The sequence below is a fragment of the Musa acuminata genome, chromosome BXJ1-11 (assembly GCF_036884655.1).
Source record: "Musa acuminata AAA Group cultivar baxijiao chromosome BXJ1-11, Cavendish_Baxijiao_AAA, whole genome shotgun sequence".
In the NCBI taxonomy this organism is placed as follows: Eukaryota; Viridiplantae; Streptophyta; class Magnoliopsida; order Zingiberales; family Musaceae; genus Musa; species Musa acuminata.
In genome coordinates this window covers 26,182,423-26,243,370 of record NC_088337.1, presented here as the reverse complement: position 1 = coordinate 26,243,370, position 60,948 = coordinate 26,182,423, and the positions used below count along the sequence as shown (strand labels likewise).

The 60,948-nt window shown below is 38.5% G+C and overlaps 5 protein-coding genes across 9 annotated transcripts in view; 1 reads left to right on the top strand and 4 right to left on the bottom strand.

Moving 5' to 3' along the window:
• The first annotated feature begins 13,759 nt into the window (after nucleotides 1-13,759).
• Nucleotides 13,760-41,273, top strand: LOC135597390 (transportin MOS14-like). Its single transcript, XM_065090283.1, has 27 exons — nucleotides 13,760-14,075; nucleotides 18,384-18,461; nucleotides 18,566-18,628; nucleotides 20,504-20,551; nucleotides 20,627-20,773; nucleotides 24,112-24,243; nucleotides 25,469-25,509; nucleotides 25,653-25,744; nucleotides 26,433-26,560; nucleotides 29,017-29,092; nucleotides 29,207-29,327; nucleotides 29,407-29,506; nucleotides 29,662-29,743; nucleotides 30,318-30,400; nucleotides 31,596-31,715; nucleotides 34,904-34,955; nucleotides 35,071-35,226; nucleotides 36,352-36,475; nucleotides 36,550-36,631; nucleotides 36,715-36,803; nucleotides 36,881-36,955; nucleotides 37,049-37,103; nucleotides 39,769-39,888; nucleotides 39,970-40,062; nucleotides 40,173-40,318; nucleotides 40,410-40,587; nucleotides 40,679-41,273. The coding sequence occupies exons 1-27, from the start codon at nucleotides 13,953-13,955 to the stop codon at nucleotides 40,955-40,957; spliced, it is 2,883 nt and encodes a 960-aa protein (XP_064946355.1). The 5' UTR covers nucleotides 13,760-13,952; the 3' UTR covers nucleotides 40,958-41,273.
• Nucleotides 41,274-44,371: 3,098 nt separating this feature from the next.
• LOC135597391 (succinate dehydrogenase subunit 3-1, mitochondrial-like) lies at nucleotides 44,372-47,320 on the bottom strand. The gene is made up of 3 exons (XM_065090284.1): nucleotides 47,210-47,320; nucleotides 45,453-45,513; nucleotides 44,372-44,943 (listed from the first exon to the last, which is right to left on the bottom strand). The coding sequence occupies exons 2-3, from the start codon at nucleotides 45,505-45,507 to the stop codon at nucleotides 44,579-44,581; spliced, it is 420 nt and encodes a 139-aa protein (XP_064946356.1). The 5' UTR covers nucleotides 45,508-45,513; nucleotides 47,210-47,320; the 3' UTR covers nucleotides 44,372-44,578.
• A 2,665-nt stretch (nucleotides 47,321-49,985) lies between these two features.
• Nucleotides 49,986-51,674, bottom strand: LOC103971628 (uncharacterized). Its single transcript, XM_009385690.3, has one exon. The coding sequence runs from the start codon at nucleotides 51,580-51,582 to the stop codon at nucleotides 50,239-50,241; it is 1,344 nt and encodes a 447-aa protein (XP_009383965.2). The 5' UTR covers nucleotides 51,583-51,674; the 3' UTR covers nucleotides 49,986-50,238.
• A 119-nt stretch (nucleotides 51,675-51,793) lies between these two features.
• On the bottom strand, nucleotides 51,794-54,143 carry LOC103971627 (phenylalanine ammonia-lyase). The gene is made up of 2 exons (XM_009385689.3): nucleotides 53,745-54,143; nucleotides 51,794-53,669 (listed from the first exon to the last, which is right to left on the bottom strand). Exons 1-2 carry the CDS (start codon nucleotides 54,119-54,121, stop codon nucleotides 51,944-51,946), a joined length of 2,103 nt encoding a protein of 700 aa, XP_009383964.2. The 5' UTR covers nucleotides 54,122-54,143; the 3' UTR covers nucleotides 51,794-51,943.
• Nucleotides 54,144-58,858: 4,715 nt separating this feature from the next.
• LOC135583812 (uncharacterized) overlaps nucleotides 58,859-60,948 on the bottom strand; it is an 8,730-nt gene continuing 6,640 nt past the window's right edge. For all 5 annotated transcript variants that reach the window (XM_065090278.1, XM_065090279.1, XM_065090280.1 and 2 more), the window contains exons 3-5: nucleotides 60,056-60,130; nucleotides 59,191-59,295; nucleotides 58,859-59,119 (exon numbers count right to left, since the gene is read on the bottom strand). In XM_065090278.1, coding sequence (XP_064946350.1) covers nucleotides 59,003-59,119; nucleotides 59,191-59,295; nucleotides 60,056-60,130 — 297 coding nt within the window. In that variant the 3' untranslated portion in view covers nucleotides 58,859-59,002. The remainder of the gene's footprint in view (nucleotides 59,120-59,190; nucleotides 59,296-60,055; nucleotides 60,131-60,948) is intronic.

Below are 60,948 nucleotides of genomic sequence, written 5' to 3'. Positions count from 1 at the left end.
CAAAGCGTAGTTTGTCACCTCGTCTTTATTGGTTTGTACCTCATCTTCGGATATACTCGTTTCGTCCTATATCACCTTGAGTGCTTTCTTCTTCTTTTGTACGAGCACATTCTTCTTCAGTTGTAGACATTCACTTTCGAAGTGCTCTGGCCGATTGCATTCATATCAAGTTATTTTATTCTTTTTAAGTTCATTTTTATTCTTTGATTCTTCTTTTATAAGTTTTTTAAATTTTATTATAAGGAGTTCAAGATCATTAACAGCATCATCATCACTTGAGTTTTCTCTTAAGTGATCTTCTATTGTTGGTAGTGTCAAATCCTTCCTGTTCTTTAAAATATTGCTCTCATGTTTATCATGTTCGATACAAGTCATTTTATAGGTCATTAAAGACCCAATAAGTTTTTCAAGAGAGAAATTGTTCAAGTCCTTTATCTCTTATATTGTCGTCACTTTCGGATCCCAACTTTTTGGAAGAAATCTTAGTATTTTGTTAATACGTTTAAAATTAGAAAAACTTTTACTAAGCGCTTTCAAACAATTGACGACATCCATAAAATAGGTGTACATGTCTCAAATGATTTTGCTTGGTTTCGATTCTTTAACACTACTTGTACCTTCGTGTATGATTTCAAAAGTGTGTCAAATGTTATGTGCAGTTTCACAAGTCAAAATACGATTAAACTCATTTTTATTCAAAGCACAAAACAAAACATTCATAGCTTTTGTATTTAACGAAAATATTTTTTTTTTTAAAATTATTCTATTCATTCATAGATTTAGAGGATTGTTGAAAATAATATTCGATAATATTTTATAAATCAAAGTTTAAAGAAAGCAAGAAAACTCTTATTCGTGTTTTCCAATACGTGTAATGCTAGTCATAGGTGCTCTACAAGTCAATCCCGTGAGTGATAACACGTGTGACTTGACACACAATCTTTTTGCTTATTATATTTTGATATTTATCACTTTATATTACTTTTTGCATATATATATATATATATATATATATATATATATATATATATATATATATGTCCTTGGATTTGTGCAATGTGAATCGGATCGTAATGAGATCACGATAATGAGACTGATTCGATTTAAACACATATACTTAATAATCCCGGTCATAGGTTACTCGAGAGGGACAAATCCCTTACCAAGGTCATTAAGAGAGAAAGAGTTCTCCAGGAGAATCTGATCAGAGCGAGACTCAACTAGAAACCGTATGGGTCTAACAGCACCATGCCCGGTATACGATCTTTGGAATATTAAATGGATGAGGGACTATAAGTACACGATAACTGAGGGTAGACATGTCCAATGGATTGGATTCCCCTGTATCGTCTAGGGACTATGACGTAGTGTTTTAGTATGTCCATAGTCGATGAGTCGAGTAAATTATTGTGGAGATAATAATTTACTGAGTCAAAAGTGTTGGGAAATCTTGGGGGCGACATCATATGCGTAGCGGAAGAACAAGAAAACAAAATCCCCAATTCCCAAAGAGATGTTCGTCGTCGTGCGAAGATTGGTGCGCAAAATCCGTAAAACTGAAAAACTGCGTATAGAGTAGATTGTGTTACCTAGGGAGATCGCATATCCCTATTTCCTTACAGATCTTTAGGAGAGGGTGAAGGAGGTCAAGCGTCCTACTCTCTAGCGGTGATCCACACAGTAGGGCTGTGACGACGCTCCTCAAAACTTCAAGCTTGCTCTGAGGTGGAGAGGGAAAGGAGAATAGGAGAGGCAAGCAAAGGCTCTAGCCTATGATGCTCTGAATCCCTCCTATCTATAGAGGTCCCCTGTCAAACCCTAATAGATCCTTTCCTATTGGGTATTGGATCTACATCCAATAACCCAAGCCTTTTAGATTACTGGATCTCTATCTAATAATCTCTCATGGGCTCTTATTAGATCTCGTCCATGGGATCCAATAATTCAAGGGCTTATTGGATATCCAATAAGATAAGAGCTCTGTCGAATATCTCATATTCGAACCTCTACTCATCGCAATGCCTACCATATGTGTGTGACCCTCTAGGCCCAATATCGAGTTGGCCGTGAGTCATACCTGTCAGAACTCCTTCTAATTCAGTGAATTATTATCTCTGTAATAATTCACTCGACTCATCGACTACGGACGTACTAGGTCGCTACGCCGTAGTCCTCAAACAATACAGGGGAATCCAATCCATTGGACCTGTCTATCCTCAGTTACCATGTACCTATAGTCCATCATCCATCTAATATCCCAAAGACCGTATATCGAGCATGGTGCTGTCAGACCCATACGGTTTCTACTCGAGTCTTGCTCTAATCGGAATCTCCCGGAGAACTCTTTCTCTCTCAACCCGAATGACCCTAGCCAGGGATTTGTTTGAGCAAGAACACATGGGATATTCCTCTCATGACGCCGAGAGTGGATGATCCTCTATCGACACTCAATAGCCCTCATAAGGTCGACTTCCACTCCCAATGACCAGTTATACTAGATCTGGGACAGCCAAACCTAGAAGTCTGGTATCAAAGAGTGGAGCACTCATACATGACATCCTTGATGTCTCAAGTCTAAGGACCAGATATACCACTAGGACTACAGAATCGCTGTCTGACAATAAGGCATCATCAACCATCCAACATTCCGTAAGCGGATCAATTAGTGAACTCATTCTCCAATGAGCACTTGTACCATATCCCTAGTGTCCCTATACGAGCAACTATGAGACCAACTGCATCCATCATATGAACGGGTATACAACACACTAGTCTGTCCGGTTATCACGATGTCCCTCTCGAGTAACCCATGACCGGAATTATTTAGGATATGTGTTTAAATGTGAATCGATCTCATTTTCGTGATCTCATCACGATCCGATTCCCATTGCATAAATCCAAGGACATGTGCATAAATGCAATAGTTATAAAGTAATATATGCCAAAATATAATAAGCAAAAAGATTCTGTATCAAGTCACACGTGCTATCACTCACGTGATTGGCTTGCTAGGCACCTATGACTAGCAAGAAGGAGTTCCGACAAGTATGACTCACGACCAGCTCGATATTGGGCCTAGATGGTCATACACATATGGTGGGCATTACAATAAGTAGAGGTTCGGATATGAGATATCCGTTGGAGCCTCTATCTCATTGGATATACAATAAGCCCCTGAATTATTGGATCCTATTGATGAGATCCAATATGAGCCCATGAGAGATTATTGGATAGAGATATACTAATCTAAGAGGCTTGGGTAGTTGGATAGAGATCAAATACCGAATATTGGAGGATCCATTATGGTTAAGTTAGCAGTGGACCTCTATAAATATGAAGGTTTCAATAGTTTATAGGCTAGAGTTTTTTGTTTTCTCTCATATTCTCCTCCCCCTCTCCACCTCAGAGCAGGCCTGGAGTTTTGAGGAGCGTTATCGTAGTTCTGCTATATAAATCACCACTAGAGAGGAGGATGCTTGACCTCTTTCACCCTTTCCTAGAGATCTGCAGGGATTCAAAGATATATGATCTCCCTAAGTAACACAATTTATCTCACACGATTTTTTATTTTACGGATTTTTGTACATCAATCTTCGCACGATGACGAACATATCTTTAGGAATTGGAGATTTTATTTTCTTTTCTTCCGCTGCACATGTGATATCGCCCCTAAGATTTTCTAACATGTAGTTCATCCTATTGAACTTAAGAGGACGAGTGATAGAAAAACCCTCTTAATTACTGACAAAAGCCATCTCTCTTGGGTTTTAAACCAAATAAAGAGAACCTTGTTCTAATACCAATTATTATGACTGTTTTGGCACTAAGAGAGGGGGGTGAATTAGTATTTTCATAAAAAATACGATGATTCGAAAACTTTGTTCGATAAAACTCGTGTCAGAAAAATGTTAACTTGAAAATGTATTCATAATCGTAATGAGAGTAGTGAGAGTAAGAAATTAGTTTATACTGTAAATGAAAATAATAAAGTAAATGTAAACCAGATTTTATAGTGGTTCGGTCGTCGTGACCTATGTCCACTTCCGATTCCTCTTCAATTGAGGCCACCGGCTTTTACTATCAATCTTCTTTCAATGGGCAAAGATTAACTACCCTTACAACTCTTTCTCTTTTTCACAGGTTTAGGAGATAACCTTTACACCCCTCAAGATAACCCTCACACACCTCCCTTAGAACAACCTCTAAGCTCAAAGACGAGGGAACTCAACTTTTCAATACTTTTATCTTAAAATCACATCCCCTTTCTATTCAATTTCTTGCTTCTCCAAGTAGGAAAGAGTATGGTATTTATAGACCTCAAATGACTTTAAAATTTAAGCCAAAAAAGGTCTCACCTTATGTTTCCCAGGTCCTGGTTATCACGGATAAAATTGTAAACGATGTGTTCAGTGTAATACTTATATATGTTTGTGTCTTTTGGTTTTGTTTATACTTTGCATAACATATAAAGGGCTAGCAGTAGGCTTAGCAACTCCCTTTTCTTTAGTTTTGATAGTCGTATTAGGCTTACAAATAAAGATTGTGTTATGTGAGCACTTATGGGGATTTTGATCTGTAGTGGACCATTTTGGACTATTTATTGTGTGATTGTTCAGAGCTTGTAGAGTCTGTTTGTAATTTATATTGGGTATGAAGTATTTACTGAAATGATTATTTATGGATCCTGAGTTAAATATTCTCTAACATATTTTCTCTTTTGTAGGTTCTAAGGGACCATAGGAGGTTTCGGGGAGACTGACATTTACGAATGGACATGCAAAGGTATCACACGACTTAGGCAAAACCAGCTAATTCTGTGACAGATGATATCATAGCTATATAAGAACTCATAAAAACACTTGATATGCAAATGTGGAAGACTTAGCAGGGTTGTGTTGAGGGCAGCCAACATGCGCAATCGTTTGAGGGAAACGAGTATAGATATGTAGAGAAAAGGAGTCGCTCATATGAGCGGCCATTTAAGTTTGACATTCAGAGGAATGGCCAACCCTTCGAACCAGAGGCACCACGAGGACAAGCTGGGAAGAATGCATAGTGCACAAAGGTTGGGATGGTTGAGTTTGAGCTACAGCTTAACGTTGGCAACCATACTTGATGGTGCTCAAGGCAAGCGAGGCGCTTGGTAAAGGATGAGACCATACAAGGTAGATTTGATTATTCAGTGACCAAAAGAGTTATCCAAAACTCACAGAGGTGAGGGGAATTGCTAGCTCGAAGAATTTGGTACTCATGTAAAGGCTTGTATATGAATGATGGAGTGTTCATGGCCATCCTAAGGCGACCAAAACTCAGAGCCATGGAGCATTGAAACTTTCTCTTCGACATGAGAAGAATATGTCTGTAGGAGGCTGAAGTGTGCAATGAGTTCAGCATGTTGTTGGTCCTTGAGGGGTGCAATAGGGGCTGTATCAACATGAAGTCGCAATCTAGCAAGTACGTTTGTGAGGGCAGAACAATGCACAGTTTGTTTAACATGGCGGAGTAGTCTAAGGGGATAGTGGTCTCCGAAAACTTCCATAGGGAAAGATGTGATGAGAGAAGTTACTCCAATGGGACAAAAATCTAGGAGAGATAAGTCTCGACTCTCTAGAGGGAGAATTATGTGCAACAGACCACACATATTTGAGGAGTACCTCAAAATAACTCCACAAAGCTCAATGGACCGAGTGAGCGATGAGAAGTCATCGCATGATCTCGCTTGAGATAATGCATTAGGGAATGCATTGCGAGATCAAGTGGGGGAGCGACCCAAGATAACAGAAATGAAGGCACACTTGAAGTCGATATGAAAATCAGACTCAATGGAGGGCTAACCCATGGAATGGAGGGCGTGAGGACCATTATCAACTCAATGTAAATCGGGGAGCAAAGCAACTTCGATATAACTTGATGAAGTACCCAAGCCGCATGAAGGGAACCGGCATAGAAGATAGAACATAGAGTGGAAACATAGAGCTTTCTTTGGACAGAAGTCAATGACATGAACTCTTGCAGAGGCAAGAGCAAGATCATGTTGTTCCATGGGTCCTTCATTCTGATGGAGCAGACTCATCTTGCATGGTGTCAAAGATGAAGGGAGCTTATAGGCATATGTATCGAATCTTGGAGAAGCATTTAATGGAGGAACCAAGGCGACTCAACTTGCGGACTCATCTTGCATAGTGCCAAAGACGAAGGGAGCTTGTGGGCATATGCACCTTATTTTGGAGAAGCATTTAATATAGGAACCAAGGTAACTCAACTTACAGAGGTGAAGTTGAGTTCAGAAGGCCTTGAATAGGGTAAGAGAATGTGGAGATGGGTACTCTTGAAGAATATGACACAATGCTGCTATTCAAGCTGCCATGAAGGAAGCGGTGCATAGTGGAGATTGTGTTGATAGGGGCAGATGCCCAAGATCCAGATAATGGTGTACCAATTTCAACAAAGTCGGTGGACTTTGAAAGCTACTAGGTGACAAACTATCATAGAGCGGTGCTTCGTCTGCTAGTCATAGGTGTCATACAAGCCAATCACGTGAGTGATGACATGTGTGACTCGACATGTAGTCTTTTTACTTATTATTATTATTATTTAGAATTTTATCACTTTATATTATCTATTGCTTAAATATATTATGATGTCTATGGATTTGTGCAATCAAAATTAAATCGTGATGAGAACACGATAATGAGATCGATTCATCTTTAAACACAAATCCTAAATAGTCCCGGTCATAGGTTACTCGAGAGGGATATTGAGATAACCGAATAGACTGGTGTGCTGTATATCCGTCCATATAATAGATGCAACTGGTCTCATAGCTGCTCGTGTTGGGACACTAGGGATACAACACATGTGCTTATCAGAGAATGAGTTCATTGATTCATCTGCTTACAAAATGCTAGATGGTTAATGATGCATTATTGTCAGACATCGATTCATTAGTCTGAACAGTGTATCTGATCCTTAAACTTGAGGCCCAAGGATGTTCTATATGAGTACTCCATTATTTGATATCAGATTTATAGGTTTGGAGGTTCCAGATCTAGCACAGCCGGTTACCGAGAGTGGTAATCAACCTTGCAAGGACTATTGAGTCTTGATAGAGGATCATCCGCTCTCGGTGTCATGAGAAGAATATCCCATGTGTTCTTACTTAGACAAATCCTTGGTTAGGGTCATTCGGATTGAGAGAGAAAGAGTTCTCCGGGATAATATGATCAGAGCGAGACTCGAGCAGAAACCGTATGGGTCTGACAGCATCATGCCCGGTATACGATCTATGGAATATTAGATGAACGAGGGACTATATGTATATGGTAATTGAAGATAGAGATGTCCAATTGATTGGATTCCCCCTGTATCGTCTGGGGACTATGGCGTAGTGGCCTAGTACGTCCGTAGTCGATGAGTCGAGTAAATTATTATGAAGATAATAATTCACTGATCCAGAATGAGTTCTGACAGGTATAACTCACGGCCAACTCGATATTGGGCCTAGAGGGTCACACATATATGGTAGGCGTTGCGATGAATAGAGATTCAAATATGAGATATCCGTCAAAGCCCCTATCTTATTGGATATCCAATAAGCCCCTAGATTATTAAATCATATGGATGAGATCCGATAAGAGCCAATGAGAGATCAGGTAGGTCCTAATCTCTACTAATCTAAGAGGCTTAAGTAGTTGGATGAAGATCCAATACCCAACAGGGCAGGATCCATTAGGGTTAAGTTGACAGGGGACTTCTATAAATAAGAGGGAACCAATGGTTCATAGGCTAGAGTCTCTTTGGGTTATCAACTCTTATTCTCCTCTCATTCTCCTCCTCAGATAGCAGGTTTGGAGATTTAAGGAGCATCGTCGTAGCCTTGTTGTATGGATCACCGCTAAAGAGGAGGGCGCTTATCTTCATTCATCCTCTCCTACAGAATTGCAGCGATTCATAGATATACGATCTCCCTAAGTAACATAATTATCTCACACGTGCTTTTAAGTCTCATGAATTTTACGTACCAATCTTCGCATGATGATGAACACATCTTTAGAAAATTTAGGGATTTTGTATTATGTTCTTTTATTGCGCATGTGATGTATAATGTGGATGGATGATCATGGACCATGTGATGTGTGGATACTTATGATTATTATTATTGGGACCTGCGAGCCTCTATTTTATTTCTCGTTTATTGTCGGGCCTACGTACCTATGATTAAGTTGTAATCATACGAGAAGGTGTAGCGGGAGCGTGGAAGCGATAGCGGGACCCACGAGGCCGAGACGGATGATCGCGATGCAAGGAGATACGTCGAGATGCCGACGGAACCGATGAGGATGAGATGAATGATCACAGGGCATGGAGATGCACCGCTACACACATAGATCTTGATATGAGTGATTAGGCCCACTGGCTTGGGCCTGATCACATTAAGCTGTAGTCCATGATCATCTAGTGTGATTGCTCATGAGATGTGTGATTGCATATACACCTACTAGATATATATATATATATATATATATATTTGCATGCGATGTAGATATATATTAAATATGTATATGTGTAACATGTTTATATTAGGAGATCAAATCAAAGTCCCCTCTCTCGATAATATTAAGTCGGTAAACGTGAGGTAATTAGATTGACTCACGTGGCCTTCCATTGTTATAGGTATGGACCGATTCTCGATATAGGTTGAGTTAGTCGAGTCCCTTGAGGCTTACCTATATCGTGATTCGCTATCTTGCTTACGACATAGAGATATCACCGGTGACCTGAGGACATAGTATGCTTGGTCGAGTCCCTCGAGGGTATATCATTGAATCAGACTCATCTTGTAACGATGGTGTTGACTTAACCAATCATCATGGTTGGTCGAGTCTCTCGAGACCATGGTGGTTGGGAGGCCGAACAGGATGGGAATCACAATGAGTTATGATCAGGAAGAGTTGCCTACCTTTTGGGCTTAGTGTGATTAGTCGAGTCTCTTGAGGTTATACTAAGATACTGATTGCATCCCGATCCCCACTAGAAGTCTACCGGAGACTTCTGTTTTACGTGTTGAGGGTTTCACGTGACTCACTAGTAAAATGGTGAGAGTAGAGTAAGATAGAAGTTTATATCTTAATTGTTTATTTTTGTAAAATATGTATGTTATTAATTCTGTATCTTTATTTTCAGAAATATCGATTTCAAATCCCTTACATGGCAACAACTATGGGGCGATTGCTCGAATAAGGGAACCCGAGTCTTATTAGAAGTGTTCCGAGGAGGTTCCTACTTATTAGAGAAATCGTGGCCCGAGAAGATATAAGAGTGGAAAGAGTTTCATCTGAAGATAACATTGTAGATTGACTGACAAAGCCGTTGTCTCAAATTGTCTTTGAGTGTCATAGGGGTCTGATGGGGATCAGACACATAGGTGAGTGATGACACGTATGACTTGACATGCAGTCTTTTTACTTATTATTATTATTTGATATTTTATTATTTTATATTATCTATTGCTTGAATATATTGTGATGTTCATGAATTTGTGCAATGAGAATCAGATCATAATGAGATCACGATAATGAGATCGATTTGCCTTTAAACACATATCATAAATTATCTCGGTCATAGGTTACTCGAGAGGGACATCGAGATAACCGAATGGACTAGTGTGCTGTATACCCATCCATATGATGTATGCAGCTAGTCTCATAACTACTCGTGTGGGGACACTAGTGATATAGTACTTGTGCTCATTTGAGAATGAGTTCACTAATGGATTAGCTTACAAAATGCTGGATGGTTGATGATGCCTTATTGTCAAACAACGATTCCGTAGTCTCAATGGTATATCTGGTCATTAGACTTGAGACACCATGGATGTCCTGTATGAGTACTCCACTCTTTGATACCAGACTTATAGGTATGGAGGTTCTAGATCAAGCACAGCTGCAGCAATGTACTTCGCCTCTATGGTCGAGTCAGTAGCAGTATCTTACTTCGAACTCTTCCAGCATACTGCTCCTTTATTCAGGGTGAATACATACCTTGAATCAGACTTGCTATCAATAACATCGAATTGGAAGCTCGAGTCAATGTAGCTCTCGATATTGAGGCTACTTCCTCCATATACTAATACAAGATCATTAGTCTTGTTGAATCTCGGATTTTGATGATGAAACCAATTGATAAGTGTTTATGATTTAATCTGTATTTTGAGTGATGCATGATGCTTCGATCAAGGAGAGACAATTAAAGCAGGAATAATCATGTTGGGCCAGAGGAAAACGTGTCAGGAGATTGGATGCCGGGCCAGAGGATCGGTCGACGTATCAACAAAAGGCTTCGGACCATGGATTCGGGCATCGGGCCAAGAAGAGCAGATATTGCGCCAAGGATATCGAAGTTGCGGAAGGTCAACTGGCCGATTGGGCAATAGGCCGCAAGAGAGGATGATGCTCGAAGAATCGGACGAAGCATCGATGGACTAATGATATGCCGGACAATATGATTCATGCTTAGTAATAATTGTCTAGATCGAAGTATGTTTTTGTGTGTATAGGATTAACTACGATAGCAAGGCATAAAGCAAAATGAAGTCCCGGAGTCGAGAACGCGATTTCGTTGGGAGTTCGAGAGTTCGTCGGAAGTCTGGATGTTCGTTGGAAGTTCTGTCGGAACCAACTGAGAAGTCCAAGAGCTTGCCAAAGAAGCTTGTTAGAACTCGCCAAGAAGATCGTCGTGAAGTCCAAGAGCTTACCGGGAGTCCGCCGGAACATTACCGAGAGATCGTCGGAAGTTCGCCGGAAAAAACCGGACTTATCTTACTTAGATTATGTCTTAGGAATTGTAGTTAGCATATAATTAGAGTTGGGATTGGGAGGTAATCCCATCAACTCTGTTAGGGGCCAACTGAGCCCAAAGTTGGGCTGGTTTCAGCCAAATTCAAAGCCCAACCAGGGTACTAAAAACCTAGCCGACGGTGACACCGCTTGGGGAACAGTACCCCAGGAAATCTAGGCGGTGGTACCGTCCTTGTTCGACGGTGGTACCGCCCAGTAGCAGATCCTATGATGATAGTACCACCTAGGAACGACGATGGTACCGCTAGTACCCAGGAAACCTAGGATGAGACCTTTTTAGGCTTAAAGTTTGAATCAACTTGAAGCCTATAAATACCTCTCACATCCTTTGTTAACTTACACAAGCACAGAGAATTTAAAAAGGAAAAAATGTTGTTGTAATCTCTTGTGAGAATCCTCATCTTCTAGTATAAGTGTTCGAATAGTTTGAGAGAGGAGTGAGTGCTTGTAAGGGTTATCTCTTAAACCCGGTAAAAGAAGAAGAGGGGTGTAAGAAAGAGGTTGATCTTTTCCTATTAAAGGAAGATCGATAGTGGATGCTGGTAGCTTCGACGGAAGAGGAATCGACGAAGTGGATGTAGGTCACGACGATCGAACCACTCTAAAATCTGGTTTACATTTTACTTTGAGCAATTTATCTTTACTTAAATCACTTTACTTCCTTACTTGATTTACATTTAATATGCTCTTACTTTGCATTCAAAGTTAAGTATTTCTAAAATCGATTTTATGGTAAGAAAGATTTTCAAAATAGATTTGAAGACATATTTTACCGCTATTGTGTCCTCATTTTGGTTGGTGCTATTGTGTCCTCATTTAATTAATTTTCATTGTAGATTAACATCAATTTTAATTGGCATAATATTATTGGTAAACTACTGAACATTGTATTTGGCATAATGTTGTTCATAACCGATTAAACATAATAGTGTTGGTTTTGTTGAGATTAGAAGCCTATTTCGGTGAGTTACAATGTTTCTATTATAGTGACCAAAATAATATAGTATTATTTATTAAACACACTATTTAACATTTTAGGAGCCATTTAGATGATTTACAATATTTTAAAATAGTCTTTATAGTATTTTTTTATTGTAGTAACTAAAATAAGCTACTGAAAAATATTATAATTGACATCATATTATTCCTCTTTTATATCATGCACGTAGAATATTACAGCACCAAATTTGTAGAGTCTCTAGTTAGTTTTGGTTGAGGTTAAAAATCATTTGGGTGATTTATAATGTTTTGAAATAGTCTTTATCATATTTTTGCTATGGTGATTAAAACCTTGTTCTTAGGCCATTATAATATTATAATACCAAATTAGGAGGCTCATAGTTGGTTTTGGTTGAGAATAAGAGTCATTTCAGTGTTTTACAGTATTTTCAAGTAGGCTTTATAGTATTTTTATTACGGTGACCAAAATGCTATAAAGCTAATGAAAAATACTATAATTATCATAATATTATGACTCTTACAGTATCATTACTCTTAGATCATTAGACTATCAAATTCATATGATTCTGGTTGGTATGTTAGAAGTGATTTACATTATTTTCAAATATGATTTATAATATTTTTTATGGTGACCAAAATATAATAAAAATTATTAAAAGTATTATAATTTATATGTATTTCGTACAAGTCATAAAAAGTCATCTAAGGTTTTTTGGAACATCATTATAGTATTTTCATTCATATCTGAAAAAAACATACTATAAAAAAGTCATTTACCAAATTCTTGTCATTCATTACACTTCATATCATGCCAATAGTTACAATATGACATAATTTATAATGCTAGTTTCCATACAAGTCATTAAAAAATATTTAGGTGTTTTAGAACTTCTACACAATGTTTTCATTTGCATTTGAAAAAACACTGTAAATGGGTCATTTTCCAAATTCTTATCTTTCAATTTCATATAATATCAACAATTTCATTCATATACAGAAACAATATATCTAAAAAAAACACTGTATCTAAATAAGAGAAATACTGTAAAAGGATCATTTTCCAAATTCTTATTATTCATTATACTTCACACCATGTCAACAACTTCAACATGACATAATCTGCAATGGTATGTTTCGCATAAGTTACAAAAAATAATTATAGTGTTTTAGTTCATATTAAGAATATATTGTGTATGAACAAAAAAAATCATAAAGAGACCATTTATCGTAATGTATTCCATATAAGTCATAAAAAAATATTTAGGATGTTTTAGACTGTTTATATCAATGTTCACTATATCGTATCATATTGATATTTCGATCCGGGCTCAGTACGGTATGGTACCGGTGTATCGGGTGATACATCAGGACATACCGAGCGGTACACCCCGGTGTACCGAACAATTTTTTATTTTTTCATATTATAGCAGTGCTATAGTATAATATTGTAGTACTGTAACAATACCGGACGGTCCGTTTCGATATAGTAGACCTTGGTCTATATAATATTTTTGTTCATAGATACGGTGTTTACTGTATCTAAAAATAACATTACGTAAAGAGTTCATAATTCAACATATTCCTATACAAATCATTGTTAAAAACTAAAGCATGATGAAAATAATGTAAAAGGTGGATTAAACTTATACGAGACAATTGAATCAAAATAAAACAGAACAGTATAATTAAGGTAAATTAAATAATTGTTATATATATTTTTTATGCCATTTCCTAAACAGTGTGGTCAGAGAGCACATCAACTCCGTCGTCACGGGTTAAGTTACAACTGGGTTCCGACGTTCAAATAACAAGTCACGGATTTGGTCACAACCGGCAGTCGAGGGATGCCGCGGCCGAAATCGTTGTCAAAGTCGTGGCACGAAGCAGGCCTTCGTTTAAATGGCACCGCAGCCATCTTCTTCAAACAATTCACGGAGGACACGCACAAGACGAAGCTCTCCGATCGTCCTCCGCCTCTCTTTTCCCTCGGTCCACCGCAAGACCAGAAGAAGGGGAAGGTAAAATTTAAGGAGGAGAGGGCGTCGGGAGAGACGAAATTGAGGCGAAGAAAGAGGAACGCTCGGTCCCCCAAAACCCTGCAAACCCTAACCCTTGAATCGAAGGTGAGGACGGTGGATGGAGCTCGAGAACACGGTGAAGGAGGCCTTGAACGCCCTCTACCACCACCCCGACGACGCCGTCCGCGGCCGCGCCGACCGCTGGCTCCAGGACTTCCAGCACACCATCGACGCCTGGCAGGTAACGCCACGGCCTTCCGCTTCTACTCTGGTTCTTGTTATCTCCGGAATTTCGTACCCATTTGTCAATGATCCTCCCGTTTTAGCTAGAATCTTGTCGAGGATGGTTGCCACTCGCTAATCTAATAGTGTGAAGGGTTTGGGATTACAGCACGATTATTCCAATGTTGGTATTTTCTGTGAAATCCGTGGTAGTTTAATGAGGAAATAGAACCACACAGACGCTTTGTGGTCCCTCAAGTTGGGTCTCGATTTGCATTTCCTATCATAGATTCCTCCATCCGCCATGTGTTAGTGAGCTCGCTAAAGATAACTGTTTCATTTGAGGATGTTGTCGCTTCAATTCGATTCGTATCAAAAGCCAATGCCTGTCAGAGACAGGTACATCCAGTCATGCCAAAAATTAAATAATCCACTTTTCTTATTTTTTTTCTTGTTCATTTGGTGTTTGTGTCCACAGTCAATAGGCAGGAGTTCAAGTCCTGTAAGCGTCAAGCACACATGTTATGTAATACTTGAATGGAAGGAGCAATTTAAAAAAAAAAAAAGAACTTTAATTCTTCAAAGTAAGAGTCATACATACCTTATATATATTTACATCATCTTTTAGATGTATTAATCATTTCATGTATCTAATAGCTGAAGGCACTGTAGGTCCTACTAGAAATTGCTAAATGATAATTAAACAAGGATACATTTTAAAGTTCACAGATAAAAGGGATTGCTTATACTTAAAGTCCACAAACTGTTGTAATAGCAATAGTTTGAGAAACCATTTGAAGAGGCTAATGAGAACTTTGAAGACAACAAGCAAGTCCACACATTGAATCATGTGGTTACATTGTTGCTTCATATTTCACATTTCTTGTGAGGGTTAAATGGTAGACTTCATCGATGGAAACAGGCTAATTGCTATGTTCCTAATACCAACTATATATGATTTTGAAAGCTGAAGGTTACTAAAGAATCTAATTGTTTACATATATTTGATTAGCTTGACATAAAATTAATAGAGTACAAGTTATGGCTAAATTTTTTTTGAGAAGAATGGATATTTTATTTGTGATTTCATTATTGAGGGTCCGTGTTCTGGATGCAAAATGAATGGGAACTATGATATTTCGTCTCTTTCAAATGAAAATTGGTATTCTGAAGCATTTAACAGTCTGGACTTTTCGTTTTGTTGAATATATTGTTTATCATTTGTTTTCAGTAATTAGGTTAGAGAAGCAGATTTATTGTAGAAACCACAAAGTTCTAGGAGAAGCCATCTTTGACGGAATCTTCTCATTGGAAATGTGATGTCTTCTGTGTATGAGTTTTATTTGAATATCTTGTCCGCTCTATATAGTTGTGGTTCACTGGTTTAGCTTAAAGCAGCCCATAAGAACTGAATCAAACTTCTTCTATGGTTTCTCTCTTGATCCCATATAGGAACTGCTCTCAGCAGAAACTAATGCTTTGGACTCAAGTCTTATTCAGTGCTGTATGGCTTTGGCATGAAAGTCATGGTGCAACTTGAGTTGGAAACTAAGACAAGTCTAGTTAGCATCGGAGACGTCAAAAGGTGCTCAGGTGCTTGCCAAGACAGTTGGGTGAGTTTAGGCCCAAGTGCCTTGATGTATTACGGGTGAGGTCTAGGCACCATCCACGAGCACCTTAGTTGAGGCACTAGGCATCCCAGGTGCTTGCCAAGGCTGATCTGGGCGACCCAGATCTTCAACCTGATCCAAACCCAATTCTGTTGGCCCTTTCCCCCTAGCTGATCCAAATATAATCCCCCACACCTGACACCTGCACTATGCCCTATCATCTTTATTGCTGATTCTTTTGCCACTAGTCACGTCTCTTTCTATATAATGCATCTACTCTTCTCTTCTTACATCTTCTGTTTCTCTTCCTTCCTCTTCCTCTCTCCACTGCCAGAACACGTTGCTGCCATCCTCTCTGCATTCTTTCCTCTCCTTTTGTTGTCTCATGTTAGAACAGAGAACATAGAAGGCTATACATTGCTTGAGAAGAAGAGGTAAGTATTCTTTTTTTGTGTTATCTCTTGTTTGATCTCCCCATTTTTGGGGTGTTGCGAGCCAGCACCTTTGTTCACATGATGGTTGACCATGTATGACATGGCAGCTGCCATTTAAAAGGTGGGGGTCTTATATTATCTACATATTCGTTCCAAGAATAGGGTGTTTTTTGCACAAAAGAAATTCTTGAAAGGTGCAGCATCTAGTATGGGATATAATCTTAATAAGGCAAGTGATATAGAATGTGAAAAAATTGTTTGTTTCTTTTCTTTAAGAATAAAGGAATCTATTAGGCTGACTTTTCCAGTTCCTTTTTCCACTTATCCTGTTGCTCGTTTTCTTGTCATTGCTCTTCTATTTGTTCTATTCCTTTTGTTCTGGAAAGCTTATTACTCAGTGATTTCAATAGGCGCTCGGGCGAGGCGAGGCCCGAGCGCCTTGCTTCATTTCCAGGTGGCGCGCTTCAAAGAGCCCAGGCGTCGGACGCTTCGGGTGAGCGCCCGGGTTAAACCAGGCGACCGAACTAGCGTTTTAGGTGTGGTTCGGTCTTCAGTGCTTTAGTTGGTTCAATCGAACCAACTAAAGCATCGATATTAGCCTTCCTCTTGCGACTTCCCAACCCTAACCCTGCTCGTCGCTATCGTTGCTCGTTGCTACCGTTGCCACTATCGTCGCTCGCCACTTCCGCTCCTGCTATCGCTGCTTGTCACTATCGCTGCCGCTGCCACTATCACTGCTCGTTGCTCCCGTTGCCGTTGCCGCTGCCATTGTCATCGCTCGCCGCTCCCGCTTCCGCTGTTGCTTCTCGTTGCTACCGCTGTCGCTGCCGTTGCTCTCTGCTACCTCTTCTCACATCGACTCGATAGTATACTGTTAACAGTATACTAGTAACAATATTTTTTTATTTATTAGACTAATAATATATTATTTTGATTTTAATACTGCTAATTTTTATTTATTTGAAATTATTGTTATTTTTTAAATTTTGAGATTTTTGTTAATGTGATATTGTGATTTTGTAAGTTTTTTTAAAATTTAATATCATATTTTTATTTAAATAATTATATTTATTAATTATATTATATATTTTTATATTTTAGTGTTTCGTTTCGCTCGGGCGAGCGTCTAGCGCCTCTGGCGTTTTTGGACCTTAATGCTTTTTGACGCTTAGCGCTTTTTAAATCATTGTTATTACTACTGTTTTGACTTAACGACACGTGTAACTGCTTTATTTTCTTGTTGGCAATGCTATTTGTTCCTTTAAATTTCTCCTGATTTCTTATAGCATCAGACTTATGTCTGCCAATCTGTAATCCAGGAACATTAGAATTGCAGGTTTCTGCTACATCTGCATTTAATTAAATGTATTTAAAATTTTTTGAGAGTTGATCAAATTCTTTGCTTTGAGCCCTGGGCTTTTCTATTTAAATTGGTGTTCCTATTTATACAATTTAGTAGACTCAGTTAAGAATGCAATAGGCATGGATGAGGGCCTTGGGAAATCTGTAAGTTCCACATCTTCATTTTTAAGAATGCCTGGATGCATAAGATGCAGAATTTGAACTACCCAATACATGGCAGTTCATAAGTCTTTGACACCATCCATGTGGATTGAGTGCAAGATGGGGCAATCTTTGGTGGGAGAGGCTAGGTGGGTCTCCTTTTCTGTAATTTGCTGGGTTCTACCCTATTTAACATGAAAGCTAGGCTTCATTTTCATTTTTATATATCTTCTGCTCGTTCCCAATCTTAAACAAGCAAAAGAAATGATAATGATAACTAGATTTAACACAAAGAATGTGTAGTAAAGATATCTATGTCTGTCTTTTAGGCTGAAGTTCATTAGAATGGCATGTGTTGGTCGGCAGCATATGTGCACTAACTGGTCGGTAGCACATATTTGTCCTAGGATGGTTTTAGAAAAACATATGCAAATTTTGGGAGTCTATGAGTTACTTGATACTGCAGCAAAGACTATAAATATCTTTGGGAAGAAGGGTCATATTTGTTCTATAAGATAATGGGAATCAGGGAAACATCTTGTAGATATTGTATGCAAATCTATGACCTTGTTGCAACATAGCATGTGTGCTTGACCAGAATACTTAATAAAATGAAGCCACTATAATGAAATGTGGCTAGGATAAAGCTGTTAAAAAATGACCATTATTTATTTTTTAATTACCTTTATTATCTTATAGTTTCTGATTTCATTTCAGATGTTTTAGGTTGATTTTATTTGTAGCAATACTTATTTAAGTTTTTGTGATTTTTTTTTTCAGGTCTCTGATAACTTACTTCATGATGCCAACAGCAACATGGAGACACTGATATTCTGTTCCCAGACTCTTAGAAGCAAGGTAATATTGTATGCTTTTATTCAAGAATAACTTATGGGGCTTAAAGGTGATCTACCCTTCCATTCTTGTGTTGCTAGATTGTTTACAATTCTTTCCACTGTTAGGTACAACGGGACTTTGAAGAGTTACCTTCAGAAGCCTTTCGTCCATTACGCGATTCATTATATGTGAGTTCCACATTTTAATAAATGTATGACATATTATAATGTTATTGGGCATATGCATGTGCTACCTAGTGAATTGAAGTTGCTGTGCTTGCCAGGCATTTTGGTTCACAGCTATATTTTCTAATTGTTGAGTCTTTTTGAATATGAATGCTTCAAGATTGTTGAACCTACTTCAGTTAGTTTATTAGGACCGATTTATCTTGTATACCTGTTCTCATACAATTAAATGAAGTCACTAGTTATAAGAAAAATAAAGTTGCTCTTCTATTTTGCAGTAGTAGAACTTTTGACTAAAGCAGCAATAGAATAAGAGAGAATTTAGTGTTCTGAATGTCTGTCTTTTCACATCCTATTTTTGGATTTGGTGATCTTGATTTCTTTGTCTACTATCAATGTTGACACTTAATTTTAATTACTGTCTGATGTGCATGATTATAAACCCTAAAATACTTTCTCTCAATCTACACCATCCATAAGTCCTGAATGGCTATTTATCACTAGCATCTGTGAGATTAAAAAAATAAATTCAAGCAAGGTTACACTTCATTTAAGAGGTTGGGAGGTTGCTATTATTTCACTAGTATAGTAGTACCCTAGAGCATGGTTTTGAATACAGCAGTATCCCAGCACTAATATACAGGTCTAATAGCTTACAAGTATGCCAATTGCGCTAGTTGCTGTTGAGATATTAAATAATTTTTTAACTTATTTAATGTTTGGAGTTATATTGTACATGGTTTGCTGTACCACCCGAGTCGGTATGGTACAGGCAGTATGTACTTGTCCAACTCACCATTGAGATGCGGCTTGCTCGAGTCCCTGTTGACATGCCTTGGCGTATTGTGTGTCGGTACATCGGTACAGGTCGATACGTACCATACCAACAAATCTTCAAGATGGGTCCGGTATCCGAAATGGCGAATCTTGATATTGTAGTGTACCGGTCAGTATGTACTAGTTTTGTAAGATTTTGCTACAAATATTAGTACTGCTATCTAAAACCTTGCTTTAGAACCTTCATGCCAACATATTAAGTTGTAGGTTGCACTCTGGTTTTACTAGTTCCATTGATGGAGACCAATAAATTAGTGTCACATGGATGTTTGTAAAGATTTCTGGTTTCATGAATGAAATATGCTTCCAAACAAGTAGCATTCCCTTTTGTGTTATATTTGATCTTAGTTTTCCGTAATTGAATCTCATCCAACCATGCAACCTATTTGTACAGTGTTTTTGAACTTTTGAGATATGCTGTGGGAACAACTTTATCTTTTCTTAAACTAAGATATGATTTCATGTTTGAAATGTACTTGATGGTTGCTTGTTGGTCCCCTTTCAGACTGGTAAATACAAGGCAATACAAGCTGGTACATCCAGTTTTTAAAACCTTAGTCTCAGTATGCAAAATTAGTCATTTGAGCTAATACTTCTGATATGGTCTTAAGTCTTAACACCATTGATATTTTGAACAATTTTAGTTTCATGTTGAGTGTTATATAATGAGAAAAGATCTCTTGTAATTGATATTTTATTAGCTTATACCGTGTTGTAGAGTTATTATAGTGGAAGCTGATTGTAGGGCAATAAGTATACATAATGAGCTTGTTAATTTAGTTTACTTGATGTTGACCATTGGTTGATATTGGAGAGTACTGTACTTTAAATTTGCTTTCCACATAAATCACTCAAGCGACAAGTGGGCATAAGAATCTTCACTGACTCTAAATCGATCATAGAATTTTTAATTTTTGACCTATTGCATCACTGACAAAGTGGGGTGGTCACTTTCTCACCTTTTTTTCCAAGTCATTTCGCTAGGTATTCTCTACATAGCTTTATATTTGGATTTGACTGTCTTAGAACTGGCAAATGCAGGCATTGCTTAAGAAACTTGATACGGGCCCCCCTAAAGTCAGAACTCAGGTAATTTTGTGGATATTTGTTGCCTCGGTTTTTGTCTTGTCTTTAGGTACAATATTAACTTTATCTTTATTTTAGATTTGCGTTGCTGTTGCTGCTTTGGCTGTGCATGTATCTGTCGAAGACTGGGGAGATGGTGGTATTGTAAATTGGTTAAGCAGTGAGATGAAATCTCATCCTGAGTATATGAGAAGTTTCCTAGAGTTGCTGACTGTCTTGCCTCAGGTATATCTTTTTGAAGTTTCAACCTTCTTCATATGTGCTGAAAATAACATAACAGGACATCAGGACCATAAAACTGAAAATAGAATAAAGAAAGTAGTTCTGGCAGAAGCTATGCTGCATAGTGCCTCTTTGCACACAGCTTCTTGTAGATTTGTTTGTACTGGTTATTCTGGTGACAATGTGCTATTCTCCTCTCTTTGTGCCTTGTAACCTTGGCTATCATTCTTGGAACTGAAATTAATTTGGTCATAAATTACTACCTTGTAAACCTTTTCCTGAACATTCTGGAATTTCGTAGCTTCATTTGGACACTGTTGAATTTATAAATCTTGAGATAATTACCTAAGAGTTAGATATTGCCATCTGTCATCATACGTAAATGCCTTACATGGTTAATGGAAATAGGATTTTGAATATCTATCTTAAATTGATGGCTGTAAAAATGTGAATTTTCAATTTTCTGCTTGATTATTAGTAAAATTAATCTTTTCTGGAATCAATCAGATTTATAGAGATGATAATCATTATAAATAACTTTGAGGAGCTAAGAAGTTTATATACCAAATGGGCCAACTAAATATGGTATACTTTCTTTTGGACTTTATTATGGCAAATTTCTCTGTGTGGGCATCCTTGGTTTGGCTGATATACACTCATATAGAGAGGCAAATTTTGGTAAAAGGCAGCCTAATTTAAGCTTAGTTTCACAATTCTTTTTTGTCAATCAAATGTGTAATGATAGCTGTGGTACCATAGCTTGGCAATTTGCATAGATAGATAAAATTTTGTATGCTAAGCAAATAAAGATTTATCTCCTGTCTTTGACTGGCTGTAAGGTGAGAAATTTGATCTTTTCTAGACTCTGAAAATTTGCATAAATTTTCAGTCAGGGTTAGATGGATTTGAATAAGACCTGTAAGAATAAAATTAGAATTCGAACATAGGGTCCAATATTGGTTGTCTAGACATGAGGATAAAGAAAAGAATAATATCCTGGAGGAGAAGGAAATACAGGTATAGGAAAATTGAACTTGTTTATTTTGGTTGACTTAACAAAATCATGAAGCTGTGGGGGAACTAAGTCACTAACTAGAGCATGCATTTTATTTGCCCAATTGCCTAATTTTTGACCTTCAATGTCATTACCTAAAAGGTAGAAGATTTTTTGTTCTCTTGGGAGAAAAAGAGCACTAGTTCTTTTTTCTTGTTATTCTGCATATATTTCCTTTTCAATGCCAAAAGACAGAACAAGATTTTGTCCAATTACTTTCCCAGCAATGCACAGAGCATAAATGAGAATACAGGAGTTCTACTGAAGCTCATATCTTCATGCAGTGTACAGTATAAGTCTTTTATAAACATGAAAATTTGTAGAAATTGACTAGAAATATTACCTTACCACCATGGATTGACATGGTGGAGAAAATATGAAGGTTTCATATGCTAGCTCCTGAATCCTGCTATAATTGTTGCTAGGTCTTATGCGGTTATCAATGGAAATAGATTCATTGATCATTATGATGGCCTTTGTACACTTCATTTATCAATGATATGTATTTCTAGTTTAAGCTATTTTGTTTTCAAGTGCTTTGGCATATTTAGGTTATCATAGCAGGTGATTTTCTATTTCCTTGAAAATGGTAATTGGTGGATTCATCTGGATTTGCTGTGATTTGATATGTGGTGTTAACAGGATTGGTATTGTGGGCAATCAAGAAATCTAGGATCGGGTTTGCAGGATGATTGTATAGTATCATGTATCATTGAAAACTATAATACAAAATGCAAGAATCAAAAGCATAAAAATATAATAATAATTAAAAAAGTGAAAAAGGATCTTATATATGAAAAGTTTTCATGTTCTTACATGTAACATTTATAAATTGATTGAAATATACAATTGAGAAACATATAATTTACCAAGTCTTGAACTTTCCTACTGACAAAAAGTTTTCCCTTCTCCTTTCTAATTTCTATTGATTCTCTATTTTGCCCCACTTTTTCTCCCTCTTCTCTCTATCTCTCTTTTACAATATGTATCTCTGTTGAGACCAGACAAATAAATAATGATGTTGATTAATGAGAGTGATGCTGTTATCCATGAGGAAATTTCTATTCCTGCCCCCTCTCTTTGTTCCTTTTCTTTGTTGTCTTCTTTGGCTGTTGCGGTTTTTTCTTCTTTTCTTTGTTGCTGCTGTCAACTTTACTGACTCGCCCTCTTTCACCCCTTCTGTTAGGTTTCAGCATCAGCCAAATTTGGCTGTTGTATTTATGTTTATATTTTCTACCCCCCTCTCTCTTCGTCAAATCTATTGATTCACCCTCTTTAACATTGGCATCATGTCACCATGCAGACTCACCAGGTTCTATTCAATATCACCTTTTCTGCCTTAGTTGGAACTTTCTTGTGCCCCCTGGTTGCAATTTTCTTTTGTTCTTTGTCCAAACAGGATGGTCTGAGCCGACTGGCCATGGTTATTGGCATCATGCCATTATGCAGAGTGAAGATTAATTATGTTCTAGACTTCTACATTAGCCAGGCATGTTCTTTCATATTTTGTCTAACCACACCAATTTCTAGTTTCTGGGTGTGCCCTCTCATAATCCTATCCTGTATTTAAGATAGTGCTCTCTTAAGGCAACATGTTTTTGAGCTGAAAATGTTCTACACTTAATCCTATTTTGCATTTAACATAGTGTCCTCTCATAATCCTATCTTGCATTTTTCCTAACTATGTTCTAGACTTCTACATGAGCCAGGCATGTTCTTTCGTATTTTGTCTAACTGCACCAATTTCTTTTTGTGGGTGTGCCCTCTCATAATCCTATCTTGCATTTAATATAGTGCTCTCTTAAGTCTTCAACATGTTTTTGAGCTGAAAATGTCAGGAATTAAGAAACCCACTGAACAATAAAATCCGTGTAGTATGTTGCTTTATGTAAATCTGAATATTGCAAACTAGAGTTAAGTTTTTGTTGACTTGAATATTGCAACAGAACTAGCAATTTTGAGACCATGAGCCTTCATATCACATAGGGTTGCTTCTTTGCAACTTGGATGATCAGGTTTCGAGTCATGGGAACAGCAAAAGCTGACCTTTCCTAAGCTCTGTATTAGCACGAGTTCCATGCACGCCACCCTTTTCTTAATCTAACATTCTAACAATTTTGAGCAGACAGTCCAGCACACTTGCATTGAAATAACTCTTCAACATTGTCTTTTGATTCCAGTAGTTGCTGGTTCTGCTTATCTTTAAATTGTTCGTATATGACTTCTGAGTGCTATTTCTTTCATTTACTTCCAAGAGTCTTTGATTCCTTGTATCTTTTCTCTGCAGGAAGCTCATAGCTATAAGATAGCCGCTCGTCCCGAAAGGCGGCGTCAGTTTGAGAAGGAACTTATTTCATCAGCTGAAGTTGCTCTCAGTCTCTTGACTGCTTGTTTGGGTTTTGATAATTTCAAAGAGGAGGTAGATGATGCTTAATCACAGTTGATTGTTTTTTGCAGTGCACTACAAATAGTCCGTCTTTCGTGCAGTTAAAATAGATCTTTTATAGATATTATGATTCAATCAGACAGATTATCGTTACTAGTTGATGGATTTAACTAGTTTATTCACATTCTTTTGATTTTGATTTTGTTCTTTTCTGGTTTTTGAAGAATACAGCTGGCCCAGCCAACGATTGACAGAATTTTCTTATTTGCCTTCTACCAATTGGTTTTCACTGTCCTCAATCGTGTTTAGTACTTGAATCTAGGTTCATTCACTCTAGGACCATTTTCAACTAGGCTAGTTAAGGTTGGATGTTATTTGTTGGATAAATGTTCTTAGTTATTATTAGTCATTGTTGATTCTCATTGTGGACTTTCTGATTAAATCACTTAAATAACTGTTTGTTCATAACTCTGGAAGTAAATTTAGGGTTTATAATCTCTTTAAAAGGTCTTACAGCTGTATTTTCTTGACAATGGTTGGATGGATACTTATTTCAATACGATCAACCATGAAAATTTCTCTTTAGTTTTGATGCCGAGATGGGTGTAAGCACCATAAAAAACGGTGACTTCCATTCATCAATTTCTGTCTGTTATAATCTGTACTTACTCTATTATCTTTTTTTTCCCTTTATGCATTGGTCTTCTTTCGTACTAGTTCTTGCTTGCATCATAAGTTTTGACTTTCGCTATATTTCTAATTACAGAATAATGCTTCAAGTTTCCTTCGCTTGATCTTATGCTTGTCTGACATGCTAATTTAATATCATTGATCAAATATTCATATTCATCTAGCAAAAACTTTTTGAGTTCCTTTTCTTAGTTAATGAGTTATAACAATTTGGACCTGGAGCAAAATTTTGAGCTGGTATGCACTTGATTTCTAAGTCCTTTAACATGATTTATGTTCTCTGTAGTCTGTACCCTCTCTCAGTGATTACATATTGAGCCCAATGTTCTTGTTTAAGCTTGACCCACTTGCGGTCTGTCTGAATAAAGTTCTTAGTTTTACCCTGTTTGCTTTGATGTTGTTATATACTGTTAGAGTAAAAATTATGTTGTTGCAATTACTGGAAAATGATTGTATAGAACCCGCAAAAAACTCATGAGAGCTAAATGTGGTCAGCTAGGTTATCACTGTTAAGAATGTTGACTGTGTGAATTTTATAATGGTACTACCCAACATTATTCTCTGACAGGTTCTGGAGGGTTTTGCTTCATGGCTTCGCTTGAGCCGTGGGTATGAATATTGTAATTGGAATATATGAAACTTTTCTTTTTGAAACTCTATAGGCTATTTGAAAAGAATTTGAGTTTTGTTTAATTTTGAGGAAGCCTCTATCATGCTTATTGTTTAGAAACTTCTGACATGGTCTCTTTTAGGATTCCTGCCTCGACACTTGCTTCCCATCCTCTAGTGCATGCAGCTTTATCGAGCTTAAGTTCAGAGCAACTTTTGGAGGCAGCTGTAAATGGTATGTAAAAGAACCATTTTAACATACTTATAATAAATAGATATGTAGTTGATTGATTAATCGAGATCTTTGACATGTTGACTTTATCTGTTTTCTGGAGTTTATATGTGCATAAATAACCAACCAGAAGTTGGCTCGATATAGGACTCTCATAAGTGTATGACATATATTCTTGTTAACCCATGGGACCTCTTAAAATTGAACTGAATGTGTATCTGCAGAAACGTCATCTCTTTTTCTTAAATACTGGTTTAAATGGGTTTGTATCGATATGGGATGCAGCTGGTATGGCACATACTAATTAGTAGCTCTGTATGGACTGAAACGACAATCCTTTAAATTGTAAAGTTATTTTAATGTTGCTTTGTTTTTTTATTCTACCCAGAACATGTTAGTAATAGGGAGCTAGTCTGTGAAGTTGTTCGACTTCAGTGGTTATACACATATTTAGAATTTAAAAACCACCAAATGGATGTTGTTCAACCATGTGCAACATAAAACAGTTCTGCACCTGTTGGTTTGGGGGGTTTATCTTCATGGATTAAGGTAATATTGAAAAAAAGAGGGTCCATGAAAGACTTGAATGATTGTGTTGAGAAACATGAAATCATTTAGGATGATCGTCTTGCAGTTATAGTGAACTTTGCTTTTATTGCATTCTTTTGACAATTTTATGTATCCTATGCAGTGATATCAGAATTGATACACTTCACTGTATCTGGAGGTTCCGGTGATCTGTCTGCACAAATGCCACTAATTCATGTTCTCGTGCCTCATGTAATGAGTCTGAAGGAGCAACTTGGAGATTCTTCAAAGGTATAGATGCTGCCTCCTCTTTTTGATTGTCTTAAATTTCTTTATGAAATTGGTTACTGGAACCTGTTAAATTGAAGTTGCTATATGTGAATTTTATCACTTACGTCAATATATACTTCTTATTCTTGATCTCGTTGAAAGATGTTTAGATTCTGGAATAAATATTCTTGAAAGTAATTATTAGCTTATTAAATGAGCTGTTTCTGACAGCTTTTTTTTATAGAAAGCAATCTATATATACTGATGCAAGGAACCCCACAAGGTTTATACAGCATTCTAGGCTTTCTATGAAACTTGGTATGTATCGGCATACCGATACTGGTCCAGGTCTGGAGCAGTAGGTCTGGTGCCCGAGATTGTATTCCTTGGGCTCTACTATAACCCATCACTGACAAGATGATGACATACATGTGGGTAATCTTGGGGAGGAAAGACTAATCCCATCATCTTGTGGCTATCCTCATTAGAACCAATTGGTGAGAGTGCTATTCTGCCTACCCAAATCAATCAAGTGGTAGCACTTATAGGTTGAGCAACGGGAAGGAAGTTGTGGATGTTGAAACGCCATCAACCATCGTTACAAAACAAGAGATGTCACCCATGATGACCTCCACTATGCTCAACCAAATTGCATAGGCTCTTAAAAGGGGCTGACCATACTATACTAGGAGGACCACCTTTTGCACTGACATACACATTGCAATTACCAGCGCAACAATTGCCCGTACTATTGTCCTAGCTGCAAATACATGCAATTTAGGAGTGGGTCAACATATTCTACATCTCCAATGGTGATTACTAAGCATCTGCAATGCTTCTGGTGGATGCTTACATTCTCCTGCTGCTATCAATAACACTAGCTCCTTCTTGGTGATATTAACAGCCACAATATGACTTATATTGGAGTTGCTTCTGTGCATAATTGTTGCCTTCCCAGTTGATTTGCATGAGCAGTCAACTGCTCCATTCAGTGTAATTACAATCCTTTGCCTGGTTGATAACAGTACATGCGTAAGCTTTGGCTTTATGCAGCAGATTGCCAAAATCAACTTCCCGAAGTTAAGCAATGAACCTGATTGAATGAATATTTTCTGTTGCAATTCTTTTTTTGTGACACTACACAAAAAACAGGTGTTTGCTTCTATGCATCTGGAGAATGCAGGAGTTCATTAACACTGCAACTTGGTTGGAAGATGGTGCATATGGTAACCCAGAGGGTAACGATGATATGGTATTAGGAGGTATTCAAGAAGCATGGCGATATGGTCTTTAATATTTCATAGTTCAATTGGTTGGAAGATGGGCTGGATCTGTAGCGGTCAGAAATGTTAGTTGCTTTGAGAGTTTCAAAGAACTACTTTCCTATTTGATGCCAACAGACACAAACATTGTATAATGTTGTGCGGGAAAGGTCTCAATAGAGGTGCATTGTGGGTTGGATGGCCCAGGTTTGATGTGATGTCGTGATCTTATAGAGCTGGGCATGACCATGTGCTACAATGTTGTTATGGGTCATGGTCTGCAGCATGAACCGGGTATGTGCTACGATGTTGTTTTTGGGAAATGTTAACAGGATTAGAAATTTTAATTCCCTTTTTTTTTATAGCTTTCCATTTTGTTTGTTATGAATCTGATAAGATCCAACATTTTGTCTAGTCCTTTTGTCTTGTAGGCAAATAATTTACATTACCCCACTCCTAACCAAACAATCTTTAAATAATCAGGAACATGTTTACATGACAGACCTTAATTAAATTTCTTGAGTTCACTATTGGGCTATTTTTTCTACTTCTATATTCTTTTATAGAGAGATATAGTTACATGACTGCTGGTTTGTGCTCTTTCATGGCCATCATGCCTAATCAGTTTCTCATGTACCATGTTATGAATTAGTGGAAGCCACTAATTCATGGTTGTTTAAAAAACTTGAAGGGCAAGGTTTGAAATTAGTTTGTTCATCTCATTGCATAAGCCTATAGGAGTAAAATACCTACTCTAAATGAACTAGGACCCAATATTGGTGCACTGTGTTCTTTTTCTTGTTTGTTTGTAGGGGTCCACACTTTATGTGGCCCAAATTGCAATATGAACAATATTGCATAGAAAGTGGGATATAGTTAACATGAGAACGCTGAAATTTTACCATCATGCACTTATGGTAATTTAAAAGAAAAAATTGAATTGAACAAAGTAACTACACTAAAATATATGAAAGGGCATGCTCCAACCTTTACAACATGAAAGGAACTGGATTCAAAGCCTATTCTGAGTTTGCAGGTTGATGCTAATGAAACAGATGTAAACAGTAAAGATAAAGATCTAGTCCTTAGTAACTATTGACTTTGTTCCTCTTGGTATCATGTTTTCTTCAGAATTTTATGCATTTTGTTTTCTTGATGTTCAAGATACTACACAATCTTGGCTACCTCTTTGATCTTGTCAAAATTAATGGTCAGGATGAAGAAGATGTGAAGGCCATTGCTCGCTTGTTTGCAGACATGGGGGATTCCTATGTAGAGTTGATTGCAACTGGTACAATTGCAATTTGTTGAATTTTTTTATTATGTTCAACTCAGTAATTTCTTGTTGGAACTTGGAAGTTTTGGTTGTTTCTTCCATCCGCTTGACACTGATATTTTTTTGCAGGTTCTGATGATTCAATGCTTATCATACAAGCACTGCTTGAAGTTGCTTCACACCCTGAATATGACATTTCATCAATGACATATAACTTCTGGCACAACCTCCAGACTATCTTGACCAGAAGGTAACTGTATATAATAGTCACTTAAATCTGGTATTTCTGTTTAATCAGGAAATAGTTGCATAAACTATAAACATTCCAGGGAATCATACTTGACATATGGATCTGAGGGTTCAATCGAGGCAGAAAGGAATAGGAGGTTACATGTTTTCCGTGCACCATTTGAGATGCTGGTTTCTCTTGTATGTACAGCTGAATTATATCAAGTGCTATATAGATGTTATTGGATAATTCTTAACAACTAATGAACTATACCTTCATTCGGTTTCAGCTTGATTTCTTTGTTTCACTTTTCCTGATAATTCTGCTTACTCGACTCTAAAACATTTTTTGCCAGGTAAGTTTTCGAGTTGAATATCCAAAAGACTATGAGGAACTGTCAGAAGAGGACCATAAGGATTTTAAGCATACTAGATATGGTAAAAATGGACTTCTTTTTTAAAGCTCTCTTTTTAGTTCTTGTTTTACTTGTTTGAATATATGAATACTCTCTATTGTGCAGCATTTTGTTTAGATCAGTGTCTGCCATACCGAATCGTACCGCCCGGTACGGGCGGTACATACCGGTCCAACAGGCCAACGGTACGCGGACCGCCCGGTACCGGTCCGCACTGTAGTAGTGCTACAGTGCTCGGTACACCTGGGTGTACCGCTCGGTACACCGTACCGTACCGGTACCGAGCCCAGGTCGAAATACCGGTACGGTACGGTATTGCGAACCTTGGTTTAGATGTCTGATGATCATTTTTGTTGTCACTTCTAGACCCACTAACAACAGTTTTATGTATGTTTAGTTGTGTCAGAAGTGCATATTAATCTAATAAAATGCATATTGGTATAATATAGTGAACTAGTTAGGTTTGTTGTTGTCAAAAATACAATTAGTCTTTTCATTGTGGAAGTCAATATATTTCTTTAGGCATGGTTTCTTGCTAATTATGCCTGTCATCCAGCACTTTTGTGAAGTAATGAATTTTCTTTTCTTTTTGGTAGCTGTTAATGATGTATTAATTGATGCGACAACCATTCTAGGCGGTGAACAAACACTTAAGATTCTCTCCATGAAGCTATTTCAGGTGAGACTTCTTTGTTTCTAAATGACTATTTATGTTTTTTAGATGTTTATTTTATAGTGATTGTTTACTCTTATTTTTTATAGTGAATGTTTACTCTTTATTTTTAGGGAGGGGGAGGGAGAGAGAGAGAGGGAGATTTCTGTTAAAACACATTTTATTATAAGACTCAAGGCAAGAGTAGTAGACAAAAGATACCAAAGAATGCATTATTTAGTTTAAGTGAATAATGGTCAACATTGAGAATTGCTTCTAGAGTGTGCTGTTATAAACTTATATATCATAAGTTTATGGAAAATTTTATGAAAAATGTAATTGATGTGGATACTGGTCTTTACTATTAGCTTATACAATTGTTTTCATTGGGTGATTTTAGTTATTTGCATCAACTAATTACATGGGGCAACAAGATCCTTTTTCAGTCAAAGCTTTGGCTGTTATTCCACTGCTGTGTAGAGCAGGTATCACCAGCAAGTTGAAATCAAAGAAAACTTTTCCTGCTTAAGTTCTTAACATCCTAATCAGCATCTGGTGGGGTTGAGTGGCATCTTTGGTCACAATGCTTGGTGCTCTTTTACTTCTGTTGTTACATCTGGTGAGGTATATTGGGGGTGTGCTGGGGGTGCCACAGGTCCCAGACATTGGTGAACTAAGTTATGTTGCTGATTGGATATGGTGATTTTGGTTATATGCAAGAGCATTGTCTTGCTGCCGCAATTCCCTATGCTGGTTGGAGCACTTTGCTAAACCCTGTGGTGCATATATTGATGGCAGCACAAAATTGACGAGTGAAAGAAAATGAGTAGGGAAGGCAGTGGATTGATTTGACAAGGGTGATAGAATGCTCCATGTTGGTTACAGGACATTGGCATTGTCGTGTGTATGATGTGTGTCATGGTTATGACATGATTACAAAAGGAAGAGAGTGGGATAGAATAGAAAAGGGTTATTTCCTTATGGTCTGCAGGTTGACAAAGGATGGCTTAAAATTGGGTATGCCAAGTCATTACCTAGATACGAGGGCATTGATGTTGATATCCAATTGGCTTGCGTGTGTCTCATGCTGCACAGCTCAGGACACATGGTAAAGGCAATTCATAATCTGTGTCAAAATCAATTCTATTATAGTGTTTGGTGCTGATTGATTTTTTTTTGTTGACTTAAGCCTTTAATCCAACTTTTTTCTGTCACATCATAGGCTGTTGGAAATCACAGACATGGAGAGAGCTTCAAATGGCAGCCTGTTGAGGCTGCACTATTCTGTATACAAGCAGTGGCTAAGACTGTTTCAACTCAAGAAGCAGAAGTATTGCCCCAGGTAGATTTATCAATTTGGGTCATATCTGAATCATTGTTGCTAAACAATTCTAGTTTTAATACGTTGTCAGTTCACAAGAACAGTCCATTAAGTAAAAGGCACCAGATTTGTCTACACGAGAGCCATTTTCTTTTGTATTGGTGTCTACTTCTGCTAATTTAAACAAACTGATAAGCTGAATTTCTCTAGTTGTTTGTTCCTTTTCTTAATTAGCAAGTTCGATAAACATTTTAGTTCTTTTCCTTGATGCATGGTATTGATTTTCTACTTGATATTGGGACTGGTGGGAATCAATTATCCAGCAATGCACCATCATGTCCTAAATTTCTTCAGGGACTGAGTCCCTTGGACTACAGGGATAGTTGCATGCATCTTGTGGAGTCAAATGATCTAGTCTCTGTAGAGTATATAACTTTATTGTTCAGTCAGTCTAAAATGGCTGCAGTTTTGGTGATCTCCAGGATGTAAATAGAATTTCTGAAGAAATTCTGTTATTTGTTGTACTTAATAATCTTTAAATGTTATGGACTCTGGGATATCGGATGCTTCTATTGGTGAGAAATCTAAAATTGTGTAAGTGGATTGTGCAGTGGGGATCTCGATAAAAATTTTCTGGAAGCTAACGAGTTTTGGGTGGCTTAAAAAAAATTGTCATACTGCTGTATATAAGGATCCAAATGGTGGTCCAATTCCAATTTCATAACCTATTGGAGTGGAGTGGTACCTGTATACCGGGATGGTTTTACCAACATATACCATCTTGCATCACTGAATAAATTAAGAAAATAGAAATAAATTGTATGTATGTACCAGTTTCAAGCTATACTCTTCAATACTGTCATTCAGTTGGACTGGTAAATATCAATCGGTAAATATTGGTCCAGCAGTATTCAAATTCTTTGTTGTTTATACATTTGTGTGGTGTATATGCTTGTAATTATTAATGAGAAGTTTCTCTCACAGTATGCGCCAAACAGACCCTGATCTTTAATAATTGCTAAACATATCCTCTTTTGGATCCTTAAAATAGTGATGATTTGATCCAACAATCAAGCACTATTTCTTTCATCATCATGTGTCAGTCAACTCTAATCTGATTATCTGAGGCATTGTCTTTTTAAACTCGTATCTGCACTATGGCAGTCAAAATATGATGTTGGGAATAGGAAATAAGGATGTAATGCATGAACTATCATGGATAGTTCGGTAAATGTTGCAGCTATGGTTATTTAAAGTTAAAAAAATTGAAGATTTTTGTTCCATGGGTTCCACCTACTCTTAGTAGAAGTTTCTGAAGTTCAGGTCAGTTTTTATTTTAAATATTAATGGATGGCTGTTACCTCACCATGATCTGAACCCAGCACTTGGGCACCATCTTGACATGGATTAGAACTTGGTTGCTTTTTTTAGAAGAAAGGGAGAAACTAACCATTAGGTCATGTCTTGGTGCACCTTTGGTTTTATAGTTGCACAATGTCTGAAGTTCAATCTCATATCTGTGTCATCACTATGATCTTAATAATGTGATATCTATGCAGTATTACAAAGTTCTTGAACTTGGTGAGATATTGATCACCCCTTGAATAGTTGATAGTTACAGAATAGTCATTTTAAAGGTTGTTTTACAGAATTAACTAATGTGACAACTTGGTTCCTTGTGATTTAGCAAACTGAGTCAGGCTCGATATTCCTGTAACAAGGAGGAGATATGCCATAATGTCCCAACTATTTGGGGTCAGAAGCTACATGGATCTTTTGCCACTATTGAGCTCTGCACAAAGAAATCTCCTTAGTTAAATTAAGAGCATCCTGTAGCAAGGAGACTATGGTTTTAAAATTAAGGTGTTCCTTATGTTTAATATTTAGTGATTTGAAGAACTTTTATTGCCTAAAGAGTTTACTGTGTTAGTTCTCATTAAATGAATAAAGTGACTTCTTCCCTAGAGTTGTTTGCTTGCTGTAGTTGCTTCTAGTGTTACTTTGGCATTTCAGTTTGGTTTAATTTACATTTATTTGTGCAGATAAGATTAGCCCTTGGCAAATTGATCTCAGGTTCTGTTTGTTCCTTTGGTGTAGTATAGTTGTCACATTTAATAAACTTCATTCTATAAAAGGGTGGTTCAAGCAGTAAGAAATTCTTGCTCAATTAGGCATTTTGTGGACTTTGGGGCTGAAATGATAATTCCAAAAGTTCCAAAACAACTTCATACCATTATTCTCACCGAGGAAGCTCCAGTGACTCTTGAACTTTTTGGTTATGATGGGGTCTATGTTGAATTAAGCATCTTAACTTGAGTTACTCCCTAGGGCCTAGAAAAGCTTGGGGCTACTTAGATATGTTTGCTTAGCTAAATTTTTTATGCACATATGAGTTTGCCTTTTAGTTTATAGAAGTACACAATGCATACATGTAAAATAGAAAGAAATTGTCCAGTGTACATGGTTATAACCAGGGTCTGCCGTACCGCCCGGTACGGGCGGTACATACCGGTCCGACAGGTTTTCGGTACGCGGACCGACTGTTACCTGTCCGAGGCACTGTAGCAATGTAGCACTGTACTGTAGCACCGTAGCAGTGCTACAGTACTCGATACACCAAGGTGTACCGCTCGGTATACCGTACCGTACCGGTACCGAGCCCAGGTCGAAATACCGGTATGGTACGGTATTGCGAACCTTGGTTATAACTATTACTTCCACATCGTTGCACTGTGTTGTATTTGTGAGTTCAATTGATGTAACAAACTACTAGATATCATTAGGATTTGGTGAAATGGAAATGTTCATGTTCATTTGTTTGAAGTAAAGATGTAGTAGGTTTCTGAAAAGAGCATGGGATCGATAAGAACTGTAAACAATAGTAACTCAAAAGAATGGGATGATTCTCATTAAGTTTGTAGCTTGTGGCCTAGAGCTATCATGTAGGCTTTGTCCACTGCTTGAGCATTAGGGTTGATCGATCACTTGTTGTATAGGATATTTGACAACCAAGCCCTGTTGTGTAAAAATATAATTTGCCGCTTCTGTGCTTATATAATTGATAGCCCGGGGGAAGTGTACTCTGTACTGTAATATCATTTTATTTATAATTAGATATCCAGTAGAAGTATTTGCCATTAGTTTACAAGTAATAATTTATGGGGTTTTTGATGGAATGTGCTTGCTTAGATCTTATATGTATTCTGCAGATTATGGCGTTACTTCCAAAACTTCCTTATGAACCTTACTTGTTACAAACAGGTACTTTTCAACATTGTTGTACACATTCATTAATGTTCTCAGGTAAAACTTGTTTCATACGTGTGCAAGACTACGAGTATCAGTAATTGAGCTCAAGTTTTTTGAAATTCCCCAGTTTGTTCTACCATTGGAGCATATTCAAAATGGATTGATGCTGCTCCGGTTGAACTTTCAATCTTGCCACCACTAGTTGATATTCTTACCAAGAGCATGAGTGCATCAGAAGACTCTGCAGCAGCTGCTGCAGTTGCATTTAAGTATATATGTGAAGGTACATAGCTATAACTGCACAAGTTCTTGGCTACTCTTTTGACGTTGATTTTGAATGCTACTGATGAAGGTTACAATCTTATCAGTTCACTGAAATATTATGAAGGTTCCAACTATTCATAGAATTTTCTTAGTATTATTGTCCATCCTCAAAAAAAAAAAAAATCTTAGGTCCTATTTTGCACAACATAGCCTGTGCTCATCAAATTTTGATGCTGTTGTTAAAGACCGATATATTTTTGTTGACCTGATTATTAGATTGACTTGTTTTAAGTTACCATGATAGCATTTGAAGTCTCACTTTATGTAACCTACCAGGCTGGATTTAAGCAAACAAGCCATAGCCTTTCCCATACCTAAATTGGTGCTACATTTTAAAATGGTCCAATAATGTGTTTCTTTTCAATCATATTGCTCAAGTTTAGTCCCATCCTCCTCTTATCTATTGGGGTCTTGGCTTTGAGTAGGGATGTCAGTTATACCTGTGGGGACCCACCCCTGAATGGCTGGGGATAGAGGGCATTTTATATTACTCGTGCAAATACGGAGTGGGGACGAGTATAGCACTCTCCACTTCGTACCCGTACCCAGCCCATTAATACATGGGCTGAGATGCTAGGCCCAAACACTAGGCGGGCCAGACTTTTATTATTCAAAGTAGATTGGGTGAACCTTGATTGAATCAATTATGATTCAATCAAGAACCATTTGGCTCAATGGAATCAAATGAAAGATTTCATCGTTCAACGGTAACAACTCCTCTCCGTGGTCCTATGCACTGCACACACCCAATCCCGTGTTGCGGTGGCTGTTTTTCTTAATTGATTGAATTAATTAGGAGGATACGGAGAACTTGCGGGTTCCTTGCCCCTAATGGGGATTCCCAATATCCACCCTCGCCCTGCCTAAATAGGGAATGGGGTAGGGATGGGGGATGAGACGGGCATGGGGATGCAGGAAGCATTCCCTGCCCTGCCCCTCCCCGCACTGTTGACTTCCCTAGCCTCTTGAGTGCTATACTTGTTTATGATAAATTGAATGTTCTTTTATGTTTCTCTATTTGTTCTGAATGATGATTCCTTATTTTATTCCTTTAATGCTGGTTTGACTGCTTTCTCTTGTTTAGATTGCAGCAGGAAATTTCTTGGAGCACTGGATGGTCTTTTCCATATTTATCATATAGCCATTAGTGGAGAAGGGGGATATAAAGTGTCTTCTGATGATTCAATGCATTTGGTTGAAGCATTGAGGTTGTTCTGTTTTCAATAGTGTAGTCATCATTGTAGTTCAGGATTCTGTTGGTGCTTACGAAAATATATTGCAGTGTGGTCATCAAGGAACTTCCACCTGAGCATGCCAAGAAGGCTTTGGAGCTAGTTTGCCTGCCAATTGTTACTCCATTACAAGTAAGCACTGACTTTATAATGTGTTGACAAGTATTTGAAACATTTCACTTTTCTAATCCATTTGCTTTTCTGAAAAAAATCAGGAGTTTACGAATCAAGGTGGAGGATCTATACAGGAAACACCTGCAAGTCAGCTGACGATTCATATTGACCGTCTTGCATGCATTTTCAGGTAGTGGTTAAATTTTTTTTAAATTGATGGTCATATAGTTTTGGAGGTTGATTATATAACTGCAAGTGCACTTTCAGGAATGTTAGTCTTCCAGAAATTGTAGCAGAAGCAGTCAACAGGTTCTGGCCAATTTTCAAAACTATCTTTGATCAGTAAGGATCAGATACCCTCCTGAGGCTATAATACTTATGATCTATACGTGTACCATATCTGTAGAAATCAATTCTCATCTTTTTCTGATGTAGTCGTGGCTGGGACATGCGAACAATGGAGTCTCTATGCCGTGCCTGTAAATATGCTGTAAGTATGTTGTATATTTTTTTATTATGGGAAAGGTCCTTCAAGTTGGTTTCTGAAGCAGCCATTCATTAGTATGATTGGATTGTCTGGCAACATATTGGAAGGTCACTATCTACTAGTATAGTATTATAGTGACATTGCACCGATGCATAGATTTTTAAGCCTGTTGCTACTGGCATACATCTGTTTGGCATCTCAAATTGACCTAAACTAAGTAGTCCATTTGCTTTTGTTGTCAGGCTATGATGATCAATAATTGGACTTTGGAGACATCATTACCCTTTCTACTAGTTTAGTTTGTTCTGTTAGGCTATAGGGACCAATATAGATGATTGCAATCTCATGGCCGGTTGGTGAGGTCACTGTTGTTTGATGTATGTTCCTTCTCCCTCCTTGCTGTAGGCTGTTAACTATTGGAGGAAATTGGTGGATGGTTGACAGCTATATTTATATTCATATAACTAAAAACATCATTGCATTGCCATAACCACATGATTGTCATATATGGCTAGAGTGATCGTGCTATAAATCAAGATTGGTCTTGTACTGTTTCACATTTGGTTTGCAAGATTCCATATGAATCATGTGATTATTCAATATTTTTTAGATACTCAGGGATGTGGTGAATTAAGCAAAACTAACATCGGCCAACTTGTAGTTGCTCATATTGCTCATGGATTATAGTGAACATATTGACATGATCAAGTTATGGGTCCTGGTATGTTGTTTATCACTGGTGATTCTTATGAGCATGTACTATGGTGATGATAGTGTATGCATTAACTCTAAGCATAATGATTGTGATTGAACACTTAAATTTGTACTCTAAAGATGGTGAGTTAATAGGGTAGGTTAGTATGGCACTTTTAAACTGTATAACTTTTGTTGCCATGGTTTACATAATTTGTGCTTATAATATTAAATTACAGAGAAATTTCATGCGTATTCCTCGAGAAGTGAGAAATAACAGAGATCCCTTTGGATCTTGATTTCACATTAATATTCTTTTTAAGCTCCACAACTAACAATTTTACCCTACAGTTTGGCTCTATTTGTGAATTCTTCTCACACCATTGTTAAATGGTTTAGGTTAAGGCAACCTTATTAAATTCTTAGAAAACAAAACACCCTAGCCCATTCCATGACACTTTTTCCATCTCTCTCCTCATTATCCTTCTCCCTCCTGGGTCCTAAACCCAACTTGTGAATTGTTCCCTCTCCCCTAGCTCCCTGCCCAAATTCATTCTAATCTTTTCATACCTCCATCTTCTCCTCTAACCCGTTCTTTTCCCTCCCACCCAGTCTCTGACCTGAAGTGACTCTTCCATCTCCTCTTCGTCCTCATAACTCAATTCATTTTCCTACCACCCAAGTTACTGTTGCCCACATGCACCTACCTTTATGCACCGCGACAGGTGTTGAGGAAGATCTGAAAGATTGATAAGAGTTGTTAGCTGATCGAATATAGTTCTAATATTGCTTTATAATAGTTATCTGCAATCTGGAATATTCTAGGCTGTAGTAAGGGTTCAGTACATGGAATGCCAACGAACTTGGTTCTTGGTTGATTGGCAACAAGTTTTGGCTATGATATCCTCTTTTCTTCATGTTGATAAACATGAAGGAGACGAAGTTGTTAGCTGATTGAATATAGTTCTAATATTGCTTTATTATAGTTATCTGCAATCTGGAATATTCTAGGCTGTAGTAAGGGTTCAGTACATGGTATGCCAACGATCTTGGTTCTTGGTTGTGGTATAGAATTAGTTGGTTCATTATATTTCATATTGAATTACAGTAATAGCAGATCACAAATTATGAATTTATTGGTTTGTTTTATTGTTTAGTGCTTTTGTTATTTAGCTTTTCCTAAAGGACTTTATAGTAGGAATGTATATGAATATTATTTGATTACATTTTTAAAATTGAATAATGTTGATAATTTAGAATCTTGAATTTGACTTTTCAGAGTTCGTACTACAGCAATCCAGTTTGTAATGTTACTACATGGGACCGTATCTGTGTTTGACTTTGTAATATTAAAAACTGAGACAAGCATTTTTGTCTAAAGAAATGAAGGCCTGCAGACTTGGACATTGAATCAATACTCTCTTTTCCGTCTGCCTGTTTCTGTTTGAAGTTCAATTAGTAAAGTGATATTTTGTTTTCTAAATTGGTTGACCTGTTGGTATCTATTTATATTAAATAAATTGGTTGGATGTTGGTTTATCTTTTCCATGTCGATAATACTTTAATTAGATATGGGTTGAGCAATATGGCCCAATTGGAACCCTTCCACTCAAACCTTCGCCTATACGTGCATTAAGAATGGCTCTAATTTTGCTGTTGTATGAATTTAACATTGCATGCATTTTCCATTTACCATTTACTAATCTTTTATTCTCTTAAAAGCTTGCTGATTCCACATCTGTTTTTGAATTATTTAGCTGTTGTATGAATTTAAACGTTGCATGAATTTTCCATTTACCATTTACTAATATTTTATTCTCTTAAAATCTTGCTGATTCCACATCTGTTTTTGAATTATTTAATTTGCTTTACTTCTATATTTTTGTTTGTCTGCCTATGGATCAACTGCATATTAATATTCTTTGTAATTTACATCGTGTTAGAGTTAGTAATTGCGACTTTTACTGATTTAAAGGTGAGAACCTGTGGAAGATTCATGGGAGTTACCATAGGCTCAATGCTCGAGGAGATTCAAGTCTTGTATCTGCAGCATAATCAACCTTGCTTCCTTTATCTGTCAAGTGAAGTTATAAAGGTATGGTATTTGTGCATGTCAGTACTACCTTTTAATATCATTTTTCATGTTATTATTATTGATGGATTTCCTGAATGGCAGATGTTTGGATCAGATCCCTCTTGTGCCGACTACCTTAGAAATTTGATCGAGTCACTTTTCAGTCATACAACAAAGCTTCTTACAACTATTCAAGTACTAAATTTTCTTGATTCCCTTGTGTTACATACTCTTGCAAGGTGACATGTTTTTATACCTCTAATTAATATAACCACTAAGATTTCCCTTGCTTCCTTGTAATGCAGGATTTTACTGCGAGACCAGACATAGCGGATGACTGTTTTCTGTTGGCTTCAAGATGCATTCGCTATTGCCCTGATTTGTTTGTGCTCTCTTCTATATTTCCATATCTAATTGACTGCTCGATGGTTGGGATTACTATACAGCACAGGTATCATGTGCATCCACATTTATTAGTGGACTTTTTTGTTTTGTTGGAGAGACCAATCTTCCTATTAACTTCTGTTTTGTCTCTTTTTCAGAGATGCTTGCAAGTCCTTATTGAACTTTCTATCTGATGTCTTTGACCTTGCAAATTCTTCGGCTGGAGAAAAGTACCAGTCCATAATAAATGGTACAATAATTCCTCGTGGTGCTACTCTTACCCGAATTTTGATTGCATCTCTAACCGGAGCACTTCCGTCTTCTCGATTAGAGGAGGTATATAGCACCACATGATTCTTTTGGAATGAAAATTTTTAATAGCAATTTTGCTAAATATGCTATTCTTCGGTGTATGTTGTTGCCACAGGTGACATACGTCCTGTTGTCGCTAACCAGGACATATGGTGTCAGGGTTTTGGTGTGGGCAAAGGAGAGTATCTCACTTATACCACACACTGCTCTCACGGAGGCTGAATCTTCTACCTTCCTTAAAGCTCTCTCTGATGCTGCATCGGGATCAGAGAGTTCTGCCCTCACAGAAACACTCGAGGAGCTTTCGGATGTTTGCCGACGCAGTAGGACGGTTCAAGATGTAGTTCAGGGAGCTCTGAGGCCCCTCGACTTGAAGTTTACAGCTGTATCTTAGATTTTTGGAAGAGAGGCTGATTCAGAATCCGGTGTGTTATTCTTCGACTGATCCAAACCTCGAGGAATAAGGTAATCTTTGCTCCTTTGGGCTTGTGTGATTGTGGTGATAGAATTTTGACTTTGTTGTGTTGAGTATGAACAAGCAAGATTTTCTCATTATTCAAATTGCTACGACAACTAAGAGTTATCTCCTTATGTTTTAATTTTTCAAGGAGTAGCTCATTTAGCTATAGCTGGTCGTGCAGTTCTTGTATACCTGAATGTATTCCGTGTATATGTCCCTATTTATTGTCCTTGGGTCTTATTTTCTTTCACGGTGAGGAAATAGCTGATGCCTTTTACCAGTCAATTTAGAGAGTATATGAACCCTGGTACGTTTAATCAAGTTTGTCATTTGGTGTGGCAAGTGTACATTTGATGGTGAATTATGTTTTTTACATGTGCTGTTACACACCTCTCATCCATGTGTAGATGAAAGAGTAAATCATCTTTTTTAGTTGTTCTGAAACAATAATTCATTTACTTATTTATGGAGGTGACAAAAAAGTCATGTAGACAAATGCAATGCTGCGAGCCTAACATCTGCATTTCTAGGTACGTGCATAACATGAGCAACGTTAACTTGATGTTACACATTTCTAGGTATCTCTTTGACATATGGTTTTTCAATTTTGGCCCTGTTCAAAACCCCTTCTTGAATAGCTATAGCTTCAGCCTCTGCCTTTGCTTTGCGTGCTACATCCTCAGTATCATTCAAACGTCGTTGAGGTTGGGTCTTTCCTCGTGATATGAAGTTAGGGACAATGCACTTATATAAAACTTCAACAATATAAAATATGATAAAAAGTAATAACATCAACAAATGCAATACACATGAATCTTTATCCGGATTAAATGACACATTATTAATCCAACTCAAAATAAATGGTTCAACAATATAAAAGAAATATTTTACCCAGCATGTCATGTCTTGTCTTAAATAATAGATACTTGAATTTCTTGGAGATCAAAATGTATGCTTATTATCATGAAAATAATTTTTTTTACCCCGTGGAAGAGGAAGGGTTAATTATAGATTACTAGTTAGATCTCCTTAGCATCTTAATCCTTATACTTCAAAAATTTATATTAAAATTTTTATAATTATGAAAGTAAAACATCTAGGTTAATTTACCATAACGTAATTGGTTTTATCAACAAAAACATGAAAACAATGGGGAAAAAAGATAATTTCAATGTTTCAATTGATGGTAACGGATAACGACACGGTTGGGGGTTACGAGTGATTGTTGTGGATGAGGAGAACAACGATAAGAGATAAGTTTCAACAACTATGTCAACATCAACGCAGATGCAAAGCGACAAAAGGGTCATTCACTACATCTGTATCGATGTAGTTGCCAAGCGATGAAAGGGCTACCAATGCAAATGTCGAGCAACCCTTTCGTCACTTGACAATTGTATTGATGCTGACGTAATGAATGACCCTTTCACCACTCTACATCTATGTCGGCATCGACAGAGTTGCCAAGCGATGAAAGGGTTGTCGATGCAGATGCTGAGCAACTCTTTCGTCGCTCGACAACTGCGTTAATGTTGACATAATGAGTGGTCCTTTCGTCACCCTGCATCTATATTGGCGTTGACGCAATTATCAAGCTACGAAAGGATCACTCAACATTTACATCGATGACCCTTTTACCGCTCAATAATTGCATCAATATCGATGCAAAATGACCTTCATCTCTTATCGTTGCTCTCATCATCCATAACAACTACTCGCGACCCTAGCGATGCTATCGTTCGCCACCACTGATATCATTGGTCACTACCAATTAAAAATTAAAATTATTTTTTTACTAATTATTTTTTTTTATTTTTATTGATAAAATTGATGATATTAAGATAAATAAATCTAAATATTTTACTTTCATAATTTAAATATAAATTTTTTAAATCCAAGAATCAATATGCTAAAAAGATCTAACTACTGGGGACAATCTATAATTAGACAAGATAGGTACAAAACATGAACGTTTTAATTTAATCTGATTGATACATAATCAGTTGTCCAAAAACCAATCCATTTCAATTTGTTAACATAATAGAACCAATCGATTCCCAATTATTCTAATTCGATCCTCCATTGAGTTCCATTCTGATGGCCATGATAAAAAAAGAGCCTTCTTCCATACAGGATGATCAAAATTAATTTGAGCATCAACAAAATCTAACAAGCTTTCTGCTGCCCTGACAATAGCTCTATGCCACTTTGGCATCTCGAGTTTAGCCACTTCACCCTGTTTCGCATCCATGCATGCCGAGTTTTCGACCTCGACGAATGTCTTCCTTTGAAAGTGGGCCGGGTCGGATTACACTCAAACATATCGGACTAACCGACAATCAAAGTTGACAACTGGTATTCTCACGATCAATTTTAGTGCAGCATATAAATTCCTTCAAATATAATATCTACCAAAGAAATTAGTTTGTTCAAACTAATTAAAAATATATATTAAAAAAAGACCAGCAATACTCTTAATGTTCATGAATACCAAAGAAATCGTCGGCTCTGATGGGTGCAATAAATTTGTAGAAAAAGACCTCATCCGAGGAAAAAGTTTCTTAAAGCTTTCTCAGCAGAACTCATTTCCCCTGAACAAAAGTAATGGTAGTCTTAAAATGAACAAAAACTAAATGTCCCAAAAAGATTAAATCCTATAAGCAAGCTAGAACTACACTTCCAGAATAGATAGTAAAGATTTTTATTACATGGCCAACAATCCTAAAAGATTAAGCTATTAAAAGAAATCTAGTTTATATTAAATTTTAACATCCTCTCTAACATGCAAGTTGGATCAGATTTGACATATGAAACTAAACCAAATTGAGAGAAGGACGCCGCATGAATATTAAAGAAACACTCGATGAAATAGAAAGTAGATACTTCAGAATTCAAACTTACAACTAAAAAGATTTATGATTGATGACCAGCAATCTCAAAAACTAACAATAGATGCATGTTTTTCTCCGAAAGCTCAATGGCGAATTCAATGTCTCGAATATCTGAGTCCAAGTCAGTGGAATGTTTTCTATTAGTAAATGGATACACACAGCCTTTATACTTGGAAATACCATATGAAAAAAGCAGGAATTAGCTTTCACTGCCTAAGTCTGCATTTGCAATTTTCTTTTCCATCATCATCATGAATAAAAGTAACAGCATGCACTATCACAGAAATAAATGATGAATCATATAACTGAATTAAAATGAAAATAGTGAATTAAGGGAAAAATGAATTGCAGGAAACCAAGCATGGACACCTCCTGGTTCTCTAACATGACAAGAAGTCGACTACAGCATACCACAGATAGCATATTGGTCAATATCAACAACTAAATCAGCTCAGAATAAAGTGAAGATAAAGACTACCTTATAATGCAGGAAAACTGCAATCAGAATTTGCTCCAGCAGCTGGTTCTTAATTGTTTTTGGATGATTTTTCAAGCAACATAGTGATAAAACAGGTTCATGTTCCCTCACTTCTGGGTAGTAATGCTGATAAAAAAAGCTTCGTTTGCGCTGGAATTGACACCAATGAGTGATCGATCACGAGCGTCACACGTCGAGTAGGAGACTGAACTTCCAAGCAATGGGAATCAACAATATAGCAGATGCCAGCGAAGCTCCAAATATCCGATGGGAAATCGAGAACGTTGCCCTCAGCTGTGGCTTCTTCACTGGAAGATGAGGAGATAAGGGACGATTTGAAACGACTCCTCTTGTGGATTCAGACAAGGTGCGGGTTACATGGATGCCTCGGCTTCCATGGATTGAGCTCATTGGCTGAGAATTCTCCGGGAGAAAACTACAGCCATAAGGAAGCTTCATTACGGTTCCACAGCCCCTAGGTGGCTCCAGACTTTGTTGTTTCTGGCAACCCCCATTCATCCTTGAGTATACTGAAGTACCACTAAGAAAGCCTGAAAATGTTGGAAATAGAGCTTTGTCACATCCATATTGAAGAAAATCTTTCCATGGATATTTCCAAGGGCTGAAGGCATCCACGGTAAACACTATGCAAGCATACAGAGACCAATCCATTAATGAAGATAAACAACACAAGCATGATATTGGTAGCTGGCTGAAGTCACCACAGAGGCCACAGTGTTGCTTGGTTAAAGAAACATTACCAATGCATAACTATCAAGCATACACCATATCTATATTTTCCCATACAAGTGGCATGCAAATTTTATGCCCGTAACTTTTCCTGCTTATGGATGTGCTTAGTGATTGTAACCCATTATGGATATATGATAAATGAAACAGTCTGTCAGGTCTCGGTTTCTGGCACACATTGATTCACATAAAAAGATGCAAACATTTTTAGGGGAGCATTGGATCATCATGAAATTCACAATTCTTATGAAATTTCAATCTACAGGAATCAAAACCATATCATATGGTTAATTATATGTACTGCACATACCGCGAAGTGCAAATGAAGCATCAGCATGAACCGCAAAATGAGAAGTCTTGTCCATTTTTTCCTGTCATCCAATAATTATTTTCAGTCAGATTCTACAAAGTTTGATGATCAACAAGCAATCTGAATAAAAGTAGCCTTGTTATACCAAGTTAGAACACGAGAAAAAGACAAAATGAACTTTTAAAACCTGCAGAATAGTTCATCTAACATTTTGCATGGACAGAAATACAAGCAGGGTTAATATGGTCTTGTGCTAGATACATGATTAATTTAGCTTGTGATGGTCTCGTGCTAGGGTTAGATTCTCATAGAGGTTATGTACCAATATTTTTATACAAGTTCGTAATTTTCTTCTCAATTTTCAGAAACTAACTATAAAGCAATTAATAGAGACACTTGATGATTCCACTCTTCATTTGAATAATTCAACAATCGACTTGTTTGGTATAAATGTCAAAGATGAGTGTGGTAAACAAATAATGCTTTTGGGGATCAAGTAGTCCCAAATACATATTCATGAAACAAAAATATCATTGCCAGATCATTTCCCATTAAAAAGAATCCATAAATGTTATTAAAGCTAAATCCACTACCAGAGAAAGAGTGACAAAAGATGAGACAGCCTATAATACATGCATAGTAGATATGATACGAGTACTAAAATCATTAGTGCATTTATTCTTCATCAAACCTCAACAACTAACTTGGTTTCCAACATTTGAAGATATTTTTTTAGTAAGATTTTAACAACTACATCATCAGCCAGGATCTGAGAATGAATACTTTTTATGGTATCACTGAAAGGTTCATCTTAAAGGAAGATTTATATTGGTCATCGAAGGAGTTCATCTCGTCAGACAACTCCCAACTCACAAGCCATCCATCTTTCCAATCAAAATTCTAAGCACTGAGATACATATCCTGTCCATTGTCTCTGACATCTCTACAAGTAGCTGTTATGTGAGGACTACAAGTAATACTTTGTGAAGCCATTAGAAGTTAGGTAAATAAATTTGTCCAAAGTATGTTTCCATATTACATATGCCGCTAATGTTTGCTACAACTGCAAATCAAGTGCTGCGTTATCCTTTTCCTACCAGAAATTGCAGGCAGCAGAACACAAAAGCAATTTCACCTTCCAGATAAAGTATTAAAGCACAGAGTTCCACCATGCCCACGATCAACAGAATCACATTGTAGTCGCATTTTATCAATCATCACTGATGAATAGCATAGCATTACAAGGAAAACAAAAAAACTGTTGTGCTATATTTTTCATCACACAATTCCGAAAACCAACTCCAACTTCGAAACAACCAATCGCCCCTTCTCGAAGAATCAATCGTCCAATACGAACTACACATTGCAGTATACCTTGAACTGGGTAGACATCATCCGATAGCCTAGATCGATTTAGGCCATAACACGTCTGCCCTAGTTTCCATAATCTTAGTTATGTTTAAGCTCTAAAACACAAGGAGAAAGAAACCTTTTCCGAACCACAACATGATCAAGCTAGGGTTCCGTCATGATTATCCACAACATGATCCAACTTAGGGTTTCGCTAGGAATTAGAAAGAGAATATCCCGGTCCCGACAACACTGCTGCCTCCCGGCAGAGCGTCGTTCTGAAGGTTTACACGGTCGATCGACCCGGATGGATCAAGCTCGAACAGGGCATCTCCGAACCGTACTAGAATCATCACGGATCAAATCAGCACGCCTAAGAAAAGGAAGAGGAGGAGGAGGAGACTAACCGGAATCCAGCGAGAAGAAGCGCAGAGATGGAGGGCGATCCGACGGGATATAGAGGAGGCCGGAGATCGATCGAGTCGCGTACTTTTAGACCCAATCTCCGGTTTAGCTACTCCGGTCGGTTCACAGTCACGCTCTTTCATTAAGTAAATAATATATTTATTTTATTTTCTAATATTATTCTAAATCTAAATTTTAAATTCATGATTTTTCTCGGTTCCAAATACTGTCCTCACTTTTAATAAGATCAGGAAAAGTAATTTAAAATTTTCAGAGTTCTTAAATGATCTATATAGTTCTAATATGCCGTATAATTCTTTTTGGAGTTCAAATCTAGGATTAATGTCCTTTTTATTTATAAGTTATTAATTAAGTATCTAGGAAAAGTTAATGTAAGACTTTTGGTCAATGTTTCAAAGTTATATATATATATATATATATATATATATATATATATATATATATATTCCTTTCAAAGTTATTAATTTTTGTATTTGCCCCTCTAAACTTAAGTTTGATACATACATACATATATTATAAAACTAAAAAATGTTCATATATGCCATTGTAGTTAATTGTAACATTGATAGAATCGCTTTTGATATTCTAATTAACATTAATACCACATTCAAATATGTTAAGAAACATGAGGGATAAAATAATTGATGAAAATAATAAATGGCAGTTTAGGTATTTACAATTTTAATGTTGTTTAATTTAGTGACAAGTGATGACCATGATTAGTAGTAATTATATACATGTAAAGTATGGGGTAAATATGCCAGTTCCAAACTTTTGTTCATTCTGCTGTTGTTATGATTTCACACATTTCTTTGTATCAATAGGATGAATAAAGAAAACTTGATTCCAAAAATCTATTTTTGTCTATTCTCTTCTATAAATTTTTTTTTATTTTTTGTTTTTCATTTATTGATGGCCTGGTTTAACACTATCTATCACAGTGAGAACAATTAAGTCATTGCTTGGAAATGAGAGGATCAAATCAATGCACAAAACAGACTTCAACACTTTGCCTACAACCACAACCACCTTCTCCTTGCCATCCCTGTAAACTCTTCCTATTGCAAGATGATCATGTTGGCCAATAGTCGAACATAGTCTAGTATGAAGGAGAACCAGTTAACAGCAAGCATAGAGATAACAACAAACATTACTACCACACCAAAGTAAATAAGCAGCTCAAATCCATCAATTCTATTCTCACTCTAACTTTTCTAGATAAACAGAAAACATTAAACTAAAGCGGTATCGTCAGTGAAGAAAGGTGCACCAGACTTATTAATATGAGCAGCTGTCAAAGTAGATCAGTACCACCATAACAACATTATAGAAAGGAGAAAATAATTAAAAAGAACAAAATAAGAACATCAAGGCAGCAAGACATTTTACATGCACAAATGGAATTACCCACAAGACAACCAGAAACATCCACAGAAAGTTCCGAATCTTTGACGATGCTAATGCAGTCACACTCTGTTTTTCACAAGGCGTTTTACATGCTTTTATAATCTAAAGCATTGTCCTGAGATTATTTTTTCTGACTATTTAAGTCATCCAGCATTCAGTCCATCCATGCAGAGGAAAAAAAAAAAAGAAAAATCCACCCATTTAGGTGAGCAATACTGTTTAAGCAGGTATGCAACACAAATTTCTGTTGTCATAAGGATGGAACCAATAATGAAAATTTCAGGTACCACTTTCTTTCTGTTGACAACATCAGGAAAGTAGGGACCGTCTGTTGACAACATCAGGAAAGTAGGGACTCTCTGATGTCAAACTGCAAGTATTGCACATCTATATATAGCACTATGAAACCTGAGCAAAGACGTGAGATTCACATCAAATAGTAGTTTCCTCTGTCACAATCTGACAATCTGAAAATATTGTCACATCTATATAGCCTAATACGATCTCTTTTGATGCAACCTGATCAAGTTTGGAAATTCATAGTCAACCTAATAAAGTGTGAACCAGCATCTATACTAGTCAATCATTGGCTATTTATCGATTCTAATTATTCAGCAAATCTCCTATAATCTTGAATAATTGAGAGATATGCTTCACAAGTCAAGAGTACAGTTCACAGTGTGGGGTTAATTTGTAGGACAAAACATAGACCACAATATGGTAGGCCTAACATGTCAATTGGTAAGACAAGGTTGTATCAAGTGTGTTAGCGACCTCAAGCAGTGTTGTTGGAAAGTCAGTCTGTGCAAACTAGGAACAACAACCAGGTGGTGTTATGCAAAAACACTTGCTCTACCTCCAGCTTGCTTAGGTACAGCTACACCCAGATGAGAGTGGGCAGGACTGGAGGAGGAAGTGGAAACGGTGGCAAGGGGAGGGAGATGAAGAGAAAGAAAGAAAAGAAGAAACAAAAAAAATAAAGAATGAAAAGAAATAAGAAAATTGAGCCAAATCAGTCTTTGAATTGACCATAGTATTCGAGACATGCCAGCAAATTTCTGTCATGTTCTATTGACAAAGAGGAGTTATACAACTTGAAAATTCAAACCAATAATATCTGTACTAAATGCTTTCCAATGCTGACAGAACAAATAAATGAAAATATAATGAAAGACAGAAGGCACTATTGCCCCCATGTCAACTAAAGTGCATCATTCTATATTAAATGAGCTCCACAAATCACGCAAAGAAGCATAATAACAAAAATGCTAAGTCTCAAATGTACAAGAATCCTGACCAAAATTAACAGACTCATATCAGTAGCCCAAATATTAACAGCTACAAGAATCCTAACCAAAAGCACCTTCATATATGCACAGGATAATGTACAAACAATCCTTCCTCCAAAAACTGTACATTTGAATTCACATCCTCCTCATTGACAAACTCAGGCATAACAACATAGCATAAAATGAGAGGAATCATAAAAATGGCAATTGTATCACAGTAAATTGTTGGAGGGTGTTACAGTAGTACCTCACAGTTGCATCACAATAAGGTAACCAAATGAACAAAATCATGCAACCAGCTCGAGAGCTCCGAGTCATCTGAGGCCATTGAGACAATCCTCCAAATCTCTTGCTCCAAACTGCCGCCCTATCAATTCTCGATCTTTACATCTTGCTGCAAAGTAGAATACCAACCAAACAGCCATGAAGTAAACCTCTGCAAGTGAAAGAAAAGCTGCTGCAAACAACTTCCACCCAACCATCGCCGCCATCCATGTCCCCAGATAACCCCAAACCAGTGCTTCCAAGAATTTGATCGAAATGGCCTGCGTCGGCATGAGGGACATCAAATAGAACCCCTCTTTCACCACATCCTGGCCTCGTCGCCGCAAATCATGGTCCATTATGACCACCCATGGGACTACAGCAAACACAAGAGACACTACTGTGTCAACCATAGCCCAGGCAAAGAAGAACCCCGAGAGAACCTCATCGGCCGGCCCGGGCCACGGGTTCACTGGCGAGAGGGAGAAAGGCATCAACTTGACCTTGACGAAGAGTTTGAAGAGAACATTCTGATCTCGGACATCGGCAAAGAACCAGATGCACAAGAACTGGATCAGAGCGTCCCTCGCGGCCCATCTCAAGAACACGAATCCCGTGAGCCGTCGCATCCCCAACCGAGCACCCGAGTAGATGGTCTCTATGACAGAGACCGGCTTCCGTAGATGGAAGGCTGTAATCGAGAAGAAGACGACACCGAGGGCGGAGGTGTAGGCGACGATGAAGCCCAGGATGGCGAGGGCGTGGGTGGAGGAGAGGAGGGTGAGGAGGTAAAGGATCGCTGTGGTGTCTTGAGGGTCGAGGTCAAATCCCCGCCCGAGGATCCGCAGATCGGGGGACCGATTTCGATCTCCCTCGACGCCAATAGCATCAGCTGCATCGGGGAAGGAGAAGACGAAGGGCGAGGAGGGGGCATAGTCGGGAACCCTAATTTTGAGGGGCTTGGCGGAACTCTGGCGGCCCACGGCGCCGCCGTCGTGGAGGAAGAGGGCGGGGAGGGTGGCGTTGAGGGCAGCGGAGCGGCGGCGATCGGCGGTGGCAGAGGAGGAGGAGTCGGAAAAGAGGCCATCGTCGTCGAGGGTGCCGAGGCGGGTGAGGTGAAGCAAAGGGGGGCGGCGGCGCGCGGCGGGAGGAGGAGGGGAGAGAGGGGAAGCGTGAGAGGACGAGAGGCGGCGGAGGAGAGAGCCGACAGCGGGGTCGCGGTCGGGGAGGGAGGAGAGACGGAGGGTGCCGGCGAGGAGGGCGGAGCGGAAGGAGAGAAGGAGGAGGGCGGCGAGGAGGAGGGCGGGGGCGGATAGGAGGGAGGAGAGGGAGCGGCGGAGCATGGGAGCGGCGGCGTGGTGGTGGAGCCGCAGCGGAGGGTGAGGAAGCGCCATGGGACGTCGTCGGCCGATGGATGCTTGCCTTCTCTTCGGCCTCGGTTTGTTGTGCTTATCTTGTCCTTTTACTACTTGGCTCGCTGAGTTCGGACTCGGATCGATTTGTCATTTAACATGACATCATATATATATATATATATAATTAAATTATCAATAGTTAAAAATCATTTAACTATAATTAAATTATCAACTTGATAAGTTCAAAAGATTGGCTCGAAATGAGTTTACTTTTGTAGCTAAGTTTACACAGCTGCTATGATTGTGGAGAATGTATTCCTTGGAGCACTGTGTATAACATCTTATTTCGTAACTATAAGGAGGATTTGGAGAAGAACTACTCCTTCGATCACCTCTCTTCTTAGCACATGGGGAGTGGAACGCCATTCCATTCCTTCAAGCACTCAAGAAGGGGATCAATCACCAATCCTCTGTCGATAGCCACAAACACCTTGTCGAACTCCTCTCCCGGCGACCGCACCTTCTCGCCCGTGAGGTATTCGGTGCCGAGCTCCTCCCTGACGAACCGATACAACGGGTATGACCTGCACTCCTTGATCCTGTTGACCATGGCCGGATTGCCGCTCTCCACCGCAGCTCTCGCCGCCTCCGCTTCCTTGGGCAGGACGGCCTTCAGCTCCTCCTCGAACGCGGTGATCTTTTGGAAGATGGAGGTGGTCGCGTCCTTCTCTTTCTCGCCGTTGTTCAATGCGTGCTCCACGAGGGCCATCCTCAGCTTGGGCATCAGAGCGTACGTCGAGCTGCAGGGGTCGTCGATGTAGCCGAAGATGTGCTCCCGGTCGGCGACAGTGATCAGATTCTTCTCGCAGAAAGCGCCCGTAGTCAGGACCCTCTTGGCGACTTGGCTCACCGTGTTCTTGACGGCGTTCTTGAGATTCTCCTCCAGGTGACGCAGATCGATCGCTTGGCAGAGCGCAAGCAGGTAGGTGGCGGACATGAGCTTCAGGATGTCGACGGCCTCGGCCGCCTTCCTCGAGGAGATGAATCCTAAGGAGTTGACGTCTTGGTTGTGCTGCTCGGCGCTCTGGACGTGGTTGGTCACGGGGTTGGCGAGAAACTGGAGCTCGGAGCAGTAGGCGGCCATAGCGATCTCGGCGCCCTTGAAACCGTAGTCCAAGCTCGGGTTGCGCCCGCCGGAGAGGTTGGATGGCAGCCCGTTGTTGTACAAGTCGTTGACGAGCTCGGAGAACTGCGCGAACATAAGCTTCCCCACGGCCGCGAGCGCCAGGCGGGCGTTGTCCATGGACACGCCGATGGGCGTGCCCTGGAAATTGCCGCCATAGATGGTCTTGTTCCTGGCGACGTCGATGAGAGGGTTGTCGTTGACGGAGTTGATCTCCCGCTCGATGGACTTAGTGGAGGAGCGGATGACCTCGATCTGTGGGCCGAGCCACTGCGGCGAGGTGCGCAGGGCGTAGCGGTCCTTTTTCGGCTTTTGCAGGGGGTCTTGCTCGTGCAGCTTCTTGGCCATCTTCATGTAGGAACTGCCGTCGAGTATGTGCTCCATGATGGCGGCGGCCTCGATCTGGCCCGGGTGGTGCTTCAGTCTGTGGGTAAGGTGATCGGTAAACTCCGGGTTCCCCTGCATCACCTCGCAGAAGACTGCCGACAGGACCTCGGCGAGGAGGGCGAGGACGTTGGCCTCGTAGAGGACGACCGACGCGAGGCCGGAGCCGACAGTGGTGCCATTGACGAGCGCAAGGCCCTCCTTGGGCTGCAGCTCGAAGAACTCGTGGGGGATTCCAGCACGGCGGAAGGCCTCCGCGGCGTCCATGGTCTCGCCGGCGGGGTCGCAGGCCTTCGCGTTGGGGCGGCCGGTCAGCACGCCGGCGATGTAGGACAAGGGGACGAGGTCGCCGGAGGCAGTGATGGTGCCGCGCAGCGGAAGGCAGGGGGTGATGCCGGAGTTGAGGAGGCTGGCCATGGCCTCGAGGATCTCGAACCGGATGCCAGAGTAGCCCTGGAGGAGGGTGTTGATGCGGACGAGCATGGCGGCCCTGGTGGCCGATGGCGGCAGCGCGTGGCCGGACTCCGCCCCGGAGCCGAATATTCCGACATTAAGGAATCTGCAGCAGGGAGAATCTTGGTCTCAATTGCAAGACAATGACAGCGAGAGAGAGAGAGATATGATATCAAATCACCTGATGAGTTCCTTCTGCAGGGCTCCTCCTTCCTTGGTCCTCCGGTGAGAGGCTGCGCCAAACCCTGCGGTCATTCCATTGCTATTGGTCCCCTTGGCCGTGCTGTCCACCACCCACCGGCTACTCGCGCACACCTCATCCCTCGCTGACTCCGACAGCTCCACCCGCACCGCCGAGTGCGCCCCGGCCGCGATCGCTGCCACCTGGGAGATCCTAAGCGTCGAGCCTTCGAGTTTCACCAGTGGCTGCCGGAACTCCCACGTCATCCTCCTGACCTCGTCGAGGTGGCTTCCCGCCAGCGCCTCAGCGGCTGCAGCCCAGTTCAGCGGGTCTGTCTCGACGCGGAGGCCGCCGGCAGCGCCGTTTTCGACCTCCATCGGTGGGAGAAGAGTGGGTGCAGACTGGAAGGGGGGGAGGGGTGGGGGTCCTAAATAGACGGACGTGGTGGCGGGAACACGGACAGGTGGGGTTAGTTGGAATGCATTCTCGACCGTCGGATCGAGATTGGACGGTTAAAGATCAGGTCACATTCAATTGTCAAAAGGGGTTGAATACTCCAAATCAGTTGCTACAATTACTTGTCTCTGGATCCCTAAGTGGTTCTTTTCTGCATAGTAATAAGCTAATCCATGAAAAAAATAATAAAATAATAATTTAAAATAGATATTATCTTCTCTTCACCACTGTATTGTTTAATTTCGATTCCTAAAATCTAAGAACCAAAATCATCAACGAGTCTGCTTCTAGCTTGGGAACAAAAAATAAAAAATAAAAAAACAACCTAAAGGAGAATTATTTTTTTATAATGAAAGATGAACCAAATTCATCTTGTGTTTCATCTCTTGTACCAATAAATAAAAGGGTAGCCGGTCACACCTACCCAATTATTTATGATCCACGACCCAAACTTGTGTAAGTAAGTATTCATGGCTTGGCTTGAGAAGATTTCCACCTACCAGGCTTGGATCAGTTCAAGACTGACAAAATTGAATGCTGGTTCCGAATTCCAACAATAGGAGTTTTGGCGTGGAAAGCTCTTCACCAGCCATGCCACCTACCAATCTTGTGAGTCTGGGCGCTTGAAGAGGCGTAGGGAGAAACTGAAGTGAAAAAAGGAGAGAAGGTTCAAGCAGTGTTAGGACTGTTTCTGCACTTTGAGGCTGACCACCACCTTGAAATGTTCTCATCAGATCACAACACATGTTTATTCTCTTGTATTAACCTTTGAATGGACTTTGATCTTCTCTGGATTATTTTCTTTTGCACATGTGTTAGAATTGGTCATTGACTAAAAGAGCAAGCATTTATTTGGGAACTAGTGAAGATTTTGAGTCCTATTCAAGATCTTGTCATCCATGGAAAACAAGTGGAAAGAAACCCCAAGCATCGTAAACAGTCTGCCAATTTGCTTTGAATTATATAGAATATTGCAAACAAGGAAACACAGATGTTAGCTGGGAAGTTTCTTCTGTACACTAAAACTTGGTGTTTGAAGTCTCAGCTCAAGTCCTTTGACTCAGTTTTACACAAGACCAGTTGTAAGATTAACTTGAATCACAATCTGTGCAAGAAGATCACAATCACCAAATATTTGTCATGCTCACATAAATAGTCATAACTCACTGAAACTAAGTTGTCCTGTTACAATACCCAGGAATCTTTTGTTTAACTCTTTGCTACTTGAACCCTTCATAATATCTCAATTTTCATAACAATGATTATGATAACAAGTTATTAGTAGTACATCCATCATATATCAAATCTAAATTGTCTGATTCTGAGAGTGGAACCTCCACTGGGCTGTTGCAGTGTTGGATGGATAGCCAGTTGCTAAAGTCGATCATATACATTAGATAATTAACATGATGAACATTTTTATGATGATGAAAGCTAATTAAACCTTGCCATGCAATTCTGACATATGGGATTAGAAATAAGAGATTTGTGTATGCAGTTCCTTTTTGTTTGGGAAAAACAAACTATGAAATGATAAGCAGCAGGGCCAAATCATTTGCCATTGTGTTTCTGCATCAGACCACAAATTATTCGAACACCAGATTATTGATCTTGAGATGCATCACTTGAGCAGTTGGCAGCAATTTTCAGCGGCCATCAGGTGGTCACACCTACCCATTTGTTTGTGAAGCATTATCCAAACTTAATGCCAGTCCAAACTTGCGCAAAATATTTATGCCTTGGAGAAATTCTTTCAGGGGGAAGAAAAGGAGAGGGGGTTCCACTCTTTCTTCCCCACTTCATATGTGACCAAACATTTAGCTCTTACCATCCCAACACTAGAAATATACAATTTTAAACAGGAGTGGCTGGCAATATCTTGTTGCTTGGTCACACCCTCACGCACCCATTTGTGTCATTTTCAGTTGTGGTTGTCCAAACTTAAAATACTTCAACCCTGATTAATGATAATAGACTCATTCTAGCTCCACAAACATGGACATCCATATCCAATAAAGGACTATCACCTAGGTGTTACAATCTTCTCACTTAAGACTTAACATCCTCATCAAGTGCCAACATAGTCAAAAGTTAAACTACACATGAAGTTCAATTCAATGGTGCCTCTACATAGTGATTTTATCAAGATTCAAAATTTCATACCGTACCAATGTATCAAGCTTTGCTCGGTACAGTACGATACATCATACCAAGTGGTACATCAATATATATATATATATATATATATATATATATATATATATATATATATATATATACACACACACACACACACACACACATACAATATAAAAAAATATTTTAAAAAGGCGAACATAGCCTCGGCGACATCACCTCCTCTTCTCCTTCTTGCCTCATCTACGACATTCGACAAAAAAGGCGACGAAGATGTCGAAGGTCGTAGACGTCTTCGAGCTTCGGTGAAGAACGTGGTGAAGGCCGCAGACGTCTTCAGCTTTTAGCGAAGAACACGACAAAGAAGGCCATAGAGTTGCAGATGAGGTGATGAAGGAGATCACCTCTTCCGCTGCTCTAGCCACCGCCTCCCTTGATCCCCGCGCATCCAGATACTCCTCTTTACGACTCTCCTTGTCGTTACCTCTTGGATTGGGATCGTCGAGGGAGGGCGGCACCATATCGAGATCAAGAAAGGGCGTGGAAGTTCGCACGAAGGTTCTCTCGATTCTCCCTCTTCTTCGAACACCCTCTCCTTCTTCCTTCTTCGACGCTTCTCCCTCAGCTTCGCTGCAGCCAAGTGGCTATATCGAGCGAACCGCCTGCAGCTCGCCCGGTAGCGAGCGATCCACATATCGGTTCATGGGCGAACCAACCAGGCGATACAATTTGAAATAGCAAACCTTGGATTTTATTTCAACCTCATTTATGCTCATTCACAAGTGGTCCTTTATCACGATTTAATTTGATCCAAGTTCATTTACGACTCCTGCTTGGATCTCTCATTGTGCCCAATAATAAGTCCACTTTGATATTACTTGGGACGATGTGATTCGATCAAATAATTAGCCTGAACCGTTAGTTTAAAATAGTTAATCCTAAATTAATTATTGTAGACTCATTTTAACCATATAAATATGTTCATTTGACAACAACATCATCTCTCTTTTAGCATTTATTTTTCTAGCCTCATGACTGGTTGTTAGCTTCTCTCTGATTCTTTGACTAATTCACTGACTGTCAGCTGGAGTGCAAAGGTTTGGGAGGCAGCTGGTGTCAGATCAAGAGTCATAATTAGGTGCATGGCATCTACCCCAATTTAATCCACTTTGCTATGTTTTGGTTCGCCCTGTAAATGTCTTACTGATTGGTGTGGCCTCTTCTTTCATAATTGCAGCTTCTGGTGTCTCTGCTGCTGTGGATTATTCAGGAATTGCTGCCCAGTACTCTTTCAACCTGACTCCCCTCCATTCTAGATTTATAATGTGGAGGAATCAGATGTTTTTGTATAACTCAAACAATGTTTTCTAGCTTTAATTTTTTCAATCTGCTGATCCTTCGTCTTTTTGGGAGGCCAAAAGTAATGGACTCATTCTATTTATTTCCAATAGGGTAAAGTAAAATAAAATAAAAAAGAATAGAGATTTCCTGCAAAAGGATATGATACAAAAGCTAATATTATCCATGAAGCTTCTACTCTCATGAACAGATAGTGTTATTGACCACCAGATTATGAAATTATAGGAGAAAATGTGCTAGGCCTAGGAATCAGATGGTGCCAATTCTTGGCAGGCCAATGCCTGTTATATGTACTGCTACTGGTCAAGCAGCTCTTCCAGTAGCACTTCAATAGAATGAATGGAGTTTGTTCAGGATGTAGAAGATGGGAAATCCTAGGGTAGTTGTGCCTATCTATTTGTATAGATAATACATGAACTTGTGGTATTTATTTATGTTATATAAGATTTTAAATACTGGTTCTGATATTAGTTTTGGTAACCCATGAGATCTATGTGATACCAATTTCTATCTACTTGTAGATATAAAACATGAATGTTTAGCATATGCATAATACCAATTAAGTATCGGGCTACAAATTGAACATAGATGGTGCCTTTATAACATACTTTGATGGATTCAATGCAACACAATAATAATAGTTATAAAATGACCATTTAACAAACAATTGAAGACATTTTCTATTTTGGTCGTTAATTATCTATAACACAATGAACCAGTTCAATATCTAAGCCTATACGATCAACATAATGCATCTAAATTCATCTTGCATCCCTAGCAGAGTATGTCAAACTCAATGTCACAACAGGCTTACTTGCCACTCCAGAAAAACTGATGCTACCTTATCAAGGTCATAATTTTAACATAATAATGTTTGCAGAAAAAACTCCGTACTTGACTATACTATATATGATACCGGCAGACAATAATGAACACATGTCAACCTCTAGTGATTTATGACCCAAATTCCATAATGTCTTAAGGAAAGCATTATGAAAGATGTTGCTCAAAGAAACGAGAATGACTATAGCATGAAAGTCAGCAGATGAAATTGGGGGGCGGTGACAAGTCGCTTATGAGGAGCCATAGTATTCAAATGTGCGACTAAAAGCCAAAATTATGACAAGGCATCATTTGTGAGAAATTACTAAACACAAATCATATACTCATCAATTCTAACCATTGTATTCAAAAGAAACAAAGTTCAACATGATAAAGACTGATGTATCTTCTAGCCAGTCCCAAAACAAGATAACAGTTCATGGCATATCAGTGCCTCCATGAAATGGCATTTAAGCTGAGAAGGCTCACTTGGGATTCCTGAGTACAATGATGACTGAATCCCCTCGAACGAACATTTTACTGATGAATCGATCCTTGTTGACTGGAAGTGCTTTCTTCTTTCCCTTGCCTGTCTTGGGTATCTGCAGCGACAAAAAAAGTTTATTAGATATGGACAGAAGATATGAATGATGGAAATATGTAGTAAAGTTACCTCAGTCCACATTTCCCTAACATTTTCAAGGACCATGTTACAGTGACGATCAAAAGCTCTCACACGGCCAAGTAGCTTCTTGTTGTTCCTGCAATTGATAAGCACCTGTTGTAGCATAAGTGTCAGTACAATTCTCAAATTTGCTTAATTCCGAAAGATAACTGTAAAATAAGAAGCAATATCTATGCCCAGAACAAACATATTGATGCCAACTGAAGATGTATTGTTAATGTAACTCGGATAACAATATAAAAATAAAATTAACCAGAGAATAAACATTTTTGTTTTCACTCATTTGAATAACTGGAATAATGGCCCATAGAAAAACAACAGTACATATACATATAATATTCACAGCCAACCCCCCCACCCACCATTTGAATATTCCTTGCCCATTACATCTCAAGACAAATGAACTACAGAAAAAATGGAGAGGTGGCAAAAGTTCGACATGCCCCAATATTTGCCACTATATCCAAAATCAGACCTCTACTAACAAGACAAATGATATTCACAGCCAACCCCCTCACCCACCATTTGAATATTCCTTGTCCATTACATCTCAAGACAAATGAACTACAGAAAAAATGGGGAGGTGGTGAAAGTTCGACATGCCCCAACATTTGCCAGTATATCCAAAATCAGACCTCTACTAAGATGGTCATGCTGTAATGATAATCACAAAAAACACTATATTCTCTTCTTATTTAATCTTGTAATTGTTTAGAAGTATAACATAGTTATGCATCCATTTAAATGGCCTAACCCATTAAATAAAGAACCAAAATAAGGTATTAAATAAACTTTAAATAGCTCACTCCCAACCATAACATTAGCATCATAGAACATGTAAAACTCCTCATACCTGTGTATTATTTTTTACACTCATCATCAGAACAGAGAGAGGTCCTGTATTGAATTCCTCCTCTTCTTTTTTGGCCTGAACATATGAGTTGAACATGTTAAACTAACTAAGAAAATGTATGTACAAGTGAAAAGATGGAATTTGAGTATAATGTGGCTTTGCAGTAATCAGAAACAAAGTTCTTAATATTGAAGAAAACTGTAGTTTCAAAACTCTAATTTTATTTTCTATGATTGGAAACTACTTAATAGAAAGATCACGCATCATTTCCATTTACTAGTCAAGAAGAGGAATTTGGTCAAAATGAATGATCGTATACAAGTGAAAGAACAAGGATGAGAAAAAAAAAATATAGTCACATATATCAACAGCCAGCTCCTTCAAATGTTTTTATGTTTTCACCATACTTGGTGATAATTTATTTCAACAAAAAATGATTGATACATTCAACACTAATTCTTTATGATCTCAATGGATTAGCAAGCTCTGTGCTCTCACGCATTCTTAAAATAGGTATTTTTGCATATGCCTAACCTCGTCAGTCATTATGTTTCATATACAAACAACACAAAGACATTGACCCTCTAAATTCCAATCATTATGCTCATTTTGTAGAAAATGATACTCAGATATTATCTATAACATGAACCACAAAACACACAGTCAGATCTAGAACCATTGAAATCATCTAATTCAAGTAATAAGAGATGCTGAAAGAAGCAACAATGGGCTCCTTGTCTAACTCTATTTGAAACAAAAACACACCTGAGTGTTCCAGGTAGAGCTTAAAAATGAATTCAGTTTGAACTAACCATATGGGTTTCGCCATGTTGGTTTGAACTAAAACATGGACACGACAACATATGTAGAATGACTCCCATACTAAAGATGTG

What these genes read in the sequence shown, in the direction of transcription:
- LOC135597390 (XM_065090283.1), top strand. Translation starts at nt 13,953, where the DNA reads ATGGAGCTCGAGAACACGGTGAAGGAGGCCTTGAACGCCCTCTACCAC. An exon ending in CATTACGCGATTCATTATAT is followed by an intron (nt 18,629 to 20,503) that starts GTGAGTTCCACA and finishes TGGCAAATGCAG; the next exon opens with GCATTGCTTAAGAAACTTGA. An exon ending in TTTGGAGGCAGCTGTAAATG is followed by an intron (nt 25,745 to 26,432) that starts GTATGTAAAAGA and finishes TATCCTATGCAG; the next exon opens with TGATATCAGAATTGATACAC.
- LOC135597391 (XM_065090284.1), bottom strand. Translation starts at nt 45,507, where the DNA reads ATGGACAAGACTTCTCATTTTGCGGTTCATGCTGATGCTTCATTTGCA. An exon ending in TGCTTCATTTGCACTTCGCG is followed by an intron (nt 44,944 to 45,452) that starts GTATGTGCAGTA and finishes CAACATTTTCAG; the next exon opens with GCTTTCTTAGTGGTACTTCA.
- LOC103971628 (XM_009385690.3), bottom strand. Translation starts at nt 51,582, where the DNA reads ATGGCGCTTCCTCACCCTCCGCTGCGGCTCCACCACCACGCCGCCGCT.
- LOC103971627 (XM_009385689.3), bottom strand. Translation starts at nt 54,121, where the DNA reads ATGGAGGTCGAAAACGGCGCTGCCGGCGGCCTCCGCGTCGAGACAGAC. An exon ending in CTGCAGAAGGAACTCATCAG is followed by an intron (nt 53,670 to 53,744) that starts GTGATTTGATAT and finishes TCCCTGCTGCAG; the next exon opens with ATTCCTTAATGTCGGAATAT.